This window comes from Humulus lupulus, chromosome 2 (genome assembly GCF_963169125.1).
Source record: "Humulus lupulus chromosome 2, drHumLupu1.1, whole genome shotgun sequence".
Lineage (NCBI taxonomy): Eukaryota > Viridiplantae > Streptophyta > Magnoliopsida > Rosales > Cannabaceae > Humulus > Humulus lupulus.
This window is the reverse complement of record NC_084794.1, coordinates 1,018,018-1,090,106: the sequence shown is the minus strand read 5'-3', so window position 1 is coordinate 1,090,106 and position 72,089 is coordinate 1,018,018.

The following is a 72,089-nucleotide window of genomic DNA, read 5'->3' as shown; positions in this document are numbered from 1 at the left end:
ATTTGGCCTGAAAGGTCAATTTTTTTGTTTGGTTCAATTAGGACCCAAATTCATGGTCTATAATAACTCTATATAATATTATTGAGATGGGAAAAGGTTCAAAAAAATTAGAGCTAGTTAGAGAGAAATATAAGTGAATTACGAAATCGCTTCGGAGCCCTAGGCAACCGCCTAGGAGATTTGGCCTGAAAGGTCAATTTTTTTATTTGGTTGAATTACGACCCCAATTTATAGTCAATAATATCCCTATATAATATTATTGAGATGGGAAGAGGTTCAAAAAAATTAGAGCTTGTTAGAGAGAAATATGAGTGAATTACGAAATCGCTTCGGAGACCTAGGCAGCTGCCTAGGAGATTTGGCCTGAAAGGTCAATTTTTTTGTTTGGTTGAATTAGGACCCCAATTCATGGTCAATAATAGCCCTATATAATATTACTGAGATGGGAAAAGGTTCCGAAAAATTAGAGCTTGTTAGAGAGAAATATGAGGGAATTACGAGATCGCTTCGGAGCAATAGGCAGCTGCCTAGGAGATTTGGCCTGAAAGGTCAATTTTTTTGTTTGGTTGAATTAGGACCCCAATTCATGGTCAATATTAGCCCTATATAATATTATTGAGATGGGAAAAGGTTCAAAAAAATTAGAGCATGTTAGAGAGAAATATGAGTGAATGACGAGATCGCTTCGAAGCCCTAGGCAGCTGCCTAGGAGATTTGGCCTGAAAGGACAATTTTTTTTGTTTGATTGAATTAGGACCCCAATTCATGGTCAATAATAGCCCTATATAATATTATTGAGATGGGAAAAGGTTCAAAAAAATTAGAGCTTGTTAGAGAGAAATATGAGTGCATGACGAGATCGCTTCGAAGCCCTAGGCAGCTGCCTAGGAGATTTGGCCTGAAAGGTCAATTTTTTTGTTTGGATAAATTAGGACCCCAATTCATGGTCAATAATAGCCCTATATAATATTATTGAGATGGGAAAAGGTTCAAAAAAATTAGAGCTTGTTAGAGAGAAATATGAGTGAATTACGAAATCGCTTCGGAGCCCTAGGCAGCTGCCTAGGAGATTTGGCCAGAAAGGTCAATTTTTTTGTTTCGTTGAATTAGGATGCCAATTCATGGTCAATAATAGCCCTATATAATATTATTGAGATGGGAAAAGGATCAAAAAAATTAGAGCTTGTTAGAGAGAAATATGAGTGAATTACGAGATCGCTTCGGAGCCCTAGGCTGCTTCCTAAGAGATTTGGCCTGAAAGGTCAATTTTTTAGTTTGGTTGAATTAGGACCCCAATTCATGGTCAATAATAGCCCTATATAATATTACTGAGATGGGAAAAGATCCAAAAAAATTAGAGCTTGTTAGGTTGAAATATGAGTGAATTACGAAATCGCTTCGGAGCCCTAGGCAGCTGCCTAGGAGATTTGGCCAGAAAGGTCAATTTTTTTGTTTCGTTGAATTAGGATGCCAATTCATGGTCAATAATAGCCCTATATAATATTATTGAGATGGGAAAAGGATCAAAAAAATTAGAGCTTGTTAGAGAGAAATATGAGTGAATTACGAGATCGCTTCGGAGCCCTAGGCTGCTTCCTAAGAGATTTGGCCTGAAAGGTCAATTTTTTAGTTTGGTTGAATTAGGACCCCAATTCATGGTCAATAATAGCCCTATATAATATTATTGAGATGGGAAAAGGTTCAAAAAAATTAGAGCTTGTTAGAGAGAAATATGAGTGCATGACGAGATCGCTTCGAAGCCCTAGGCAGCTGCCTAGGAGATTTGGCCTGAAAGGTCAATTTTTTTGTTTGGATAAATTAGGACCCCAATTCATGGTCAATAATAGCCCTATATAATATTATTGAGATGGGAAAAGGTTCAAAAAAATTAGAGCTAGTTAGAGAGAAATATGAGTGAATTACGAAATCGCTTCGGAGCCCTAGGCAGCTGCCTAGGAGATTTGGCCAGAAAGGTCAATTTTTTTGTTTCGTTGAATTAGGATGCCAATTCATGGTCAATAATAGCCCTATATAATATTATTGAGATGGGAAAAGGTTCAAAAAAATTAGAGCTTGTTAGAGAGAAATATGAGTGCATGACGAGATCGCTTCGAAGCCCTAGGCAGCTGCCTAGGAGATTTGGCCTGAAAGGTCAATTTTTTAGTTTCGTTGAATTAGGACCCCAATTCATAGTCAATAATAGCCCTATATAATATTATTGAGATGGGAAAATGTTCAAAAAAACTAGAGCTTTTAGAGAGAAATATGAGTGAATTACGAGATCGCTTCGAAGCCCTAGGCAGCTGCCTAGGAGATTTGGCCTGAAAGGTCAATTTTTTTGTTTGGTTAAATTAGGACCCCAATTCATGGTCTATAATTGCCCTATATAATATTATTGAGATGGGAAAAGGTTCAAAAAAATTAGAGCTGGTTAGAGAGAAATATGAGTGAATTACGAAATCGCTTCGGACCCCTAGGCAGCAGCCTAGGAGATTTGGCCAGAAAGGTCAATTTTTTTGTTTGGTTGAATTAGGACCCCAATTCATAGTCAATAATAGCCCTATATAATATTATTTAGATGGGAAGAGGTTCAAAAAAATTAGAGCATGTTAGAGAGAAATATGAGTGAATTACGAAATCGCTTCGGAGACCTAGGCAGCTGCCTAGGAGATTTGGCCTGAAAGGTCAATTTTATTGTTTGGTTGAATTAGGACCCAAATTCATGGTCAATAATAGCCCTACATAATATTACTGAGATGGGAAAAGGTTCAGAAAAATTAGAGCTTGTTAGAGAGAAATATGAGTGAATGACGAGATCGCTTCAGAGACCTAGGCCGCTGCCTAGGAGATTTGGCCTGAAAGGTCAATTTTTTTGTTTGGTTGAATTAGGACCCCAATTCATGTACAATAATAGCCCTATTTAATATTACTGAGATGGGAAAAGGTTCAAAAAAATTAGAGCTTGTTAGAGAGAAATATGAGTGAATGACGAGATCGCTTCGGAGCCCTAGGCAGCAGCCTAGGAGATTTGGCCTGAAAAGTCAATTTTTTTGTTTGGTTGAATTAGGAACCCAATTCATAGTCAATAATAGCCCTATATAATATTATTGAGATGGGAAGAGGTTCAAAAAAATTAGAGCTTGTTAGAGAGAAATATGAGTGAATTACGAAATCGCTACGGAGACCTTGGCAGCAGCCTAGGAGATTTGGCCTGAAAGGTCAATTTTTTTGTTTGGTTGAATTAGGACCCCAATTCATGGTCAATAATAGCCCTATATAATATTACTGAGATGGGAAAAGGTTCAGAAAAATTAAAGCTTGTTAGAGAGAAATATGAGTGCATGACGAGATCGCTTCGAAGCCCTAGGCAGCTGCCTAGGAGATTTGGCCTGAAAGGTCAATTTTTTTGATTGGATAAATTAGGACCCCATTTCATGGTCAATAATAGCCCTATATAATATTACTGAGATGGGAAAAGGTTCAAAAATATTAGAGCTTGTTAGAGAGAAATATGAGTGAATTACGAAATCGCTTCGGAGCCCTAGGCAGCAGCCTAGGACATTTGGCCAGAAAGGTCAATTTTTTTGTTTGGTTGAATTAGGACCCCAATTCATGGTCAATAATAGCCCTATATAATATTACTGAGATGGGAAAAGGTTCAGAAAAATTGGAGCCTGTTAGAGAGAAATATGAGTGAATTACGAAATCGCTTCGGAGCCCAAGGCAGCTGCCTAGGAGATTTGGCCTGAAAGGTATATTTTTTTGTTTGGTTGAATTAGGACCCCAATTCAAGGTCAATAATAGCCCTATATAAAATTATTGAGATGGGAAAAGGTTCAAAAAAATTTGAGCTTTTAGAGAGAAATATGAGTGAATTACGAGATCGCTTCGAAGCCCTAGGCAGCTGCCTAGGAGATTTGGCCTGAAAGGTCAATTTTTTTGTTTGGTTAAATTAGGACCCCAATTCATGGTCTATAATAGCCCTATATAATATTATTGAGATGGGAAAAGGTTCAAAAAAATTAGAGCTAGTTAGAGAGAAATATGAGTGAATTACGAAATCGCTACGGAGCCCTAGGCAGCAGCCTAGGAGATTTGGCCTGAAAGGTCAATTTTTTTGTTTGGTTGAATTAGGACCCCAATTCATAGTCAATAATAGACCTATATAATATTATTTTGATGGGAAGAGGTTCAAAAAAATTAGAGCTTGTTAGAGAGAAATATGAGTGAATTACGAAATCACTTCGGAGACCTAGGCAGCTGCCTAGGAGATTTGGCCTGAAAGGTCAATTTTATTGTTTTGTTGAATTAGGACCCAAATTCATGGTCAATAATAGCCCTACATAATATTACTGAGATGGGAAAAGGTTCAGAAAAATTAGAGCTTGTTAGAGAGAAATATGAGTGAATGACGAGATCGCTTCAGAGACCTAGGCCGCTGCCTAGGAGATTTGGCCTGAAAGGTCAATTTTTTTGTTTGGTTGAATTACGACCCCAATTCATGTACAATAATAGCCCTATTTAATATTACTGAGATGGGAAAAGGTTCAAAAAAATTAGAGTTTGTTAGAGAGAAATATGAGTGAATGACGAGATCGCTTCGGAGCCCTAGGCAGCAGCCTAGGAGATTTGGCCTGAAAAGTCAATTTTTTTGTTTGGTTGAATTAGGACCCCAATTCATAGTCAATAATAGCCCTATATAATATTATTGAGATGGGAAGAGGTTCAAAAAAATTAGAGCTTGTTAGAGAGAAATATGAGTAAATTACGAAATCGCTACGGAGACCTTGGCAGCTGCCTAGGAGATTTGGCCTGAAAGGTCAATTTTTTTGTTTGGTTGAATTAGGACCCCAATTCATGGTCAATAATAGCCCTATATAATATTACTGAGATGGGAAAAGGTTCAGATAAATTAAAGCTTGTTAGAGAGAAATATGAGTGCATGACGAGATCGCTTCGAAGCCCTAGGCAGCTGCCTAGGAGATTTGGCCTGAAAGGTCAATTTTTTTGATTGGATAAATTAGGACCCCATTTCATGGTCAATAATAGCCCTATATAATATTACTGAGATGGGAAAAGGTTCAAAAAAATTAGAGCTTGTTAGAGAGAAATATGAGTGAATTACGAAATCGCTTCGGAGCCCTAGGCAGCTGCCTAGGAGATTTGGCCTGAAAGATCAATTTTTTTGTTTGGTTGAATTAGGACCCCAATTCATGGTCAATAATAGCCCTATATAATATTACTGAGACGGGAAAAGGTTCAGAAAAATTAGAGCTTGTTAGAGAGAAATATGAGTGAATTACGAAATCGCTTCGGAGCCCTAGGCTGCTGCCTAGGAGATTTGGCCTGAAAGGTCAATTTTTTTGTTTGGTTGAATTAGGACGCCAATTCATGGTCAATAATAGCCCTATATAAAATTATTGAGATGGGAAAAGGTTCAAAAAAAGTAGAGCTTGTCAAAGAGAAATATCAGTGAATTACGAGATCGCTTCGAAGCCCTAGGCAGCTGCCTAGGAGATTTGGCCTGAAAGGTCAATTTTTTTGTTTGGTGGAATTAGGACCCCAATTCATAGTCAATAATAGCCCTATATAATATTATTGAGATGGGAAAATGTTCAAAAAAATTAGAGCTTGTTAGAGAGAAATATGAGTGAATTACGAGATCGCTTCGGAGCCCTAGGCTGCTTCCTAAGAGATTTGGCCTGAAAGGTCAATTTTTTAGTTTGGTTGAATTAGGACCCCAATTCATGGTAAATAATAGCCCTATATAATATTATTGAGAAGGGAAAAGGTTCAAAAAAATTAGAGCATGTTAGGGAGAAATATGAGTGAATTACGAGATCGCTTCGGAGCCATGCCTAGGAGATTTGGCCTGAAAGGTCAATTTTTTTGTTTGGTTGAATTAGGACCCCAATTCATGGTCAATAATAGCCCTATATAATATTATTGAGATGGGAAAAGGTTCAAAAAAATTAGAGCATGTTAGGGAGAAATATGAGTGAATTACGAGATCGCTCCGGAGCCCTGCCTAGGAGATTTGGCCTGAAAGGTCAATTTTTTTGTTTGGTTGAATTAGGACCCCAATTCATAGTCAATAATAGCCCTATATAATATTTTTGAGATGGGAAAAGGTTCAAAAAAAATTAGAGCTTGTTAGAGGGAAATATGAGTGAATTACGAGATCGCTCCGGAGCCCTAGGCAGCTGCTTAGGAGATTTGGCCTGAAAGGTCAATTTTTTTGTTTGGTTAAAATAGGACGCCAATTCATGGTCAATAATATCCCTATATAATATTATTGAGATGGGAAAAGATTCAAAAAAATTAGAGCTTGTTAGAGAGAAATATGAATGAATTACGAAATCGCTTCGGAGCCCTAGGCAGCTGCCTAGGAGATTTGGCCTGAAAGGTCAATTTTTTTGTTTAGTTTAATTAGGACCCCAATTCATGGTAAATAATAGCCCTATATAATATTATTGTGGTGGGAAAAGGTTCAAAAAAATTAGAGCTTGTTAGAGAGACATATGAGTGAATTACGAGATCGCTTCGGAGCCCTAGGCAGCTGCCTTTGAGATTTGGCCTGAAAGGTCAATTTTTTAGTTTGGTTGAATTAGGGACCCAATTCATGGTCAATAATAGCCCTATATAATATTATTGAGATGGGAAAAGTTTCAAAAAAATTAGATCTTGTTAGAGAGAAATATGAGTGAATTACGAGATCGCTTCGAAGCCCTAGGCAGCTGCCTAGGAGATTTGGCCTGAAAGGTCAAGTTTTTTGTTTGGTGGAATTAGGACCCCAATTCATAGTCAATAATAGCCCTATATAATATTAGTGAGATGGGAAAATGTTCAAAAAAATTAGAGCTAGTTAGAGAGAAATATGAGTGAATTACGAAATCGCTTCGGAGCCCTAAGCAGCTGCCAAGGAGATTTGGCCTGAAAGGTCAATTTTTTTGTTTGGTTGAATTAGGACCCCAATTCATGGTCAATAATAGCCCTATATAATATTACTGAGATGGGAAAAGGTTCAAAAAAATTAGAGCTAGTTAGAGAGAAATATGAGTGAATTACGAAATCGCTTCGGAGCCCTAAGCAGCTGCCAAGGAGATTTGGCCTGAAAGGTCAATTTTTTTGTTTGGTTGAATTAGGACCCCAATTCATGGTCAATAATAGCCCTATATAATATTACTGAGATGGGAAAAGGTTCAAAAAAATTAGAGCTTGTTAGAGAGAAATATGAGTGAATTACGAGATCGCTTCGAAGCCCTAGGCAGCTGCCTAGGAGATTTGGCCTGAAAGGTCAATTTTTTTTGTTTGGTTCAATTAGGACCCAAATTCATGGTCTATAATGGCTCTATATAATATTATTGAGATGGGAAAAGGTTCAAAAAAATTAGAGCTAGTTAGAGAGAAATATGAGTGAATTACGAAATCGCTTCGGAGCCCTAGGCAACCGCCTAGGAGATTTGGCCTGAAAGGTCAATTTTTTTATTTGGTTGAATTACGACCCCAATTTACAGTCAATAATATCCCTATATAATATTATTGAGATGGGAAGAGGTTCAAAAAAATTAGAGCTTGTTAGAGAGAAATATGAGTGAATTACGAAATCGCTTCGGAGACCTAGGCAGCTGCCTAGGAGATTTGGCCTGAAAGGTCAATTTTTTTGTTTGGTTGAATTAGGACCCCAATTCACGGTCAATAATAGCCCTATATAATATTTCTGAGATGGGAAAAGGTTCAGAAAAATTAGAGCTTGTTAGAGAGAAATATGAGGGAATTACGAGATCGCTTCGGAGCAATAGGCAGCTGCCTAGGAGATTTGGCCTGAAAGGTCAATTTTTTTGTTTGGTTGAATTAGGACCCCAATTCATGGTCAATAATAGCCCTTTATAATATTATTGAGATGGGAAAAGGTTCAAAAAAATTAGAGCATGTTAGAGAGAAATATGAGTGAATGACGAGATCGCTTCGAAGCCCTAGGCAGCTGCCACGGAGATTTGGCCTGAAAGGACAATTTTTTTTGTTTGATTGAATTAGGACCCCAATTCATGGTCAATAATAGCCCTATATAATATTATTGAGATGGGAAAAGGTTCAAAAAAATTAGAGCTTGTTAGAGAGAAATATGAGTGCATGACGAGATCGCTGCGAAGCCCTAGGCAGCTGCCTAGGAGATTTGGCCTGAAAGGTCAATTTTTTTGTTTGGATAAATTAGGACCCCAATTCATGGTCAATAATAGCCCTATATAATATTATTGAGATGGGAAAAGGTTCAAAAAAATTAGAGCTTGTTAGAGAGAAATATGAGTGAATTACGAAATCGCTTCGGAGCCCTAGGCAGCTGCCTAGGAGATTTGGCCAGAAAGGTCAATTTTTTTGTTTCGTTGAATTAGGACCCCAATTCATGGTCAATAATAGCCCTATATAATATTACTGAGATGGGAAAAGATCCAAAAAAATTAGAGCTTGTTAGGTTGAAATATGAGTGAATTGCGAGATTGCTTCGGAGACCTAGGGAGCTGCCTAGGAGATTTGGCCTGAAAGGTCAATTTTTTTGTTTGGTTGAATTAGGATGCCAATTCATGGTCAATAATAGCCCTATATAATATTATTGAGATGGGAAAAGGATCAAAAAAATTAGAGCTTGTTAGAGAGAAATATGAGTGAATTACGAGATCGCTTCGGAGCCCTAGGCTGCTTCCTAAGAGATTTGGCCTGAAAGGTCAATTTTTTAGTTTGGTTGAATTAGGACCCCAATTCATAGTCAATAATAGCCCTATATAATATTATTGAGATGGGAAAATGTTCAAAAAAACTAGAGCTTTTAGAGAGAAATATGAGTGAATTACGAGATCGCTTCGAAGCCCTAGGCAGCTGCCTAGGAGATTTGGCCTGAAAGGTCAATTTTTTTGTTTGGTTAAATTAGGACCCCAATTCATGGTCTATAATAGCCCTATATAATATTATTGAGATGGGAAAAGGTTCAAAAAAATTAGAGCTAGTTAGAGAGAAATATGAGTGAATTACGAAATCGCTTCGGACCCCTAGGCAGCAGCCTAGGAGATTTGGCCTGAAAGGTCAATTTTTTTGTTTGGTTGAATTAGGACCCCAATTCATAGTCAATAATAGCCCTATATAATATTATTTAGATGGGAAGAGGTTCAAAAAAATTAGATCTTGTTAGAGAGAAATATGAGTGAATTACGAAATCGCTTCGGAGACCTAGGCAGCTGCCTAGGAGATTTGGCCTGAAAGGTCAATTTTATTGTTTGGTTGAATTAGGACCCCAATTCATGGTCAATAATAGCACTATATTATATTACTGAGATGGGAAAAGGTTCAGAAAAATTAGAGCTTGTTAGAGAGAAATATGGGTGAATGACGAGATCGCTTCAGGGCCCTAGGCCGCTGCCTAGGAGATTTGGCTTGAAAGGTCAATTTTTTTGTTTGGTTGAATTAGGACCCCAATTCATGGTCAATAATAGCCCTATTTATTATTACTGAGATGGGAAAAGGTTCATAAAAATTAGAGCTTGTTAGAGAGAAATATGAGTGAATGACGAGATCGCTTCGGTGCCCTAGGCAGCAGCCTAGGAGATTTGGCCTGAAAGGTCAATTTTTTTGTTTGGTGGAATTAGGACCCCAATTCATAGTCAATAATAGCCCTATATAATATTATTGAGATGGGAAAATGTTCAAAAAAATTAGAGCTAGTTAGAGAGAAATATGAGTGAATTACGAAATCGCTTCGGAGCCCTAGGCAGCAGCCTAGGAGATTTGGCCAGAAAGGTCAATTTTTTTGTTTGGTTGAATTAGGACCCCAATTCATGGTCAATAATAGCCCTATATAATATTACTGAGATGGGAAAAGGTTCAGAAAAATTGGAGCCTGTTAGAGAGAAATATGAGTGAATTACGAAATCGCTTCGGAGCCCAAGGCAGCTGCCTAGGAGATTTGGCCTGAAAGGTATATTTTTTTGTTTGGTTGAATTAGGACCCCAATTCAAGGTCAATAATTGCCCTATATAAAATTATTGAGATGGGAAAAGGTTCAAAAAAATTTGAGCTTTTAGAGAGAAATATGAGTGAATTACGAGATCGCTTCGGAGCCCTAGGCTGCTTCCTAAGAGATTTGGCCTGAAAGGTCAATTTTTTAGTTTGGTTGAATTAGGACCCCAATTCATAGTCAATAATAGCCCTATATAATATTATTGAGATGGGAAAATGTTCAAAAAAACTAGAGCTTTTAGAGAGAAATATGAGTGAATTACGAGATCGCTTCGAAGCCCTAGGCAGCTGCCTAGGAGATTTGGCCTGAAAGGTCAATTTTTTTTGTTTGGTTCAATTAGGACCCAAATTCATGGTCTATAATAGCTCTATATAATATTATTGAGATGGGAAAAGGTTCAAAAAAATTAGAGCTAGTTAGAGAGAAATATGAGTGAATTACGAAATCGCTTCGGAGCCCTAGGCAACCGCCTAGGAGATTTGGCCTGAAAGGTCAATTTTTTTATTTGGTTGAATTACGACCCCAATTTACAGTCAATAATATCCCTATATAATATTATTGAGATGGGAAGAGGTTCAAAAAAATTAGAGCTTGTTAGAGAGAAATATGAGTGAATTACGAGATCGCTTCGGAGCCCTAGGCTGCTTCCTAAGAGATTTGGCCTGAAAGGTCAATTTTTTAGTTTGGTTGAATTAGGACCCCAATTCATAGTCAATAATAGCCCTATATAATATTATTGAGATGGGAAAATGTTCAAAAAAACTAGAGCTTTTAGAGAGAAATATGAGTGAATTACGAGATCGCTTCGAAGCCCTAGGCAGCTGCCTAGGAGATTTGGCCTGAAAGGTCAATTTTTTTGTTTGGTTAAATTAGGACCCCAATTCATGGTCTATAATAGCCCTATATAATATTATTGAGATGGGAAAAGGTTCAAAAAAATTAGAGCTAGTTAGAGAGAAATATGAGTGAATTACGAAATCGCTTCGGACCCCTAGGCAGCAGCCTAGGAGATTTGGCCTGAAAGGTCAATTTTTTTGTTTGGTTGAATTAGGACCCCAATTCATAGTCAATAATAGCCCTATATAATATTATTTAGATGGGAAGAGGTTCAAAAAAATTAGATCTTGTTAGAGAGAAATATGAGTGAATTACGAAATCGCTTCGGAGACCTAGGTAGCTGCCTAGGAGATTTGGCCTGAAAGGTCAATTTTATTGTTTGGTTGAATTAGGACCCCAATTCATGGTCAATAATAGCACTATATAATATTACTGAGATGGGAAAAGGTTCAGAAAAATTAGAGCTTGTTAGAGAGAAATATGAGTGAATGACGAGATCGCTTCAGGGCCCTAGGCCGCTGCCTAGGAGATTTGGCTTGAAAGGTCAATTTTTTTGTTTGGTTGAATTAGGACCCCAATTCATGGTCAATAATAGCCCTATTTATTATTACTGAGATGGGAAAAGGTTCATAAAAATTAGAGCTTGTTAGAGAGAAATATGAGTGAATGACGAGATCGCTTCGGTGCCCTAGGCAGCAGCCTAGGAGATTTGGCCTGAAAGGTCAATTTTTTTGTTTGGTGGAATTAGGACCCCAATTCATAGTCAATAATAGCCCTATATAATATTATTGAGATGGGAAAATGTTCAAAAAAATTAGAGCTAGTTAGAGAGAAATATGAGTGAATTACGAAATCGCTTCGGAGCCCTAGGCAGCAGCCTAGGAGATTTGGCCAGAAAGGTCAATTTTTTTGTTTGGTTGAATTAGGACCCCAATTCATGGTCAATAATAGCCCTATATAATATTACTGAGATGGGAAAAGGTTCAGAAAAATTGGAGCCTGTTAGAGAGAAATATGAGTGAATTACGAAATCGCTTCGGAGCCCAAGGCAGCTGCCTAGGAGATTTGGCCTGAAAGGTATATTTTTTTGTTTGGTTGAATTAGGACCCCAATTCAAGGTCAATAATTGCCCTATATAAAATTATTGAGATGGGAAAAGGTTCAAAAAAATTAGAGCTTTTAGAGAGAAATATGAGTGAATTACGAGATCGCTTCGAAGCCCTAGGCAGCTGCCTAGGAGATTTGGCCTGAAAGGTCAATTTTTTTTGTTTGGTTCAATTAGGACCCAAATTCATGGTCTATAATAGCTCTATATAATATTATTGAGATGGGAAAAGGTTCAAAAAAATTAGAGCTAGTTAGAGAGAAATATGAGTGAATTACGAAATCGCTTCGGAGCCCTAGGCAACCGCTAAGGAGATTTGGCCTGAAAGGTCAATTTTTTTATTTGGTTGAATTACGACCCCAATTTACAGTCAATAATATCCCTATATAATATTATTGAGATGGGAAGAGGTTCAAAAAAATTAGAGCTTGTTAGAGAGAAATATGAGTGAATTACGAGATCGCTTCGGAGCCCTAGGCTGCTTCCTAAGAGATTTGGCCTGAAAGGTCAATTTTTTAGTTTTGTTGAATTAGGACCCCAATTCATAGTCAATAATAGCCCTATATAATATTATTGAGATGGGAAAATGTTCAAAAAAACTAGAGCTTTTAGAGAGAAATATGAGTGAATTACGAGATCGCTTCGAAGCCCTAGGCAGCTGCCTAGGAGATTTGGCCTGAAAGGTCAATTTTTTTGTTTAGTTTAATTAGGACCCCAATTCATGGTAAATAATAGCCCTATATAATATTATTGTGGTGGGAAAAGGTTCAAAAAAATTAGAGCTTGTTAGAGAGACATATGAGTGAATTACGAGATCGCTTCGGAGCCCTAGGCAGCTGCCTTTGAGATTTGGCCTGAAAGGTCAATTTTTTAGTTTGGTTGAATTAGGGACCCAATTCATGGTCAATAATAGCCCTATATAATATTATTGAGATGGGAAAAGTTTCAAAAAAATTAGATCTTGTTAGAGAGAAATATGAGTGAATTACGAGATCGCTTCGAAGCCCTAGGCAGCTGCCTAGGAGATTTGGCCTGAAAGGTCAAGTTTTTTGTTTGGTGGAATTAGGACCCCAATTCATAGTCAATAATAGCCCTATATAATATTAGTGAGATGGGAAAATGTTCAAAAAAATTAGAGCTAGTTAGAGAGAAATATGAGTGAATTACGAAATCGCTTCGGAGCCCTAAGCAGCTGCCAAGGAGATTTGGCCTGAAAGGTCAATTTTTTTGTTTGGTTGAATTAGGACCCCAATTCATGGTCAATAATAGCCCTATATAATATTACTGAGATGGGAAAAGGTTCAAAAAAATTAGAGCTAGTTAGAGAGAAATATGAGTGAATTACGAAATCGCTTCGGAGCCCTAAGCAGCTGCCAAGGAGATTTGGCCTGAAAGGTCAATTTTTTTGTTTGGTTGAATTAGGACCCCAATTCATGGTCAATAATAGCCCTATATAATATTACTGAGATGGGAAAAGGTTCAAAAAAATTAGAGCTTGTTAGAGAGAAATATGAGTGAATTACGAGATCGCTTCGAAGCCCTAGGCAGCTGCCTAGGAGATTTGGCCTGAAAGGTCAATTTTTTTTGTTTGGTTCAATTAGGACCCAAATTCATGGTCTATAATGGCTCTATATAATATTATTGAGATGGGAAAAGGTTCAAAAAAATTAGAGCTAGTTAGAGAGAAATATGAGTGAATTACGAAATCGCTTCGGAGCCCTAGGCAACCGCCTAGGAGATTTGGCCTGAAAGGTCAATTTTTTTATTTGGTTGAATTACGACCCCAATTTACAGTCAATAATATCCCTATATAATATTATTGAGATGGGAAGAGGTTCAAAAAAATTAGAGCTTGTTAGAGAGAAATATGAGTGAATTACGAAATCGCTTCGGAGACCTAGGCAGCTGCCTAGGAGATTTGGCCTGAAAGGTCAATTTTTTTGTTTGGTTGAATTAGGACCCCAATTCACGGTCAATAATAGCCCTATATAATATTTCTGAGATGGGAAAAGGTTCAGAAAAATTAGAGCTTGTTAGAGAGAAATATGAGGGAATTACGAGATCGCTTCGGAGCAATAGGCAGCTGCCTAGGAGATTTGGCCTGAAAGGTCAATTTTTTTGTTTGGTTGAATTAGGACCCCAATTCATGGTCAATAATAGCCCTTTATAATATTATTGAGATGGGAAAAGGTTCAAAAAAATTAGAGCATGTTAGAGAGAAATATGAGTGAATGACGAGATCGCTTCGAAGCCCTAGGCAGCTGCCACGGAGATTTGGCCTGAAAGGACAATTTTTTTTGTTTGATTGAATTAGGACCCCAATTCATGGTCAATAATAGCCCTATATAATATTATTGAGATGGGAAAAGGTTCAAAAAAATTAGAGCTTGTTAGAGAGAAATATGAGTGCATGACGAGATCGCTGCGAAGCCCTAGGCAGCTGCCTAGGAGATTTGGCCTGAAAGGTCAATTTTTTTGTTTGGATAAATTAGGACCCCAATTCATGGTCAATAATAGCCCTATATAATATTATTGAGATGGGAAAAGGTTCAAAAAAATTAGAGCTTGTTAGAGAGAAATATGAGTGAATTACGAAATCGCTTCGGAGCCCTAGGCAGCTGCCTAGGAGATTTGGCCAGAAAGGTCAATTTTTTTGTTTCGTTGAATTAGGACCCCAATTCATGGTCAATAATAGCCCTATATAATATTACTGAGATGGGAAAAGATCCAAAAAAATTAGAGCTTGTTAGGTTGAAATATGAGTGAATTGCGAGATTGCTTCGGAGACCTAGGGAGCTGCCTAGGAGATTTGGCCTGAAAGGTCAATTTTTTTGTTTGGTTGAATTAGGATGCCAATTCATGGTCAATAATAGCCCTATATAATATTATTGAGATGGGAAAAGGATCAAAAAAATTAGAGCTTGTTAGAGAGAAATATGAGTGAATTACGAGATCGCTTCGGAGCCCTAGGCTGCTTCCTAAGAGATTTGGCCTGAAAGGTCAATTTTTTAGTTTGGTTGAATTAGGACCCCAATTCATAGTCAATAATAGCCCTATATAATATTATTGAGATGGGAAAATGTTCAAAAAAACTAGAGCTTTTAGAGAGAAATATGAGTGAATTACGAGATCGCTTCGAAGCCCTAGGCAGCTGCCTAGGAGATTTGGCCTGAAAGGTCAATTTTTTTGTTTGGTTAAATTAGGACCCCAATTCATGGTCTATAATAGCCCTATATAATATTATTGAGATGGGAAAAGGTTCAAAAAAATTAGAGCTAGTTAGAGAGAAATATGAGTGAATTACGAAATCGCTTCGGACCCCTAGGCAGCAGCCTAGGAGATTTGGCCTGAAAGGTCAATTTTTTTGTTTGGTTGAATTAGGACCCCAATTCATAGTCAATAATAGCCCTATATAATATTATTTAGATGGGAAGAGGTTCAAAAAAATTAGATCTTGTTAGAGAGAAATATGAGTGAATTACGAAATCGCTTCGGAGACCTAGGCAGCTGCCTAGGAGATTTGGCCTGAAAGGTCAATTTTATTGTTTGGTTGAATTAGGACCCCAATTCATGGTCAATAATAGCACTATATTATATTACTGAGATGGGAAAAGGTTCAGAAAAATTAGAGCTTGTTAGAGAGAAATATGGGTGAATGACGAGATCGCTTCAGGGCCCTAGGCCGCTGCCTAGGAGATTTGGCTTGAAAGGTCAATTTTTTTGTTTGGTTGAATTAGGACCCCAATTCATGGTCAATAATAGCCCTATTTATTATTACTGAGATGGGAAAAGGTTCATAAAAATTAGAGCTTGTTAGAGAGAAATATGAGTGAATGACGAGATCGCTTCGGTGCCCTAGGCAGCAGCCTAGGAGATTTGGCCTGAAAGGTCAATTTTTTTGTTTGGTGGAATTAGGACCCCAATTCATAGTCAATAATAGCCCTATATAATATTATTGAGATGGGAAAATGTTCAAAAAAATTAGAGCTAGTTAGAGAGAAATATGAGTGAATTACGAAATCGCTTCGGAGCCCTAGGCAGCAGCCTAGGAGATTTGGCCAGAAAGGTCAATTTTTTTGTTTGGTTGAATTAGGACCCCAATTCATGGTCAATAATAGCCCTATATAATATTACTGAGATGGGAAAAGGTTCAGAAAAATTGGAGCCTGTTAGAGAGAAATATGAGTGAATTACGAAATCGCTTCGGAGCCCAAGGCAGCTGCCTAGGAGATTTGGCCTGAAAGGTATATTTTTTTGTTTGGTTGAATTAGGACCCCAATTCAAGGTCAATAATTGCCCTATATAAAATTATTGAGATGGGAAAAGGTTCAAAAAAATTTGAGCTTTTAGAGAGAAATATGAGTGAATTACGAGATCGCTTCGGAGCCCTAGGCTGCTTCCTAAGAGATTTGGCCTGAAAGGTCAATTTTTTAGTTTGGTTGAATTAGGACCCCAATTCATAGTCAATAATAGCCCTATATAATATTATTGAGATGGGAAAATGTTCAAAAAAACTAGAGCTTTTAGAGAGAAATATGAGTGAATTACGAGATCGCTTCGAAGCCCTAGGCAGCTGCCTAGGAGATTTGGCCTGAAAGGTCAATTTTTTTTGTTTGGTTCAATTAGGACCCAAATTCATGGTCTATAATAGCTCTATATAATATTATTGAGATGGGAAAAGGTTCAAAAAAATTAGAGCTAGTTAGAGAGAAATATGAGTGAATTACGAAATCGCTTCGGAGCCCTAGGCAACCGCCTAGGAGATTTGGCCTGAAAGGTCAATTTTTTTATTTGGTTGAATTACGACCCCAATTTACAGTCAATAATATCCCTATATAATATTATTGAGATGGGAAGAGGTTCAAAAAAATTAGAGCTTGTTAGAGAGAAATATGAGTGAATTACGAGATCGCTTCGGAGCCCTAGGCTGCTTCCTAAGAGATTTGGCCTGAAAGGTCAATTTTTTAGTTTGGTTGAATTAGGACCCCAATTCATAGTCAATAATAGCCCTATATAATATTATTGAGATGGGAAAATGTTCAAAAAAACTAGAGCTTTTAGAGAGAAATATGAGTGAATTACGAGATCGCTTCGAAGCCCTAGGCAGCTGCCTAGGAGATTTGGCCTGAAAGGTCAATTTTTTTGTTTGGTTAAATTAGGACCCCAATTCATGGTCTATAATAGCCCTATATAATATTATTGAGATGGGAAAAGGTTCAAAAAAATTAGAGCTAGTTAGAGAGAAATATGAGTGAATTACGAAATCGCTTCGGACCCCTAGGCAGCAGCCTAGGAGATTTGGCCTGAAAGGTCAATTTTTTTGTTTGGTTGAATTAGGACCCCAATTCATAGTCAATAATAGCCCTATATAATATTATTTAGATGGGAAGAGGTTCAAAAAAATTAGATCTTGTTAGAGAGAAATATGAGTGAATTACGAAATCGCTTCGGAGACCTAGGTAGCTGCCTAGGAGATTTGGCCTGAAAGGTCAATTTTATTGTTTGGTTGAATTAGGACCCCAATTCATGGTCAATAATAGCACTATATAATATTACTGAGATGGGAAAAGGTTCAGAAAAATTAGAGCTTGTTAGAGAGAAATATGAGTGAATGACGAGATCGCTTCAGGGCCCTAGGCCGCTGCCTAGGAGATTTGGCTTGAAAGGTCAATTTTTTTGTTTGGTTGAATTAGGACCCCAATTCATGGTCAATAATAGCCCTATTTATTATTACTGAGATGGGAAAAGGTTCATAAAAATTAGAGCTTGTTAGAGAGAAATATGAGTGAATGACGAGATCGCTTCGGTGCCCTAGGCAGCAGCCTAGGAGATTTGGCCTGAAAGGTCAATTTTTTTGTTTGGTGGAATTAGGACCCCAATTCATAGTCAATAATAGCCCTATATAATATTATTGAGATGGGAAAATGTTCAAAAAAATTAGAGCTAGTTAGAGAGAAATATGAGTGAATTACGAAATCGCTTCGGAGCCCTAGGCAGCAGCCTAGGAGATTTGGCCAGAAAGGTCAATTTTTTTGTTTGGTTGAATTAGGACCCCAATTCATGGTCAATAATAGCCCTATATAATATTACTGAGATGGGAAAAGGTTCAGAAAAATTGGAGCCTGTTAGAGAGAAATATGAGTGAATTACGAAATCGCTTCGGAGCCCAAGGCAGCTGCCTAGGAGATTTGGCCTGAAAGGTATATTTTTTTGTTTGGTTGAATTAGGACCCCAATTCAAGGTCAATAATTGCCCTATATAAAATTATTGAGATGGGAAAAGGTTCAAAAAAATTTGAGCTTTTAGAGAGAAATATGAGTGAATTACGAGATCGCTTCGAAGCCCTAGGCAGCTGCCTAGGAGATTTGGCCTGAAAGGTCAATTTTTTTTGTTTGGTTCAATTAGGACCCAAATTCATGGTCTATAATAGCTCTATATAATATTATTGAGATGGGAAAAGGTTCAAAAAAATTAGAGCTAGTTAGAGAGAAATATGAGTGAATTACGAAATCGCTTCGGAGCCCTAGGCAACCGCTAAGGAGATTTGGCCTGAAAGGTCAATTTTTTTATTTGGTTGAATTACGACCCCAATTTACAGTCAATAATATCCCTATATAATATTATTGAGATGGGAAGAGGTTCAAAAAAATTAGAGCTTGTTAGAGAGAAATATGAGTGAATTACGAGATCGCTTCGGAGCCCTAGGCTGCTTCCTAAGAGATTTGGCCTGAAAGGTCAATTTTTTAGTTTTGTTGAATTAGGACCCCAATTCATAGTCAATAATAGCCCTATATAATATTATTGAGATGGGAAAATGTTCAAAAAAACTAGAGCTTTTAGAGAGAAATATGAGTGAATTACGAGATCGCTTCGAAGCCCTAGGCAGCTGCCTAGGAGATTTGGCCTGAAAGGTCAATTTTTTTGTTTGGTTAAATTAGGACCCCAATTCATGGTCTATAATAGCTCTATATAATATTATTGAGATGGGAAAAGGTTCAAAAAAATTATAGCTAGTTAGAGAGAAATATGAGTGAATTACGAAATCGCTTCGGAGCCCTAGGCAACCGCCTAGGAGATTTGGCCTGAAAGGTCAATTTTTTTATTTGGTTGAATTACGACCCCAATTTACAGTCAATAATATCCCTATATAATATTATTGAGATGGGAAGAGGTTCAAAAAAATTAGAGCTTGTTAGAGAGAAATATGAGTGAATTACGAAATCGCTTCGGAGACCTAGGCAGCTGCCTAGGAGATTTGGCCTGAAAGGTCAATTTTTTTGTTTGGTTGAATTAGGACCCCAATTCACGGTCAATAATAGCCCTATATAATATTTCTGAGATGGGAAAAGGTTCAGAAAAATTAGAGCTTGTTAGAGAGAAATATGAGGGAATTACGAGATCGCTTCGGAGCAATAGGCAGCTGCCTAGGAGATTTGGCCTGAAAGGTCAATTTTTTTGTTTGGTTGAATTAGGACCCCAATTCATGGTCAATAATAGCCCTTTATAATATTATTGAGATGGGAAAAGGTTCAAAAAATTTAGAGCATGTTAGAGAGAAATATGAGTGAATGACGAGATCGCTTCGAAGCCCTAGGCAGCTGCCAAGGAGATTTGGCCTGAAAGGACAATTTTTTTGTTTGGTTGAATTAGGACCCCAATTCATGGTCAATAATAGCCCTATATAATATTATTGAGATGGGAAAAGGTTCAAAAAAATTAGAGCTTGTTAGAGAGAAATATGAGTGCATGACGAGATCGCTTCGAAGCCCTAGGCAGCTGCCTAGGAGATTTGGCCTGAAAGGTCAATTTTTTTGTATGTTTGAATTAGGACCCCAATTCATAGTCAATAATAGCCCTATATAATATTATTTAGATGGGAAGAGGTTCAAAAAAATTAGAGCTTGTTATAGAGAAATATGAGTGAATTACGAAATCGCTTCGGAGACCTAGGCAGCTGCCTAGGAGATTTGGCCTGAAAGGTCAATTTTATTGTTTGGTTGAATTAGGACCCAAATTCATTGTCAATAATAGCCATATATAATATTACTGAGATGGGAAAAGGTTCAGAAAAATTAGAGCTTGTTAGAGAGAAATATGAGTGAATGACGAGATCGCTTCAGAGCCCTAGGCCGCTGCCTAGGAGATTTGGCCTGAAAGGTCAATTTTTTTGTTTGGTTGAATTAGGACCCCAATTCATGTACAATAATAGCCCTATTTAATATTACTGAGATGGGAAAAGGATCAAAAAAATTAGAGCTTGTTAGAGAGAAATATGAGTGAATGACGAGATCGCTTCGGAGCCCTAGGCAGCAGCCTAGGAGATTTGGCCTGAAAAGTCAATTTTTTTGTTTGGTTGAATTAGGACCCCAATTCATAGTCAATAATAGCCCTATATAATATTATTGAGATGGGAAGAGGTTCAAAAAAATTAGAGCTTGTTAGAGAGAAATATGAGTGAATTACGAAATCGCTACGGAGACCTAGGCAGCTGCCTAGGAGATTTGGCCTGAAAGGTCAATTTTGTTGTTTGGTTGAATTAGGACCCCAATTCATGGTCAATAATAACCCTATATAATATTACTGAGATGGGAAAAGGTTCAGAAAAATTAGAGCATGTTAGAGAGAAATATGAGTGAATTACGAAATCTCTTCGGAGCCCTAGGCAGCTGCCTAGGAGATTTGGCCTGAATGGTCAATTTTTTTGTTTGGATAAATTAGGACCCCATTTCATGGTCAATAATAGCCCTATATAATATTACTGAGATGGGAAAAGGTTCAAAAAAATTAGAGCTTGTTAGAGAGAAATATGAGTGAATTACGAAATCTCTTCGGAGCCCTAGGCAGCTGCCTAGGAGATTTGGCCTGAAAGATCAATTTTTTTGTTTGGTTGAATTAGGACCCCAATTCATGGTCAATAATAGCCCTATATAATATTACTGAGACGGGAAAAGGTTCAGAAAAATTAGAGCTTGTTAGAGAGAAATATGAGTGAATTACGAAATCGCTTCGGAGCCCTAGGCTGCTGCCTAGGAGATTTGGCCTGAAAGGTCAATTTTTTTGTTTGGTTGAATTAGGACGCCAATTCATGGTCAATAATAGCCCTATATAAAATTATTGAGATGGGAAAAGGTTCAAAAAAAGTAGAGCTTGTCAGAGAGAAATATGAGTGAATGACGAGATCGCTTCGGAGCCCTAGGCAGCAGCCTAGGAGATTTGGCCTGAAAGGTCAATTTTTTTGTTTGGTGGAATTAGGACCCCAATTCATAGTCAATAATAGCCCTATATAATATTATTGAGATGGGAAAATGTTCAAAAAAATTAGAGCTAGTTAGAGAGAAATATGAGTGAATTACGAAATCGTTTCGGAGCCCTAGGCAGCAGCCTAGGAGATTTGGCCAGAAAGGTCAATTTTTTTGTTTGGTTGAATTAGGACCCCAATTCATGGTCAATAATAGCCCTATATAATATTACTGAGATGGGAAAAGGTTCAGAAAAATTGGAGCCTGTTAGAGAGAAATATGAGTGAATTACGAAATCGCTTCGGAGCCCAAGGCAGCTGCCTAGGAGATTTGGCCTGAAAGGTATATTTTTTTGTTTGGTTGAATTAGGACCCCAATTCAAGGTCAATAATTGCCCTATATAAAATTATTGAGATGGGAAAAGGTTCAAAAAAATTTGAGCTTTTAGAGAGAAATATGAGTGAATTACGAGATCGCTTCGAAGCCCTAGGCAGCTGCCTAGGAGATTTGGCCTGAAAGGTCAATTTTTTTTGTTTGGTTCAATTAGGACCCAAATTCATGGTCTATAATAGCTCTATATAATATTATTGAGATGGGAAAAGGTTCAAAAAAATTAGAGCTAGTTAGAGAGAAATATGAGTGAATTACGAAATCGCTTCGGAGACCTAGGCAACCGCCTAGGAGATTTGGCCTGAAAGGTCAATTTTTTTATTTGGTTGAATTACGACCCCAATTTACAGTCAATAATATCCCTATATAATATTATTGAGATGGGAAGAGGTTCAAAAAAATTAGAGCTTGTTAGAGAGAAATATGAGTGAATTACGAGATCGCTTCGGAGCCCTAGGCTGCTTCCTAAGAGATTTGGCCTGAAAGGTCAATTTTTTAGTTTGGTTGAATTAGGACCCCAATTCATAGTCAATAATAGCCCTATATAATATTATTGAGATGGGAAAATGTTCAAAAAAACTAGAGCTTTTAGAGAGAAATATGAGTGAATTACGAGATCGCTTCAAAGCCCTAGGCAGCTGCCTAGGAGATTTGGCCTGAAAGGTCAATTTTTTTGTTTGGTTAAATTAGGACCCCAATTCATGGTCTATAATAGCCCTATATAATATTATTGAGATGGGAAAAGGTTCAAAAAAATTAGAGCTAGTTAGAGAGAAATATGAGTGAATTACGAAATCGCTTCGGACCCCTAGGCAGCAGCCTAGGAGATTTGGCCTGAAAGGTCAATTTTTTTGTTTGGTTGAATTAGGACCCCAATTCATAGTCAATAATAGCCCTATATAATATTATTTAGATGGGAAGAGGTTCAAAAAAATTAGATCTTGTTAGAGAGAAATATGAGTGAATTACGAAATCGCTTCGGAGACCTAGGTAGCTGCCTAGGAGATTTGGCCTGAAAGGTCAATTTTATTGTTTGGTTGAATTAGGACCCCAATTCATGGTCAATAATAGCACTATATAATATTACTGAGATGGGAAAAGGTTCAGAAAAATTAGAGCTTGTTAGAGAGAAATATGAGTGAATGACGAGATCGCTTCAGGGCCCTAGGCCGCTGCCTAGGAGATTTGGCTTGAAAGGTCAATTTTTTTGTTTGGTTGAATTAGGACCCCAATTCATGGTCAATAATAGCCCTATTTATTATTACTGAGATGGGAAAAGGTTCATAAAAATTAGAGCTTGTTAGAGAGAAATATGAGTGAATGACGAGATCGCTTCGGTGCCCTAGGCAGCAGCCTAGGAGATTTGGCCTGAAAGGTCAATTTTTTTGTTTGGTGGAATTAGGACCCCAATTCATAGTCAATAATAGCCCTATATAATATTATTGAGATGGGAAAATGTTCAAAAAAATTAGAGCTAGTTAGAGAGAAATATGAGTGAATTACGAAATCGCTTCGGAGCCCTAGGCAGCAGCCTAGGAGATTTGGCCAGAAAGGTCAATTTTTTTGTTTGGTTGAATTAGGACCCCAATTCATGGTCAATAATAGCCCTATATAATATTACTGAGATGGGAAAAGGTTCAGAAAAATTGGAGCCTGTTAGAGAGAAATATGAGTGAATTACGAAATCGCTTCGGAGCCCAAGGCAGCTGCCTAGGAGATTTGGCCTGAAAGGTATATTTTTTTGTTTGGTTGAATTAGGACCCCAATTCAAGGTCAATAATTGCCCTATATAAAATTATTGAGATGGGAAAAGGTTCAAAAAAATTTGAGCTTTTAGAGAGAAATATGAGTGAATTACGAGATCGCTTCGAAGCCCTAGGCAGCTGCCTAGGAGATTTGGCCTGAAAGGTCAATTTTTTTTGTTTGGTTCAATTAGGACCCAAATTCATGGTCTATAATAGCTCTATATAATATTATTGAGATGGGAAAAGGTTCAAAAAAATTAGAGCTAGTTAGAGAGAAATATGAGTGAATTACGAAATCGCTTCGGAGCCCTAGGCAACCGCCTAGGAGATTTGGCCTGAAAGGTCAATTTTTTTATTTGGTTGAATTACGACCCCAATTTACAGTCAATAATATCCCTATATAATATTATTGAGATGGGAAGAGGTTCAAAAAAATTAGAGCTTGTTAGAGAGAAATATGAGTGAATTACGAGATCGCTTCGGAGCCCTAGGCTGCTTCCTAAGAGATTTGGCCTGAAAGGTCAATTTTTTAGTTTTGTTGAATTAGGACCCCAATTCATAGTCAATAATAGCCCTATATAATATTATTGAGATGGGAAAATGTTCAAAAAAACTAGAGCTTTTAGAGAGAAATATGAGTGAATTACGAGATCGCTTCGAAGCCCTAGGCAGCTGCCTAGGAGATTTGGCCTGAAAGGTCAATTTTTTTGTTTGGTTAAATTAGGACCCCAATTCATGGTCTATAATAGCTCTATATAATATTATTGAGATGGGAAAAGGTTCAAAAAAATTATAGCTAGTTAGAGAGAAATATGAGTGAATTACGAAATCGCTTCGGAGCCCTAGGCAACCGCCTAGGAGATTTGGCCTGAAAGGTCAATTTTTTTATTTGGTTGAATTACGACCCCAATTTACAGTCAATAATATCCCTATATAATATTATTGAGATGGGAAGAGGTTCAAAAAAATTAGAGCTTGTTAGAGAGAAATATGAGTGAATTACGAAATCGCTTCGGAGACCTAGGCAGCTGCCTAGGAGATTTGGCCTGAAAGGTCAATTTTTTTGTTTGGTTGAATTAGGACCCCAATTCACGGTCAATAATAGCCCTATATAATATTTCTGAGATGGGAAAAGGTTCAGAAAAATTAGAGCTTGTTAGAGAGAAATATGAGGGAATTACGAGATCGCTTCGGAGCAATAGGCAGCTGCCTAGGAGATTTGGCCTGAAAGGTCAATTTTTTTGTTTGGTTGAATTAGGACCCCAATTCATGGTCAATAATAGCCCTTTATAATATTATTGAGATGGGAAAAGGTTCAAAAAATTTAGAGCATGTTAGAGAGAAATATGAGTGAATGACGAGATCGCTTCGAAGCCCTAGGCAGCTGCCAAGGAGATTTGGCCTGAAAGGACAATTTTTTTGTTTGGTTGAATTAGGACCCCAATTCATGGTCAATAATAGCCCTATATAATATTATTGAGATGGGAAAAGGTTCAAAAAAATTAGAGCTTGTTAGAGAGAAATATGAGTGCATGACGAGATCGCTTCGAAGCCCTAGGCAGCTGCCTAGGAGATTTGGCCTGAAAGGTCAATTTTTTTGTATGTTTGAATTAGGACCCCAATTCATAGTCAATAATAGCCCTATATAATATTATTTAGATGGGAAGAGGTTCAAAAAAATTAGAGCTTGTTATAGAGAAATATGAGTGAATTACGAAATCGCTTCGGAGACCTAGGCAGCTGCCTAGGAGATTTGGCCTGAAAGGTCAATTTTATTGTTTGGTTGAATTAGGACCCAAATTCATTGTCAATAATAGCCCTATATAATATTACTGAGATGGGAAAAGGTTCAGAAAAATTAGAGCTTGTTAGAGAGAAATATGAGTGAATGACGAGATCGCTTCAGAGCCCTAGGCCGCTGCCTAGGAGATTTGGCCTGAAAGGTCAATTTTTTTGTTTGGTTGAATTAGGACCCCAATTCATGTACAATAATAGCCCTATTTAATATTACTGAGATGGGAAAAGGATCAAAAAAATTAGAGCTTGTTAGAGAGAAATATGAGTGAATGACGAGATCGCTTCGGAGCCCTAGGCAGCAGCCTAGGAGATTTGGCCTGAAAAGTCAATTTTTTTGTTTGGTTGAATTAGGACCCCAATTCATAGTCAATAATAGCCCTATATAATATTATTGAGATGGGAAGAGGTTCAAAAAAATTAGAGCTTGTTAGAGAGAAATATGAGTGAATTACGAAATCGCTACGGAGACCTAGGCAGCTGCCTAGGAGATTTGGCCTGAAAGGTCAATTTTTTTGTTTGGTTGAATTAGGACCCCAATTCATGGTCAATAATAACCCTATATAATATTACTGAGATGGGAAAAGGTTCAGAAAAATTAGAGCTTGTTAGAGAGAAATATGAGTGAATTACGAAATCTCTTCGGAGCCCTAGGCAGCTGCCTAGGAGATTTGGCCTGAATGGTCAATTTTTTTGTTTGGATAAATTAGGACCCCATTTCATGGTCAATAATAGCCCTATATAATATTACTGAGATGGGAAAAGGTTCAAAAAAATTAGAGCTTGTTAGAGAGAAATATGAGTGAATTACGAAATCTCTTCGGAGCCCTAGGCAGCTGCCTAGGAGATTTGGCCTGAAAGATCAATTTTTTTGTTTGGTTGAATTAGGACCCCAATTCATGGTCAATAATAGCCCTATATAATATTACTGAGACGGGAAAAGGTTCAGAAAAATTAGAGCTTGTTAGAGAGAAATATGAGTGAATTACGAAATCGCTTCGGAGCCCTAGGCTGCTGCCTAGGAGATTTGGCCTGAAAGGTCAATTTTTTTGTTTGGTTGAATTAGGACGCCAATTCATGGTCAATAATAGCCCTATATAAAATTATTGAGATGGGAAAAGGTTCAAAAAAAGTAGAGCTTGTCAGAGAGAAATATGAGTGAATGACGAGATCGCTTCGGAGCCCTAGGCAGCAGCCTAGGAGATTTGGCCTGAAAGGTCAATTTTTTTGTTTGGTGGAATTAGGACCCCAATTCATAGTCAATAATAGCCCTATATAATATTATTGAGATGGGAAAATGTTCAAAAAAATTAGAGCTAGTTAGAGAGAAATATGAGTGAATTACGAAATCGTTTCGGAGCCCTAGGCAGCAGCCTAGGAGATTTGGCCAGAAAGGTCAATTTTTTTGTTTGGTTGAATTAGGACCCCAATTCATGGTCAATAATAGCCCTATATAATATTACTGAGATGGGAAAAGGTTCAGAAAAATTGGAGCTTGTTAGAGAGAAATATGAGTGAATTACGAAATCGCTTCGGAGCCCAAGGCAGTTGCGTAGGAGATTTGGCTTGAAAGGTATATTTTTTTGTTTGGTTGAATTAGGACCCCAATTCAAGGTCAATAATAGCCCTGTATAAAATTATTGAGATGGGAAAAGGTTCAAAAAAATTTGAGCTTTTAGAGAGAAATATGAGTGAATTACGAGATCGCTTGGAAGCCCTAGGCAGCTGCCTAGGAGATTTGGCCTGAAAGGTCAATTTTTTTGTTTGGTTAAATTAGGACCCCAATTCATGGTCTATAATAGCCCTATATAATATTATTTAGATGGGAAAAGGTTCAAAAAAATTAGAGCTAGTTAGAGAGAAATATGAGTGAATTACGAAATCGCTTCGGAGCCCTAGGCAGCAACCTAGGAGATTTGGCCTGAAAGGTCAATTTTTTTGTTTGGTTGAATTAGGACCCCAATTCATAGTCAATAATAGCCCTATATAATATTATTTAGATGGGAAGAGGTTCAAAAAAATTAGAGCTTGTTAGAGAGAAATATGAGTGAATTACGAAATCGCTTCGGAGACCTAGGCAGCTGCCTAGGAGATTTGGCCTGAAAGGTCAATTTTATTGTTTGGTTGAATTAGGACCCAAATTCATGGTCAATAATAGCCCTACATAATATTACTGAGATGGGAAAAGGTTCAGAAAAATTAGAGCTTGTTAGAGAGAAATATGAGTGAATGACGAGATCGCTTCAGAGCCCTAGGCCGCTGCCTAGGTGATTTGGCCTGAAAGGTCAATTTTTTTGTTTGGTTTAATTAGGACCCCAATTCATGTACAATAATAGCCCTATTTAATATTACTGAGATGGGAAAAGGTTCAAAAAAATTAGAGCCTGTTAGAGAGAAATATGAGTGAATGACGAGATCGCTTCGGAGCCCTAGGCAGCAGCCTAGGAGATTTGGACTGAAAAGTCAATTTTTTTGTTTGGTTGAATTAGGACCCCAATTCATAGTCAATAATAGCCCTATATAATATTATTGAGATGGGAAGAGGTTCAAAAAAATTAGAGCTTGTTAGAGAGAAATATGAGTGAATTACGAAATCGCTACGGAGACCTAGGCAGCTGCCTAGGAGATTTGGCCTGAAAGGTCAATTTTTTTGTTCGGTTGAATTAGGACCCCAATTCATGGTCAATAATAGCCCTATATAATATTACTGAGATGGGAAAAGGTTCAGAAAAATTAAATCTTGTTAGAGAGAAATATGAGTGCATGACGAGATCGCTTCGAAGCCCTAGGCAGCTGCCTAGGAGATTTGGCCTGAAAGGTCAATTTTTTTGTTTGGATAAATTAGGACCCCATTTCATGGTCAATAATTGCCCTATATAATATTACTGAGATGGGAAAAGGTTCAAAAAAATTAGAGCTTGTTAGAGAGAAATATGAGTGAATTACGAAATCTCTTCGGAGCCCTAGGCAGCTGCCTAGGAGATTTTGCCTGAAAGATCAATTTTTTTGTTTGGTTGAATTAGGACCCCAATTCATGGTCTATAATAGCCCTATATAATATTACTGAGATGGGAAAAGGTTCAGAAAAATTAGAGCTTGTTAGAGAGAAATATGAGTGAATGACAAGATCGCTTCAGAGCCCTAGGCCGCTGCCTAGGAGATTTGGCCTGAAACGTCAATTTTTTTGTTTGGTTGAATTAGGACCCCAATTCATGGTCAATAATAGCCCTATTTAATATTACTGAGATGGGAAAAGGTTCAAAAAAATTAGAGCTTGTTAGAGAGAAATATGAGTGAATGACGAGATCGCTTCGGAGCCCTAGGCAGCAGCCTAGGAGATTTGGCCTGAAAGGTCAATTTTTTTGTTTGGTTGAATTAGGACGCCAATTCATAGTCAATAATAGCCCTATATATTATTATTGAGATGGGAAGAGGTTCAAAAAAATTAGAGCTTGTTAGAGAGAAATATGAGTGAATTACGAAATCGCTACGGAGACCTAGGCAGCTGCCTAGGAGATTTGTCCTGAAAGGTCAATTTTTTTGTTTGGATAAATTAGGACCCCAATTCATGGTCAATAATAGCCCTATATAATATTACTGAGATGGGAAAAGGTTCAAAAAAATTAGAGCTTGTTAGAGAGAAATATGAGTGAATTACGAAATCGCTTCGGAGCCCTAGGCAGTTGCCTAGGAGATTTGGCCTGAAAGGTCAATTTTTTTGTTTGGATAAATTAGGAACCCAATTCATGGTCAATAATAGCCCTATATAATATTACTGAGATGGGAAAAGGTTCAAAAAAATTAGAGCTTGTTAGAGAGAAATATGAGTGAATTACGAAATCGCTTCGGAGCCCTAGGCAGCTGCCTAGGAGATTTGGCCTGAAAGGTATATTTTTTTGTTTGGTTGAATTAGGACCCCAATTCAAGGTCAATAATAGCCCTATATAAAATTACTGAGATGGGAAAAGGTTCAGAAAAATTAGAGCTTGTTAGAGAGAAATATGAGTGATTTACGAAATCGCTTCGGAGCCCTAGGCCGCTGCCTAGGAGATTTGGCCTGAAAGGTCAATTTTTTTGTTTGGTTGAATTAGGACCCCAATTCATAGTCAATAATAGCCCTATATAATATTATTGAGATGGGAAAATGTTCAAAAAAACTAGAGCTAGTTAGAGAGAAATATGAGTGAATGACGAGATCGCTTCGGAGCCCTAGGCAGCAGCCTAGGAGATTTGGCCTGAAAGGTCAATTTTTTTGTTTGGTTGAATTAGGACCCCAATTCATGGTCAATAATAGCCCTATATAATATTACTGAGATGGGAAAAGGTTCAGAAAAATTAAATCTTGTTAGAGAGAAATATGAGTGCATGACGAGATCGCTTCGAAGCCCTAGGCAGCTGCGTAGGAGATTTGGCCTGAAAGGTCAATTTTTTTGTTTGGATAAATTAGGACCCCATTTCATGGTCAATAATTGCCCTATATAATATTACTGAGATGGGAAAAGGTTCAAAAAAATTAGAGCTTGTTAGAGAGAAATATGAGTGAATTACGAAATCTCTTCGGAGCCCTAGGCAGCTGCCTAGGAGATTTTGCCTGAAAGATCAATTTTTTTGTTTGGTTGAATTAGGACCCCAATTCATGGTCTATAATAGCCCTATATAATATTACTGAGATGGGAAAAGGTTCAGAAAAATTAGAGCTTGTTAGAGAGAAATATGAGTGAATGACAAGATCGCTTCAGAGCCCTAGGCCGCTGCCTAGGAGATTTGGCCTGAAACGTCAATTTTTTTGTTTGGTTGAATTAGGACCCCAATTCATGGTCAATAATAGCCCTATTTAATATTACTGAGATGGGAAAAGGTTCAAAAAAATTAGAGCTTGTTAGAGAGAAATATGAGTGAATGACGAGATCGCTTCGGAGCCCTAGGCAGCAGCCTAGGAGATTTGGCCTGAAAGGTCAATTTTTTTGTTTGGTTGAATTAGGACGCCAATTCATAGTCAATAATAGCCCTATATATTATTATTGAGATGGGAAGAGGTTCAAAAAAATTAGAGCTTGTTAGAGAGAAATATGAGTGAATTACGAAATCGCTACGGAGACCTAGGCAGCTGCCTAGGAGATTTGTCCTGAAAGGTCAATTTTTTTGTTTGGATAAATTAGGACCCCAATTCATGGTCAATAATAGCCCTATATAATATTACTGAGATGGGAAAAGGTTCAAAAAAATTAGAGCTTGTTAGAGAGAAATATGAGTGAATTACGAAATCGCTTCGGAGCCCTAGGCAGTTGCCTAGGAGATTTGGCCTGAAAGGTCAATTTTTTTGTTTGGATAAATTAGGAACCCAATTCATGGTCAATAATAGCCCTATATAATATTACTGAGATGGGAAAAGGTTCAAAAAAATTAGAGCTTGTTAGAGAGAAATATGAGTGAATTACGAAATCGCTTCGGAGCCCTAGGCAGCTGCCTAGGAGATTTGGCCTGAAAGGTATATTTTTTTGTTTGGTTGAATTAGGACCCCAATTCAAGGTCAATAATAGCCCTATATAAAATTACTGAGATGGGAAAAGGTTCAGAAAAATTAGAGCTTGTTAGAGAGAAATATGAGTGATTTACGAAATCGCTTCGGAGCCCTAGGCCGCTGCCTAGGAGATTTGGCCTGAAAGGTCAATTTTTTTGTTTGGTTGAATTAGGACCCCAATTCATAGTCAATAATAGCCCTATATAATATTATTGAGATGGGAAAATGTTCAAAAAAACTAGAGCTAGTTAGAGAGAAATATGAGTGAATGACGAGATCGCTTCGGAGCCCTAGGCAGCAGCCTAGGAGATTTGGCCTGAAAGGTCAATTTTTTTGTTTGGTTGAATTAGGACCCCAATTCATGGTCAATAATAGCCCTATATAATATTACTGAGATGGGAAAAGGTTCAGAAAAATTAGAGCTTGTTAGAGAGAAATATGAGTGAATAACGAAATCGCTTCAGAGCCCTAGTCCACTGCCTAGGAGATTTGTCCTGAAAGGTCAATTTTTTTGTTTGGTTGAATTAGGACCCCAATTCATGGTCTATAATAGCCCTATATAATATTACTGAGATGGGAAAAGGTTCAGAAAAATTAGAGCTTGTTAGAGAGAAATATGAGTGAATGACGAGATCGCTTCAGAGCCCAAGGCGCTGCCTAGGAGATTTGGCCAGAAAGGTCCATTTTTTTGTTTGGTTGAATTAGGACCCCAATTCATGGTCAATAATAGCCCTATTTAATATTACTGAGATGGGAAAAGGTTCAAAAAAATTAGAGCTTGTTAAAGAGAAATATGAGTGAATGACGAGATCGCTTCGGAGCCCTAGGCAGCAGCCTAGGAGATTTGGCCTGAAAGGTCAATTTTTTTGTTTGGATAAATTAGGACCCCAATTCATGGTCAGTAATAGCCCTATATAATATTACTGAGATGGGAAAAGGTTCAAAAAAATTAGAGCTTGTTAGAGAGAAATATGAGTGAATTACGAAATCGCTTCGGAGCCCTAGGCAGCTGCCTAGGAGATTTGGCCTGAAAGGTCAATTTTTTTGTTTGGATGAATTAGGAACCCAATTCATGGTCAATAATAGCCCTATATAATATTACTGAGATGGGAAAAGGTTCAAAAATATTAGAGCTTGTTAGAGAGAAATATGAGTGAATTACGAAATCGCTTCGGAGCCCTAGGCAGCGGCCTAGGAGATTTGGCCTGAAAGGTCCATTTTTTTGTTTGGTTGAATTAGGACCCCAATTCATGGTCAATAATAGCCCTATTTAATATTACTGAGATGGGAAAAGGTTCAAAAAAATTAGAGCTTGTTAAAGAGAAATATGAGTGAATGACGAGATCGTTTCGGAGACCTAGGCAGCAGCCTAGGAGATTTGGCCTGAAAGGTCAATTTTTTTGTTTGGTTGAATTAGGACCCCAATTCATAGTCAATAATAGCCCGATATATTATTATTGAGATGGGAAGAGGTTCAAAAAAATTAGAGCTTGTTAGAGAGAAATATGAGTGAATTACGAAATCGCTACGGAGACCTAGGCAGCTGCCTAGGAGATTTGTCCTGAAAGGTCAATTTTTTTGTTTGGATAAATTAGGACCCCAATTCATGGTCAATAATAGCCCTATATAATATTACTGAGATGGGAAAAGGTTCAAAAAAATTAGAGCTTGTTAGAGAGAAATATGAGTGAATTACGAAATCGCTTCGGAGCCCTAGGCAGTTGCCTAGGAGATTTGGCCTGAAAGGTCAATTTTTTTGTTTGGATAAATTAGGAACCCAATTCATGGTCAATAATAGCCCTATATAATATTACTGAGATGGGAAAAGGTTCAAAAAAATTAGAGCTTGTTAGAGAGAAATATGAGTGAATTACGAAATCGCTTCGGAGCCCTAGGCAGCTGCCTAGGAGATTTGGCCTGAAAGGTATATTTTTTTGTTTGGTTGAATTAGGACCCCAATTCAAGGTCAATAATAGCCCTATATAAAATTACTGAGATGGGAAAAGGTTCAGAAAAATTAGAGCTTGTTAGAGAGAAATATGAGTGATTTACGAAATCGCTTCGGAGCCCTAGGCCGCTGCCTAGGAGATTTGGCCTGAAAGGTCAATTTTTTTGTTTGGTTGAATTAGGACCCCAATTCATAGTCAATAATAGCCCTATATAATATTATTGAGATGGGAAAATGTTCAAAAAAACTAGAGCTAGTTAGAGAGAAATATGAGTGAATGACGAGATCGCTTCGGAGCCCTAGGCAGCAGCCTAGGAGATTTGGCCTGAAAGGTCAATTTTTTTGTTTGGTTGAATTAGGACCCCAATTCATGGTCAATAATAGCCCTATATAATATTACTGAGATGGGAAAAGGTTCAGAAAAATTAGAGCTTGTTAGAGAGAAATATGAGTGAATAACGAAATCGCTTCAGAGCCCTAGGCCACTGCCTAGGAGATTTGTCCTGAAAGGTCAATTTTTTTGTTTGGTTGAATTAGGACCCCAATTCATGGTCTATAATAGCCCTATATAATATTACTGAGATGGGAAAAGGTTCAGAAAAATTAGAGCTTGTTAGAGAGAAATATGAGTGAATGACGAGATCGCTTCAGAGCCCAAGGCCCTGCCTAGGAGATTTGGCCAGAAAGGTCCATTTTTTTGTTTGGTTGAATTAGGACCCCAATTCATGGTCAATAATAGCCCTATTTAATATTACTGAGATGGGAAAAGGTTCAAAAAAATTAGAGCTTGTTAAAGAGAAATATGAGTGAATGACGAGATCGCTTCGGAGCCCTAGGCAGCAGCCTAGGAGATTTGGCCTGAAAGGTCAATTTTTTTGTTTGGATAAATTAGGACCCCAATTCATGGTCAATAATAGCCCTATATAATATTACTGAGATGGGAAAAGGTTCAAAAAAATTAGAGCTTGTTAGAGAGAAATATGAGTGAATTACGAAATCGCTTCGGAGCCCTAGGCAGCTGCCTAGGAGATTTGGCCTGAAAGGTCAATTTTTTTGTTTGGATGAATTAGGAACCCAATTCATGGTCAATAATAGCCCTATATAATATTACTGAGATGGGAAAAGGTTCAAAAATATTAGAGCTTGTTAGAGAGAAATATGAGTGAATTACGAAATCGCTTCGGAGCCCTAGGCAGCGGCCTAGGAGATTTGGCCTGAAAGGTCCATTTTTTTGTTTGGTTGAATTAGGACCCCAATTCATGGTCAATAATAGCCCTATATAATATTATTGAGATGGGAAGAGGTTCAAAAAAATTAGAGCTTGTTAGAGAGAAATATGAGTGAATTACGAAATCGCTACGGAGACCTAGGCAGCTGCCTAGGAGATTTGGCCTGAAAGGTCAATTTTTTTGTTCGGTTGAATTAGGACCCCAATTCATGGTCAATAATAGCCCTATATAATATTACTGAGATGGGAAAAGGTTCAGAAAAATTAAATCTTGTTAGAGAGAAATATGAGTGCATGACGAGATCGCTTCGAAGCCCTAGGCAGCTGCCTAGGAGATTTGGCCTGAAAGGTCAATTTTTTTGTTTGGATAAATTAGGACCCCATTTCATGGTCAATAATTGCCCTATATAATATTACTGAGATGGGAAAAGGTTCTAAAAAATTAGAGCTTGTTAGAGAGAAATATGAGTGAATTACGAAATCTCTTCGGAGCCCTAGGCAGCTGCCTAGGAGATTTTGCCTGAAAGATCAATTTTTTTGTTTGGTTGAATTAGGACCCCAATTCATGGTCTATAATAGCCCTATATAATATTACTGAGATGGGAAAAGGTTCAGAAAAATTAGAGCTTGTTAGAGAGAAATATGAGTGAATGACAAGATCGCTTCAGAGCCCTAGGCCGCTGCCTAGGAGATTTGGCCTGAAACGTCAATTTTTTTGTTTGGTTGAATTAGGACCCCAATTCATGGTCAATAATAGCCCTATTTAATATTACTGAGATGGGAAAAGGTTCAAAAAAATTAGAGCTTGTTAGAGAGAAATATGAGTGAATGACGAGATCGCTTCGGAGCCCTAGGCAGCAGCCTAGGAGATTTGGCCTGAAAGGTCAATTTTTTTGTTTGGTTGAATTAGGACCCCAATTCATAGTCAATAATAGCCCTATATATTATTATTGAGATGGGAAGAGGTTCAAAAAAATTAGAGCTTGTTAGAGAGAAATATGAGTGAATTACGAAATCGCTACGGAGACCTAGGCAGCTGCCTAGGAGATTTGTCCTGAAAGGTCAATTTTTTTGTTTGGATAAATTAGGACCCCAATTCATGGTCAATAATAGCCCTATATAATATTACTGAGATGGGAAAAGGTTCAAAAAAATTAGAGCTTGTTAGAGAGAAATATGAGTGAATTACGAAATCGCTTCGGAGCCCTAGGCAGTTGCCTAGGAGATTTGGCCTGAAAGGTCAATTTTTTTGTTTGGATAAATTAGGAACCCAATTCATGGTCAATAATAGCCCTATATAATATTACTGAGATGGGAAAAGGTTCAAAAAAATTAGAGCTTGTTAGAGAGAAATATGAGTGAATTACGAAATCGCTTCGGAGCCCTAGGCAGCTGCCTAGGAGATTTGGCCTAAAAGGTATATTTTTTTGTTTGGTTGAATTAGGACCCCAATTCAAGGTCAATAATAGCCCTATATAAAATTACTGAGATGGGAAAAGGTTCAGAAAAATTAGAGCTTGTTAGAGAGAAATATGAGTGATTTACGAAATCGCTTCGGAGCCCTAGGCCGCTGCCTAGGAGATTTGGCCTGAAAGGTCAATTTTTTTGTTTGGTTGAATTAGGACCCCAATTCATAGTCAATAATAGCCCTATATAATATTATTGAGATGGGAAAATGTTCAAAAAAACTAGAGCTAGTTAGAGAGAAATATGAGTGAATGACGAGATCGCTTCGGAGCCCTAGGCAGCAGCCTAGGAGATTTGGCCTGAAAGGTCAATTTTTTTGTTTGGTTGAATTAGGACCCCAATTCATGGTCAATAATAGCCCTATATAATATTACTGAGATGGGAAAAGGTTCAGAAAAATTAGAGCTTGTTAGAGAGAAATATGAGTGAATAACGAAATCGCTTCAGAGCCCTAGGCCACTGCCTAGGAGATTTGTCCTGAAAGGTCAATTTTTTTGTTTGGTTGAATTAGGACCCCAATTCATGGTCTATAATAGCCCTATATAATATTACTGAGATGGGAAAAGGTTCAGAAAAATTAGAGCTTGTTAGAGAGAAATATGAGTGAATGACGAGATCGCTTCAGAGCCCAAGGCGCTGCCTAGGAGATTTGGCCAGAAAGGTCCATTTTTTTGTTTGGTTGAATTAGGACCCCAATTCATGGTCAATAATAGCCCTATTTAATATTACTGAGATGGGAAAAGGTTCAAAAAAATTAGAGCTTGTTAAAGAGAAATATGAGTGAATGACGAGATCGCTTCGGAGCCCTAGGCAGCAGCCTAGGAGATTTGGCCTGAAAGGTCAATTTTTTTGTTTGGATAAATTAGGACCCCAATTCATGGTCAATAATAGCCCTATATAATATTACTGAGATGGGAAAAGGTTCAAAAAAATTAGAGCTTGTTAGAGAGAAATATGAGTGAATTACGAAATCGCTTCGGAGCCCTAGGCAGCTGCCTAGGAGATTTGGCCTGAAAGGTCAATTTTTTTGTTTGGATGAATTAGGAACCCAATTCATGGTCAATAATAGCCCTATATAATATTACTGAGATGGGAAAAGGTTCAAAAATATTAGAGCTTGTTAGAGAGAAATATGAGTGAATTACGAAATCGCTTCGGAGCCCTAGGCAGCGGCCTAGGAGATTTGGCCTGAAAGGTCCATTTTTTTGTTTGGTTGAATTAGGACCCCAATTCATGGTCAATAATAGCCCTATTTAATATTACTGAGATGGGAAAAGGTTCAAAAAAATTAGAGCTTGTTAAAGAGAAATATGAGTGAATGACGAGATCGTTTCGGAGACCTAGGCAGCAGCCTAGGAGATTTGGCCTGAAAGGTCAATTTTTTTGTTTGGTTGAATTAGGACCCCAATTCATAGTCAATAATAGCCCGATATATTATTATTGAGATGGGAAGAGGTTCAAAAAAATTAGAGCTTGTTAGAGAGAAATATGAGTGAATTACGAAATCGCTACGGAGACCTAGGCAGCTGCCTAGGAGATTTGTCCTGAAAGGTCAATTTTTTTGTTTGGATAAATTAGGACCCCAATTCATGGTCAATAATAGCCCTATATAATATTACTGAGATGGGAAAAGGTTCAAAAAAATTAGAGCTTGTTAGAGAGAAATATGAGTGAATTACGAAATCGCTTCGGAGCCCTAGGCAGTTGCCTAGGAGATTTGGCCTGAAAGGTCAATTTTTTTGTTTGGATAAATTAGGAACCCAATTCATGGTCAATAATAGCCCTATATAATATTACTGAGATGGGAAAAGGTTCAAAAAAATTAGAGCTTGTTAGAGAGAAATATGAGTGAATTACGAAATCGCTTCGGAGCCCTAGGCAGCTGCCTAGGAGATTTGGCCTGAAAGGTATATTTTTTTGTTTGGTTGAATTAGGACCCCAATTCAAGGTCAATAATAGCCCTATATAAAATTACTGAGATGGGAAAAGGTACAGAAAAATTAGAGCTTGTTAGAGAGAAATATGAGTGAATGACGAGATCGCTTCAGAGCCCAAGGCGCTGCCTAGGAGATTTGGCCAGAAAGGTCCATTTTTTTGTTTGGTTGAATTAGGACCCCAATTCATGGTCAATAATAGCCCTATTTAATATTACTGAGATGGGAAAAGGTTCAAAAAAATTAGAGCTTGTTAAAGAGAAATATGAGTGAATGACGAGATCGCTTCGGAGCCCTAGGCAGCAGCCTAGGAGATTTGGCCTGAAAGGTCAATTTTTTTGTTTGGATAAATTAGGACCCCAATTCATGGTCAATAATAGCCCTATATAATATTACTGAGATGGGAAAAGGTTCAAAAAAATTAGAGCTTGTTAGAGAGAAATATGAGTGAATTACGAAATCGCTTCGGAGCCCTAGGCAGCTGCCTAGGAGATTTGGCCTGAAAGGTCAATTTTTTTGTTTGGATGAATTAGGAACCCAATTCATGGTCAATAATAGCCCTATATAATATTACTGAGATGGGAAAAGGTTCAAAAATATTAGAGCTTGTTAGAGAGAAATATGAGTGAATTACGAAATCGCTTCGGAGCCCTAGGCAGCGGCCTAGGAGATTTGGCCTGAAAGGTCCATTTTTTTGTTTGGTTGAATTAGGACCCCAATTCATGGTCAATAATAGCCCTATTTAATATTACTGAGATGGGAAAAGGTTCAAAAAAATTAGAGCTTGTTAAAGAGAAATATGAGTGAATGACGAGATCGTTTCGGAGACCTAGGCAGCAGCCTAGGAGATTTGGCCTGAAAGGTCAATTTTTTTGTTTGGTTGAATTAGGACCCCAATACATAGTCAATAATAGCCCGATATATTATTATTGAGATGGGAAGAGGTTCAAAAAAATTAGAGCTTGTTAGAGAGAAATATGAGTGAATTACGAAATCGCTACGGAGACCTAGGCAGCTGCCTAGGAGATTTGTCCTGAAAGGTCAATTTTTTTGTTTGGATAAATTAGGACCCCAATTCATGGTCAATAATAGCCCTATATAATATTACTGAGATGGGAAAAGGTTCAAAAAAATTAGAGCTTGTTAGAGAGAAATATGAGTGAATTACGAAATCGCTTCGGAGCCCTAGGCAGTTGCCTAGGAGATTTGGCCTGAAAGGTCAATTTTTTTGTTTGGATAAATTAGGAACCCAATTCATGGTCAATAATAGCCCTATATAATATTACTGAGATGGGAAAAGGTTCAAAAAAATTAGAGCTTGTTAGAGAGAAATATGAGTGAATTACGAAATCGCTTCGGAGCCCTAGGCAGCTGCCTAGGAGATTTGGCCTGAAAGGTATATTTTTTTGTTTGGTTGAATTAGGACCCCAATTCAAGGTCAATAATAGCCCTATATAAAATTACTGAGATGGGAAAAGGTACAGAAAAATTAGAGCTTGTTAGAGAGAAATATGAGTGATTTACGAAATCGCTTCGGAGCCCTAGGCCGCTGCCTAGGAGATTTGGCCTGAAAGGTCAATTTTTTTGTTTGGTTGAATTAGGACCCCAATTCATAGTCAATAATAGCCCTATATAATATTATTGAGATGGGAAAATGTTCAAAAAAACTAGAGCTAGTTAGAGAGAAATATGAGTGAATGACGAGATCGCTTCGGAGCCCTAGGCAGCAGCCTAGGAGATTTGGCCTGAAAGGTCAATTTTTTTGTTTGGTTGAATTAGGACCCCAATTCATGGTCAATAATAGCCCTATATAATATTACTGAGATGGGAAAAGGTTCAGAAAAATTAGAGCTTGTTAGAGAGAAATATGAGTGAATAACGAAATCGCTTCAGAGCCCTAGGCCACTGCCTAGGAGATTTGTCCTGAAAGGTCAATTTTTTTGTTTGGTTGAATTAGGACCCCAATTCATGGTCTATAATAGCCCTATATAATATTACTGAGATGGGAAAAGGTTCAGAAAAATTAGAGCTTGTTAGAGAGAAATATGAGTGAATGACGAGATCGCTTCAGAGCCCAAGGCGCTGCCTAGGAGATTTGGCCAGAAAGGTCCATTTTTTTGTTTGGTTGAATTAGGACCCCAATTCATGGTCAATAATAGCCCTATTTAATATTACTGAGATGGGAAAAGGTTCAAAAAAATTAGAGCTTGTTAAAGAGAAATATGAGTGAATGACGAGATCGCTTCGGAGCCCTAGGCAGCAGCCTAGGAGATTTGGCCTGAAAGGTCAATTTTTTTGTTTGGATAAATTAGGACCCCAATTCATGGTCAATAATAGCCCTATATAATATTACTGAGATGGGAAAAGGTTCAAAAAAATTAGAGCTTGTTAGAGAGAAATATGAGTGAATTACGAAATCGCTTCGGAGCCCTAGGCAGCTGCCTAGGAGATTTGGCCTGAAAGGTCAATTTTTTTGTTTGGATGAATTAGGAACCCAATTCATGGTCAATAATAGCCCTATATAATATTACTGAGATGGGAAAAGGTTCAAAAATATTAGAGCTTGTTAGAGAGAAATATGAGTGAATTACGAAATCGCTTCGGAGCCCTAGGCAGCGGCCTAGGAGATTTGGCCTGAAAGGTCCATTTTTTTGTTTGGTTGAATTAGGACCCCAATTCATGGTCAATAATAGCCCTATTTAATATTACTGAGATGGGAAAAGGTTCAAAAAAATTAGAGCTTGTTAAAGAGAAATATGAGTGAATGACGAGATCGTTTCGGAGACCTAGGCAGCAGCCTAGGAGATTTGGCCTGAAAGGTCAATTTTTTTGTTTGGTTGAATTAGGACCCCAATTCATAGTCAATAATAGCCCGATATATTATTATTGAGATGGGAAGAGGTTCAAAAAAATTAGAGCTTGTTAGAGAGAAATATGAGTGAATTACGAAATCGCTACGGAGACCTAGGCAGCTGCCTAGGAGATTTGGCCTGAAAGGTCAATTTTTTTGTTTGGATAAATTAGGACCCCAATTCATGGTCAATAATAGCCCTATATAATATTACTGAGATGGGAAAAGGTTCAAAAAAAATAGAGCTTGTTAGAGAGAAATATGAGTGAATTACGAAATCGCTTCGGAGCCCTAGGCAGCTGCCTAGGAGATTTGGCCTGAAAGGTCAATTTTTTTGTTTGGATAAATTAGGAACCCAATTCATGGTCAATAATAGCCCTATATAATATTACTGAGATGGGAAAAGGTTCGAAAATATTAGAGCTTGTTAGAGAGAAATATGAGTGAATTACGAAATCGCTTCGGAGCCCTAGGCAGCGGCCTAGGAGATTTGGCCTGAAAGGTCCATTTTTTTGTTTGGTTGAATTAGGACCCCAATTCATGGTCAATAATAGCCCTATTTAATATTACTGAGATGGGAAAAGGTTCAAAAAAATTAGAGCTTGTTAAAGAGAAATATGAGTGAATGACGAGATCGCTTCGGAGACCTAGGCAGCAGCCTAGGAGATTTGGCCTGAAAGATCAATTTTTTTGTTTGGTTGAATTAGGACCCCAATTCATGGTCAATAATAGCCCTATATAATATTACTGAGACGGGAAAAGGTTCAGAAAAATTAGAGCTTGTTAGAGAGAAATATGAGTGAATTACGAAATCGCTTCGGAGCCCTAGGCTGCTGCCTAGGAGATTTGGCCTGAAAGGTCAATTTTTGTGTTTGGTTGAATTAGGACGCCAATTCATGGTCAATAATAGCCCTATAAAAAATTATTGAGATGGGAAAATGTTCAAAAAAATTAGAGCTAGTTAGAGAGAAATATGAGTGAATTACGAAATCGTTTCGGAGCCCTAGGCAGCAGCCTAGGAGATTTGGCCAGAAAGGTCAATTTTTTTGTTTGGTTGAATTAGGACCCCAATTCATGGTCAATAATAGCCCTATATAATATTACTGAGATGGGAAAAGGTTCAGAAAAATTGGAGCTTGTTAGAGAGAAATATGAGTGAATTACGAAATCGCTTCGGAGCCCAAGGCAGTTGCGTAGGAGATTTGGCCTGAAAGGTATATTTTTTTGTTTGGTTGAATTAGGACCCCAATTCAAGGTCAATAATAGCCCTATATAAAATTATTGAGATGGGAAAAGGTTCAAAAAAATTTGAGCTTTTAGAGAGAAATATGAGTGAATTACGAGATCGCTTGGAAGCCCTAGGCAGCTGCCTAGGAGATTTGGCCTGAAAGGTCAATTTTTTTGTTTGGTTAAATTAGGACCCCAATTCATGGTCTATAATAGCCCTATATAATATTATTGAGATGGGAAAAGGTTAAAAAAAATTAGAGCTAGTTAGAGAGAAATATGAGTGAATTACGAAATCGCTTCGGAGCCCTAGGCAGCAACCTAGGAGATTTGGCCTGAAAGGTCAATTTTTTTGTTTGGTTGAATTAGGACCCCAATTCATAGTCAATAATAGCCCTATATAATATTATTTAGATGGGAAGAGGTTCAAAAAAATTAGAGCTTGTTAGAGAGAAATATGAGTGAATTACGAAATCGCTTCGGAGACCTAGGCAGCTGCCTAGGAGATTTGGCCTGAAAGGTCAATTTTATTGTTTGGTTGAATTAGGACCCAAATTCATGGTCAATAATAGCCCTACATAATATTACTGAGATGGGAAAAGGTTCAGAAAAATTGGAGCTTGTTAGAGAGAAATATGAGTGAATTACGAAATCGCTTCGGAGCCCAAGGCAGTTGCGTAGGAGATTTGGCCTGAAAGGTATATTTTTTTGTTTGGTTGAATTAGGACCCCAATTCAAGGTCAATAATAGCCCTATATAAAATTATTGAGATGGGAAAAGGTTCAAAAAAATTTGAGCTTTTAGAGAGAAATATGAGTGAATTACGAGATCGCTTGGAAGCCCTAGGCAGCTGCCTAGGAGATTTGGCCTGAAAGGTCAATTTTTTTGTTTGGTTAAATTAGGACCCCAATTCATGGTCTATAATAGCCCTATATAATATTATTGAGATGGGAAAAGGTTCAAAAAAATTAGAGCTAGTTAGAGAGAAATATGAGTGAATTACGAAATCGCTTCGGAGCCCTAGGCAGCAACCTAGGAGATTTGGCCTGAAAGGGCAATTTTTTTGTTTGGTTGAATTAGGACCCCAATTCATAGTCAATAATAGCCCTATATAATATTATTTAGATGGGAAGAGGTTCAAAAAAATTAGAGCTTGTTAGAGAGAAATATGAGTGAATTACGAAATCGCTTCGGAGACCTAGGCAGCTGCCTAGGAGATTTGGCCTGAAAGGTCAATTTTATTGTTTGGTTGAATTAGGACCCAAATTCATGGTCAATAATAGCCCTACATAATATTACTGAGATGGGAAAAGGTTCAGAAAAATTAGAGCTTGTTAGAGAGAAATATGAGTGAATGACGAGATCGCTTCAGAGCCCTAGGCCGCTGCCTAGGTGATTTGGCCTGAAAGGTCAATTTTTTTGTTTGGTTTAATTAGGACCCCAATTCATGTACAATAATAGCCCTATTTAATATTACTGAGATGGGAAAAGGTTCAAAAAAATTAGAGCCTGTTAGAGAGAAATATGAGTGAATGACGAGATCGCTTCGGAGCCCTAGGCAGCAGCCTAGGAGATTTGGACTGAAAAGTCAATTTTTTTGTTTGGTTGAATTAGGACCCCAATTCATAGTCAATAATAGCCCTATATAATATTATTGAGATGGGAAGAGGTTCAAAAAAATTAGAGCTTGTTAGAGAGAAATATGAGTGAATTACGAAATCGCTACGGAGACCTAGGCAGCTGCCTAGGAGATTTGGCCTGAAAGGTCAATTTTTTTGTTCGGTTGAATTAGGACCCCAATTCATGGTCAATAATAGCCCTATATAATATTACTGAGATGGGAAAAGGTTCAGAAAAATTAAATCTTGTTAGAGAGAAATATGAGTGCATGACGAGATCGCTTCGAAGCCCTAGGCAGCTGCCTAGGAGATTTGGCCTGAAAGGTCAATTTTTTTGTTTGGATAAATTAGGACCCCATTTCATGGTCAATAATTGCCCTATATAATATTACTGAGATGGGAAAAGGTTCAAAAAAATTAGAGCTTGTTAGAGAGAAATATGAGTGAATTACGAAATCTCTTCAGAGCCCTAGGCAGCTACCTAGGAGATTTTGCCTGAAAGATCAATTTTTTTGTTTGGTTGAATTAGGACCCCAATTCATGGTCTATAATAGCCCTATATAATATTACTGAGATGGGAAAAGGTTCAGAAAAATTAGAGCTTGTTAGAGAGAAATATGAGTGAATGACAAGATCGCTTCAGAGCCCTAGGCCGCTGCCTAGGAGATTTGGCCTGAAACGTCAATTTTTTTGTTTGGTTGAATTAGGACCCCAATTCATGGTCAATAATAGCCCTATTTAATATTACTGAGATGGGAAAAGGTTCAAAAAAATTAGAGCTTGTTAGAGAGAAATATGAGTGAATGACGAGATCGCTTCGGAGCCCTAGGCAGCAGCCTAGGAGATTTGGCCTGAAAGGTCAATTTTTTTGTTTGGTTGAATTAGGACCCCAATTCATAGTCAATAATAGCCCTATATATTATTATTGAGATGGGAAGAGGTTCAAAAAAATTAGAGCTTGTTAGAGAGAAATATGAGTGAATTACGAAATCGCTACGGAGACCTAGGCAGCTGCCTAGGAGATTTGTCCTGAAAGGTCAATTTTTTTGTTTGGATAAATTAGGACCCCAATTCATGGTCAATAATAGCCCTATATAATATTACTGAGATGGGAAAAGGTTCAAAAAAATTAGAGCTTGTTAGAGAGAAATATGAGTGAATTACGAAATCGCTTCGGAGCCCTAGGCAGTTGCCTAGGAGATTTGGCCTGAAAGGTCAATTTTTTTGTTTGGATAAATTAGGAACCCAATTCATGGTCAATAATAGCCCTATATAATATTACTGAGATGGGAAAAGGTTCAAAAAAATTAGAGCTTGTTAGAGAGAAATATGAGTGAATTACGAAATCGCTTCGGAGCCCTAGGCAGCTGCCTAGGAGATTTGGCCTGAAAGGTATATTTTTTTGTTTGGTTGAATTAGGACCCCAATTCAAGGTCAATAATAGCCCTATATAAAATTACTGAGATGGGAAAAGGTTCAGAAAAATTAGAGCTTGTTAGAGAGAAATATGAGTGATTTACGAAATCGCTTCGGAGCCCTAGGCCGCTGCCTAGGAGATTTGGCCTGAAAGGTCAATTTTTTTGTTTGGTTGAATTAGGACCCCAATTCATAGTCAATAATAGCCCTATATAATATTATTGAGATGGGAAAATGTTCAAAAAAACTAGAGCTAGTTAGAGAGAAATATGAGTGAATGACGAGATCGCTTCGGAGCCCTAGGCAGCAGCCTAGGAGATTTGGCCTGAAAGGTCAATTTTTTTGTTTGGTTGAATTAGGACCCCAATTCATGGTCAATAATAGCCCTATATAATATTACTGAGATGGGAAAAGGTTCAGAAAAATTAGAGCTTGTTAGAGAGAAATATGAGTGAATAACGAAATCGCTTCAGAGCCCTAGGCCACTGCCTAGGAGATTTGTCCTGAAAGGTCAATTTTTTTGTTTGGTTGAATTAGGACCCCAATTCATGGTCTATAATAGCCCTATATAATATTACTGAGATGGGAAAAGGTTCAGAAAAATTAGAGCTTGTTAGAGAGAAATATGAGTGAATGACGAGATCGCTTCAGAGCCCTAGGCCGCTGCCTAGGAGATTTGGCCTGAAAGGTCCATTTTTTTGTTTGGTTGAATTAGGACCCCAATTCATGGTCAATAATAGCCCTATTTAATATTACTGAGATGGGAAAAGGTTCAAAAAAATTAGAGCTTGTTAAAGAGAAATATGAGTGAATGACGAGATCGCTTCGGAGCCCTAGGCAGCAGCCTAGGAGATTTGGCCTGAAAGGTCAATTTTTTTGTTTGGATAAATTAGGACCCCAATTCATGGTCAATAATAGCCCTATATAATATTACTGAGATGGGAAAAGGTTCAAAAAAATTAGAGCTTGTTAGAGAGAAATATGAGTGAATTACGAAATCGCTTCGGAGCCCTAGGCAGCTGCCTAGGAGATTTGGCCTGAAAGGTCAATTTTTTTGTTTGGATAAATTAGGAACCCAATTCATGGTCAATAATAGCCCTATATAATATTACTGAGATGGGAAAAGGTTCAAAAATATTAGAGCTTGTTAGAGAGAAATATGAGTGAATTACGAAATCGCTTCGGAGCCCTAGGCAGCGGCCTAGGAGATTTGGCCTGAAAGGTCCATTTTTTTGTTTGGTTGAATTAGGACCCCAATTCATGGTCAATAATAGCCCTATTTAATATTACTGAGATGGGAAAAGGTTCAAAAAAATTAGAGCTTGTTAAAGAGAAATATGAGTGAAAGACGAGATCGCTTCGGAGACCTAGGCAGCAGCCTAGGAGATTTGGCCTGAAAGGTCAATTTTTTTGTTTGGTTGAATTAGGACCCCAATTCATAGTCAATAATAGCCCGATATATTATTATTGAGATGGGAAGAGGTTCAAAAAAATTAGAGCTTGTTAGAGAGAAATATGAGTGAATTACGAAATCGCTACGGAGACCTAGGCAGCTGCCTAGGAGATTTGGCCTGAAAGGTCAATATTTTTGTTTGGATAAATTAGGACCCCAATTCATGGTCAATAATAGCCCTATATAATATTACTGAGATGGGAAAAGGTTCAAAAAAATTAGAGCTTGTTAGAGAGAAATATGAGTGAATTACGAAATCGCTTCGGAGCCCTAGGCAGCTGCCTAGGAGATTTGGCCTGAAAGGTCAATTTTTTTGTTTGGATAAATTAGGAACCCAATTCATGGTCAATAATAGCCCTATATAATATTACTGAGATGGGAAAAGGTTCGAAAATATTAGAGCTTGTTAGAGAGAAATATGAGTGAATTACGAAATCGCTTCGGAGCCCTAGGCAGCTGCCTAGGTGATTTGGCCTGAAAGATCAATTTTTTTGTTTGGTTGAATTAGGACCCCAATTCATGGTCAATAATAGCCCTATATAATATTACTGAGATGGGAAAAGGTTCAGAAAAATTAGAGCTTGTTAGAGAGAAATATGAGTGAATGACGAGATCGCTTCGGAGCCCTAGGCAGCTGCCTAGGAGATTTGGCCTGAAAGGTCAATTTTTTTGTTTGGATAAATTAGGAACCCAATTCATGGTCAATAATAGCCCTATATAATATTACTGAGATGGGAAAAGGTTCAAAAATATTAGAGCTTGTTAGAGACAAATATGAGTGAATTACGAAATCGCTTCGGAGCCCTAGGCAGCGGCCTAGGAGATTTGGCCTGAAAGGTCCATTTTTTTGTTTGGTTGAATTAGGACCCCAATTCATGGTCAATAATAGCCCTATTTAATATTACTGAGATGGGAAAAGGTTCAAAAAAATTAGAGCTTGTTAAAGAGAAATATGAGTGAATGACGAGATCGCTTCGGAGACCTAGGCAGCAGCCTAGGAGATTTGGCCTGAAAGGTCAATTTTTTTGTTTGGTTGAATTAGGACCCCAATTCATAGTAAATAATAGCCCTATATATTATTATTGAGATGGGAAGAGGTTCAAAAAAATTAGAGCTTGTTAGAGAGAAATATGAGTGAATTACGAAATCGCTACGGAGACCTAGGCAGCTGCCTAGGAGATTTGGCCTGAAAGGTCAATTTTTTTGTTTGGTTGAATTAGGACCCCAATTCATGGTCAATAATAGCCCTATATAATATTACTGAGATGGGAAAAGGTTCAGAAAAATTAGAGCTTGTTAGAGAGAAATATGAGTGAATAACGAAATCGCTTCAGAGCCCTAGGCCACTGCCTAGGAGATTTGTCCTGAAAGGTCAATTTTTTTGTTTGGTTGAATTAGGACCCCAATTCATGGTCTATAATAGCCCTATATAATATTACTGAGATGGGAAAAGGTTCAGAAAAATTAGAGCTTGTTAGAGAGAAATATGAGTGAATGACGAGATCGCTTCAGAGCCCTAGGCCGCTGCCTAGGAGATTTGGCCTGAAAGGTCCATTTTTTTGTTTGGTTGAATTAGGACCCCAATTCATGGTCAATAATAGCCCTATTTAATATTACTGAGATGGGAAAAGGTTCAAAAAAATTAGAGCTTGTTAAAGAGAAATATGAGTGAATGACGAGATCGCTTCGGAGCCCTAGGCAGCAGCCTAGGAGATTTGGCCTGAAAGGTCAATTTTTTTGTTTGGTTGAATTAGGACCCCAATTCATGGTCAATAATAGCCCTATATAATATTACTGAGATGGGAAAAGGTTCAGAAAAATTAGAGCTTGTTAGAGAGAAATATGAGTGAATAACGAAATCGCTTCAGAGCCCTAGGCCACTGCCTAGGAGATTTGTCCTGAAAGGTCAATTTTTTTGTTTGGTTGAATTAGGACCCCAATTCATGGTCTATAATAGCCCTATATAATATTACTGAGATGGGAAAAGGTTCAGAAAAATTAGAGCTTGTTAGAGAGAAATATGAGTGAATGACGAGATCGCTTCAGAGCCCTAGGCCGCTGCCTAGGAGATTTGGCCTGAAAGGTCCATTTTTTTGTTTGGTTGAATTAGGACCCCAATTCATGGTCAATAATAGCCCTATTTAATATTACTGAGATGGGAAAAGGTTCAAAAAAATTAGAGCTTGTTAAAGAGAAATATGAGTGAATGACGAGATCGCTTCGGAGCCCTAGGCAGCAGCCTAGGAGATTTGGCCTGAAAGGTCAATTTTTTTGTTTGGATAAATTAGGACCCCAATTCATGGTCAATAATAGCCCTATATAATATTACTGAGATGGGAAAAGGTTCAAAAAAATTAGAGCTTGTTAGAGAGAAATATGAGTGAATTACGAAATCGCTTCGGAGCCCTAGGCAGCTGCCTAGGAGATTTGGCCTGAAAGGTCAATTTTTTTGTTTGGATAAATTAGGAACCCAATTCATGGTCAATAATAGCCCTATATAATATTACTGAGATGGGAAAAGGTTCAAAAATATTAGAGCTTGTTAGAGAGAAATATGAGTGAATTACGAAATCGCTTCGGAGCCCTAGGCAGCGGCCTAGGAGATTTGGCCTGAAAGGTCCATTTTTTTGTTTGGTTGAATTAGGACCCCAATTCATGGTCAATAATAGCCCTATTTAATATTACTGAGATGGGAAAAGGTTCAAAAAAATTAGAGCTTGTTAAAGAGAAATATGAGTGAATGACGAGATCGCTTCGGAGACCTAGGCAGCAGCCTAGGAGATTTGGCCTGAAAGGTCAATTTTTTTGTTTGGTTGAATTAGGACCCCAATTCATAGTCAATAATAGCCCGATATATTATTATTGAGATGGGAAGAGGTTCAAAAAAATTAGAGCTTGTTAGAGAGAAATATGAGTGAATTACGAAATCGCTACGGAGACCTAGGCAGCTGCCTAGGAGATTTGGCCTGAAAGGTCAATTTTTTTGTTTGGATAAATTAGGACCCCAATTCATGGTCAATAATAGCCCTATATAATATTACTGAGATGGGAAAAGGTTCAAAAAAATTAGAGCTTGTTAGAGAGAAATATGAGTGAATTACGAAATCGCTTCGGAGCCCTAGGCAGCTGCCTAGGAGATTTGGCCTGAAAGGTCAATTTTTTTGTTTGGATAAATTAGGAACCCAATTCATGGTCAATAATAGCCCTATATAATATTACTGAGATGGGAAAAGGTTCGAAAATATTAGAGCTTGTTAGAGAGAAATATGAGTGAATTACGAAATCGCTTCGGAGCCCTAGGCAGCTGCCTAGGTGATTTGGCCTGAAAGATCAATTTTTTTGTTTGGTTGAATTAGGACCCCAATTCATGGTCAATAATAGCCCTATATAATATTACTGAGATGGGAAAAGGTTCAGAAAAATTAGAGCTTGTTAGAGAGAAATATGAGTGAATGACGAGATCGCTTCGGAGCCCTAGGCAGCTGCCTAGGAGATTTGGCCTGAAAGGTCAATTTTTTTGTTTGGATAAATTAGGAACCCAATTCATGGTCAATAATAGCCCTATATAATATTACTGAGATGGGAAAAGGTTCAAAAATATTAGAGCTTGTTAGAGAGACATATGAGTGAATTACGAAATCGCTTCGGAGCCCAAGGCAGCGGCCTAGGAGATTTGGCCTGAAAGGTCCATTTTTTTGTTTGGTTGAATTAGGACCCCAATTCATGGTCAATAATAGCCCTATTTAATATTACTGAGATGGGAAAAGGTTCAAAAAAATTAGAGCTTGTTAAAGAGAAATATGAGTGAATGACGAGATCGCTTCGGAGACCTAGGCAGCAGCCTAGGAGATTTGGCCTGAAAGGTCAATTTTTTTGTTTGGTTGAATTAGGACCCCAATTCATAGTCAATAATAGCCCTATATATTATTATTGAGATGGGAAGAGGTTCAAAAAAATTAGAGCTTGTTAGAGAGAAATATGAGTGAATTACGAAATCGCTACGGAGACCTAGGCAGCTGCCTAGGAGATTTGCCCTGAAAGGTCAATTTTTTTGTTTGGATAAATTAGGACCCCAATTCATGGTCAATAATAGCTCTATATAATATTACTGAGATGGGAAAAGGTTCAAAAAAATTAGAGATTGTTAGAGAGAAATATGAGTGAATTACGAAATCGCTTCGGAGCCCTAGGCAGCTGCCTAGGAGATTTGGCCTGAAAGGTCAATTTTTTTGTTTGGATAAATTAGGAACCCAATTCATGGTCAATAATAGCCCTATATAATATTACTGAGATGGGAAAAGGTTCGAAAATATTAGAGCTTGTTAGAGAGAAATATGAGTGAATTATGAAATCGCTTCGGAGCCCTAGGCAGCTGCCTAGGTGATTTGGCCTGAAAGATCAATTTTTTTGTTTGGTTGAATTAGGACCCCAATTCATGGTCAATAATAGCCCTATATAATATTACTGAGATGGGAAAAGGTTCAGAAAAATTAGAGCTTGTTAGAGAGAAATATGAGTGAATGACGAGATCGCTTCGGAGCCCTAGGCAGCTGCCTAGGAGATTTGGCCAGAAAGGTCAATTTTTTTGTTTGGTTGAATTAGGACTCCAATTCATGGTCAATAATAACCCTATATAATATTATTGAGACGGGAAAAGGTTCAAAAGAATTAGAGCTTGTTAGAGAGAAATATGAGTGAATTACGAGATCGCTTCGGAGCCCTAGGCAGCTGCCTAGGAGATTTGGCCTGAAAGGTCAATTTTATTGTTTGGTGGAATTAGGACCCCAATTCATAGTCAATAATAGCCCTATATAATATTATTGAGATGGGAAAATGTTCAAAAAAATTAGAGCTAGTTAGAGAGAAATATGAGTGAATTACGAAATCGCTTCGGAGCCCTAGGCAGCTGCCTAGAAGATTTGGCCTGAAAGGTCAATTTTTTTGTTTGGTTGAATTAAGACCCCAATTCATGGTCAACAATAGCCCTATATAATATTACTGAGATGGGAAAAGGTTCAAAAAAATTAGAGCTTGTTAGAGAGAAATATGAGTGAATGACGAGATCGCTTCGGAGTCCTAGGCAGCTGCCTAGGAGATTTGGCCAGAAAGGTCAATTTTTTTGTTTGGTAGAATTAGGACGCCAATTCATGGTCAATAATAGCCCTATATAATATTACTGAGATGGGAAAAGGTTCAGAAAAATTAGAGCTTGTTAGAGAGAAATATGAGTGAATGACGAGATCGCTTCGGAGCCCTAGGCAGCTGCCTAGGAGATTTGGCCAGAAAGGTCAATTTTTTTGTTTGGTTGAATTAGTACTCCAATTCATGGTCAATAATAGCCCTATATAATATTATTGAGACGGGAAAAGGTTCAAAAGAATTAGAGCTTGTTAGAGAGAAATATGAGTGAATTACGAGATCGCTTCGGAGCCCTAGGCAGCTGCCTAGGAGATTTGGCCTGAAAGGTCAATTTTATTGTTTGGTGGAATTAGGACCCCAATTCATAGTCAATAATAGCCCTATATAATATTATTGAGATGGGAAAATGTTCAAAAAAATTAGAGCTAGTTAGAGAGAAATATGAGTGAATTACGAAATCGCTTCGGAGCCCTAGGCAGCTGCCTAGGAGATTTGGCCTGAAAGGTCAATTTTTTTGTTTGGTTGAATTAAGACCCCAATTCATGGTCAACAATAGCCCTATATAATATTACTGAGATGGGAAAAGGTTCAAAAAAATTAGAGCTTGTTAGAGAGAAATATGAGTGAATGACGAGATCGCTTCGGAGTCCTAGGCAGCTGCCTAGGAGATTTGGCCAGAAAGGTCAATTTTTTTGTTTGGTAGAATAAGGACGCCAATTCATGGTCAATAATAGCCCTATATAATATTATTGAGACGGGAAAAGGTTCAAAAAAATTAGAGCTTGTTACAGAGAAATATGAGTGAATTACGAGATCGCTTCGGAGCCCTAGGCAGCTGCCTAGGAGATTTGGCCTGAAAGGTCAATTTTATTGTTTGGTGGAATTAGGACCCCAATTCATAGTCAATAATAGCCCTATATAATATTATTGAGATGGGAAAATGTTCAAAAAAATTAGAGCTAGTTAGAGAGAAATATGAGTGAATTACGAAATCTCTTCGGAGCCCTAGGCTGCTGCCTAGGAGATTTGGCCTGAAAGGTCAATTTTTTTGTTTGGTTGAATTAGGACGCCAATTCATGGTCAATAATAGCCCTATATAATATTACTGAGATGGGAAAAGGCTCAGAAAAATTAGAGCTTGTTAGAGAGAAATATGAGGGAATAACGAAATCGCTTAAGAGCCCTAGGCCACTGCCTAGGAGATTTGGCCTGAAAGGTCAATTTTTTTGTTTGGTTGAATTAGGACCCCAATTCATGGTCAATAATAGCCCTATATAATATTACTGAGATGGGAAAAGGTTCAGAAAAATTAGAGCTTGTTAGAGAGAAATATGAGTGAATGACGAGATCGCTTCAGAGCCCTAGGCCGTTGCCTAGGAGATTTGGTCTGAAAGGTCCATTTTTTTGTTTGGTTGAATTAGGACCCCAATTCATGGTCAATAATAGCCCTATTTAATATTACTGAGATGGGAAAAGGTTCAAAAAAATTAGAGCTTGTTAAAGAGAAATATGAGTGAATGACGAGATCGCTTCGGAGCCCTAGGCAGCAGCCTAGGAGATTTGGCCTGAAAGGTCAATTTTTTGGTTTGGTTGAATTAGGACCCCAATTCATAGTCAATAATAGCCCTATATATTATTATTGAGATGGGAAGAGGTTCAAAAAAATTAGAGCTTGTTAGAGAGAAATATGAGTGAATTACGAAATCGCTACGGAGACCTAGGCAGCTTCCTAGGAGATTTGGCCTGAAAGGTCAATTTTTTTGTTTGGATAAATTAGGACCCCAATTCATGGTCAATAATAGCCCTATATAATATTACTGAGATGGGAAAAGGTTCAAAAAAATTAGAGCTTGTTAGAGAGAAATATGAGTGAATTACGAAATCGCTTCGGAGCCCTAGGCAGCTGCCTAGGAGATTTGGCCTGAAAGGTCAATTTTTTTGTTTGGATAAATTAGGAACCCAATTCATGGTCAATAATAGCCCTATATAATATTACTGAGATGGGAAAAGGTTCAAAAAAATTAGAGCTTGTTAGAGAGAAATATGAGTGAATTACGAAATCGCTTCGGAGCCCTAGGCAGCTGCCTAGGAGATTTGGCCTGAAAGATCAATTTTTTTGTTTGGTTGAATTAGGACCCCAATTCATGGTCAATAATAGCCCTATATAATATTACTGAGATGGGAAAAGGTTCAGAAAAATTAGAGCTTGTTAGAGAGAAATATGAGTGAATGACGAGATCGCTTCGGAGCCCTAGGCAGCTGCCTAGGAGATTTGGCCAGAAAGGTCAATTTTTTTGTTTGGTTGAATTACGACTCCAATTCATGGTCAATAATAGCCCTATATAATATTATTGAGACGGGAAAAGGTTCAAAAGAATTAGAGCTTGTTAGAGAGAAATATGAGTGAATTACGAGATCGCTTCGGAGCCCTATGCAGCTGCCTAGGAGATTTGGCCAGAAAGGTCAATTTTATTGTTTGGTGGAATTAGGACCCCAATTCATAGTCAATAATAGACCTATATAATATTATTGAGATGGGAAAATGTTCAAAAAAATTAGAGCTAGTTAGAGAGAAATATGAGTGAATTACGAAATCTCTTCGGAGCCCTAGGCTGCTGCCTAGGAGATTTGGCCTGAAAGGTCAATTTTTTTGTTTGGTTGAATTAGGACGCCAATTCATGGTCAATAATAGCCCTATATAATATTACTGAGATGGGAAAAGGTTCAGAAAAATTAGAGCTTGTTAGAGAGAAATATGAGTGAATAACGAGATCGCTTCGGAGCCCTAAGCCGCTGCCTAGGAGATTTGGCCAGAAAGTCAATTTTTTTGTTTGGTTGAATTAGGACGCCAATTCATGGTCAATAATAGCCCTATATAATATTATTGAGATGGGAAAAGGTTCAGAAAAATTAGAGCTTGTTAGAGAGAAATATGAGTGAATGACGAGATCGCTTCAGAGCCCTAGGCCGCTGCCTAGGAGATTTCGCCTGAAAGGTCAATTTTTTTGTTTGGTTGAATTAGGACCCCAATTCATGGTCAATAATAGCCCTATTTAATATTACTGAGATGGGAAAAGGTTCAAAAAAATTAGAGCTTGTTAGAGAGAAATATGAGTGAATGACGAGATCGCTTCGGAGCCCTAGGCAGCTGCCTAGGAGATTTGGCCAGAAAGGTCAATTTTTTTGTTTGGTTGAATTAGGACGCCAATTCATGGTCAATAATAGCCCTATATAATATTATTGAGACGGGAAAAGGTTCAAAAATATTAGACCTTGTTAGAGAGAAATATGAGTGAATTACGAGATCGCTTCGGAGCCCTAGGCAGCTGCCTAGGAGATTTGGCCTGAAAGGTCAATTTTATTGTTTGGTGGAATTAGGACCCCAATTCATAGTCAATAATAGCCCTATATAATATTATTGAGATGGGAAAATGTTCAAAAAAATTAGAGCTAGTTAGAGAGAAATATGAGTGAATTACGAAATCTCTTCGGAGCCCTAGGCAGCTGCCTATTAGATTTGGCCTGAAAGGTCAATTTTTTTGTTTGGTTGAATTAGGACCCCAATTCATGGTCAATAATAGCCCTATATAATATTACTGAGATGGGAAAAGGTTCAAAAAAATTAGAGCTTGTTAGAGAGAAATATGAGTGAATGACGAGATCGCTTCGGAGTCCTAGGCAGCTGCCTAGGAGATTTGGCCAGAAAGGTCAATTTTTTTTGTTTGGTTGAATTAGGACGCCAATTCATGGTCAATAATAGCCCTATATAATATTATTGAGACGGGAAAAGGTTCAAAAAAATTAGAGCTTGTTAGAGAGAAATATGAGTGAATTACGAGATCGCTTCGGAGCCCTAGGCAGCTGCCTAGGAGATTTGGCCTAAATGGTCAATTTTATTGTTTGGTGGAATTAGTACCCCAATTCATAGTCAATAATAGCCCTATATAATATTATTGAGATGGGAAAATGTTCAAAAAAATTAGAGCTAGTTAGAGAGAAATATGAGTGAATTACGAAATCTCTTCGGAGCCCTAGGCAGCTGCCTAGGAGATTTGGCCTGAAAGGTCAATTTTTTTGTTTGGTTGAATTAGGACCCCAATTCATGGTCAATAATAGCCCTATATAGTATTACTGAGATGGGAAAAGGTTCAGAAAAATTAGAGCTTGTTAGAGAGAAATATGAGTGAATAACGAAATCGCTTAAGAGCCCTAGGCCACTGCCTAGGAGATTTGGCCTGAAAGGTCAATTTTTTTGTTTGGTTGAATTAGGACCCCAATTCATGGTCCATAATAGCCCTATATAATATTACTGAGATGGGAAAAGGTTCAGAAAAATTAGAGCTTGTTAGAGAGAAATATGAGTGAATGACGAGATCGCTTCAGAGCCCTAGGCCGTTGCCTAGGAGATTTGGCCTGAAAGGTCCATTTTTCTGTTTGGTTGAATTAGGACCCCAATTCATGGTCAATAATAGCCCTATTTAATATTACTGAGATGGGAAAAGGTTCAAAAAAATTAGAGCTTGTTAAAGAGAAATATGAGTGAATGACGAGATCGCTTCGGAGCCCTAGGCAGCAGCCTAGGAGATTTGGCCAGAAAGGTCAATTTTTTTTTTTGGTTGAATTAGGACGCCAATTCATGGTCAATAATAGCCCTATATAATATTATTGAGACGGGAAAAGGTTCAAAAATATTAGACCTTGTTAGAGAGAAATATGAGTGAATTACGAGATCGCTTCGGAGCCCTAGGCAGCTGCCTAGGAGATTTGGCCTGAAAGGTCAATTTTATTGTTTGGTGGAATTAGGACCCCAATTCATAGTCAATAATAGACCTATATAATATTATTGAGATGGGAAAATGTTCAAAAAAATTAGAGCTAGTTAGAGAGAAATATGAGTGAATTACGAAATCTCTTCGGAGCCCTAGGCTGCTGCCTAGGAGATTTGGCCTGAAAGGTCAATTTTTTTGTTTGGTTGAATTAGGACGCCAATTCATGGTCAATAATAGCCCTATATAATATTACTGAGATGGGAAAAGGTTCAGAAAAATTAGAGCTTGTTAGAGAAAAATATGAGTGAATAACGAGATCGCTTCGGAGCCCTAAGCCGCTGCCTAGGAGATTTGGCCAGAAAGTCAATTTTTTTGTTTGGTTGAATTAGGACGCCAATTCATGGTCAATAATAGCCCTATATAATATTATTGAGATGGGAAAAGGTTCAGAAAAATTAGAGCTTGTTAGAGAGAAATATGAGTGAATGACGAGATCGCTTCAGAGCCCTAGGCCGCTGCCTAGGAGATTTCGCCTGAAAGGTCAATTTTTTTGTTTGGTTGAATTAGGACCCCAATTCATGGTCAATAATAGCCCTATTTAATATTACTGAGATGGGAAAAGGTTCAAAAAAATTAGAGCTTGTTAGAGAGAAATATGAGTGAATGACGAGATCGCTTCGGAGCCCTAGGCAGCTGCCTAGGAGATTTGGCCAGAAAGGTCAATTTTTTTGTTTGGTTGAATTAGGACGCCAATTCATGGTCAATAATTGCCCTATATAATATTATTGAGATGGGAAAAGGTTCAAAAATATTAGACCTTGTTAGAGAGAAATATGAGTGAATTACGAGATCGCTTCGGAGCCCTAGGCAGCTGCCTAGGAGATTTGGCCTGAAAGGTCAATTTTATTGTTTGGTGGAATTAGGACCCCAATTCATAGTCAATAATAGCCCTATATAATATTATTGAGATGGGAAAATGTTCAAAAAAATTAGAGCTAGTTAGAGAGAAATATGAGTGAATTACGAAATCTCTTCGGAGCCCTAGGCAGCTGCCTATTAGATTTGGCCTGAAAGGTCAATTTTTTTGTTTGGTTGAATTAGGACCCCAATTCATGGTCAATAATAGCCCTATATAATATTACTGAGATGGGAAAAGGTTCAAAAAAATTAGAGCTTGTTAGAGAGAAATATGAGTGAATGACGAGATCGCTTCGGAGTCCTAGGCTGCTGCCTAGGAGATTTGGCCAGAAAGGTCAATTTTTTTTGTTTGGTTGAATTAGGACGCCAATTCATGGTCAATAATAGCCCTATATAATATTATTGAGACGGGAAAAGGTTCAAAAAAATTAGAGCTTGTTAGAGAGAAATATGAGTGAATTACGAGATCGCTTCGGAGCCCTAGGCAGCTGCCTAGGAGATTTGGCCTAAATGGTCAATTTTATTGTTTGGTGGAATTAGTACCCCAATTCATAGTCAATAATAGCCCTATATAATATTATTGAGATGGGAAAATGTTCAAAAAAATTAGAGCTAGTTAGAGAGAAATATGAGTGAATTACGAAATCTCTTCGGAGCCCTAGGCAGCTGCCTAGGAGATTTGGCCTGAAAGGTCAATTTTTTTGTTTGGTTGAATTAGGACCCCAATTCATGGTCAATAATAGCCCTATATAGTATTACTGAGATGGGAAAAGGTTCAGAAAAATTAGAGCTTGTTAGAGAGAAATATGAGTGAATAACGAAATCGCTTAAGAGCCCTAGGCCACTGCCTAGGAGATTTGGCCTGAAAGGTCAATTTTTTTGTTTGGTTGAATTAGGACCCCAATTCATGGTCCATAATAGCCCTATATAATATTACTGAGATGGGAAAAGGTTCAGAAAAATTAGAGCTTGTTAGAGAGAAATATGAGTGAATGACGAGATCGCTTCAGAGCCCTAGGCCGTTGCCTAGGAGATTTGGCCTGAAAGGTCCATTTTTCTGTTTGGTTGAATTAGGACCCCAATTCATGGTCAATAATAGCCCTATTTAATATTACTGAGATGGGAAAAGGTTCAAAAAAATTAGAGCTTGTTAAAGAGAAATATGAGTGAATGACGAGATCGCTTCGGAGCCCTAGGCAGCAGCCTAGGAGATTTGGCCAGAAAGGTCAATTTTTTTTTTGGTTGAATTAGGACGCCAATTCATGGTCAATAATAGCCCTATATAATATTATTGAGACGGGAAAAGGTTCAAAAATATTAGACCTTGTTAGAGAGAAATATGAGTGAATTACGAGATCGCTTCGGAGCCCTAGGCAGCTGCCTAGGAGATTTGGCCTGAAAGGTCAATTTTATTGTTTGGTGGAATTAGGACCCCAATTCATAGTCAATAATAGACCTATATAATATTATTGAGATGGGAAAATGTTCAAAAAAATTAGAGCTAGTTAGAGAGAAATATGAGTGAATTACGAAATCTCTTCGGAGCCCTAGGCTGCTGCCTAGGAGATTTGGCCTGAAAGGTCAATTTTTTTGTTTGGTTGAATTAGGACGCCAATTCATGGTCAATAATAGCCCTATATAATATTACTGAGATGGGAAAAGGTTCAGAAAAATTAGAGCTTGTTAGAGAGAAATATGAGTGAATAACGAGATCGCTTCGGAGCCCTAAGCCGCTGCCTAGGAGATTTGGCCAGAAAGTCAATTTTTTTGTTTGGTTGAATTAGGACGCCAATTCATGGTCAATAATAGCCCTATATAATATTATTGAGATGGGAAAAGGTTCAGAAAAATTAGAGCTTGTTAGAGAGAAATATGAGTGAATGACGAGATCGCTTCAGAGCCCTAGGCCGCTGCCTAGGAGATTTCGCCTGAAAGGTCAATTTTTTTGTTTGGTTGAATTAGGACCCCAATTCATGGTCAATAATAGCCCTATTTAATATTACTGAGATGGGAAAAGGTTCAAAAAAATTAGAGCTTGTTAGAGAGAAATATGAGTGAATGACGAGATCGCTTCGGAGCCCTAGGCAGCTGCCTAGGAGATTTGGCCAGAAAGGTCAATTTTTTTGTTTGGTTGAATTAGGACGCCAATTCATGGTCAATAATTGCCCTATATAATATTATTGAGATGGGAAAAGGTTCAAAAATATTAGACCTTGTTAGAGAGAAATATGAGTGAATTACGAGATCGCTTCGGAGCCCTAGGCAGCTGCCTAGGAGATTTGGCCTGAAAGGTCAATTTTATTGTTTGGTGGAATTAGGACCCCAATTCATAGTCAATAATAGCCCTATATAATATTATTGAGATGGGAAAATGTTCAAAAAAATTAGAGCTAGTTAGAGAGAAATATGAGTGAATTACGAAATCTCTTCGGAGCCTTAGGCAGCTGCCTATTAGATTTGGCCTGAAAGGTCAATTTTTTTGTTTGGTTGAATTAGGACCCCAATTCATGGTCAATAATAGCCCTATATAATATTACTGAGATGGGAAAAGGTTCAAAAAAATTAGAGCTTGTTAGAGAGAAATATGAGTGAATGACGAGATCGCTTCGGAGTCCTAGGCTGCTGCCTAGGAGATTTGGCCAGAAAGGTCAATTTTTTTTGTTTGGTTGAATTAGGACGCCAATTCATGGTCAATAATAGCCCTATATAATATTATTGAGACGGGAAAAGGTTCAAAAAAATTAGAGCTTGTTAGAGAGAAATATGAGTGAATTACGAGATCGCTTCGGAGTCCTAGGCAGCTGCCTAGGAGATTTGGCCAGAAAGGTCAATTTTTTTTGTTTGGTTGAATTAGGACGCCAATTCATGGTCAATAATAGCCCTATATAATATTATTGAGACGGGAAAAGGTTCAAAAAAATTAGAGCTTGTTAGAGAGAAATATGAGTGAATTACGAGATCGCTTCGGAGCCCTAGGCAGCTGCCTAGGAGATTTGGCCTGAATGGTCAATTTTATTGTTTGGTGGAATTAGGACCCCAATTCATAGTCAATAATAGCCCTATATAATATTATTGAGATGGGAAAATGTTCAAAAAAATTAGAGCTAGTTAGAGAGAAATATGAGTGAATTACGAAATCTCTTCGGAGCCCTAAGCAGCTGCCTAGGAGATTTGGCCTGAAAGGTCAATTTTTTTGTTTGGTTGAATTAGGACCCCAATTCATGGTCAATAATAGCCCTATATAATATTACTGAGATGGGAAAAGGTTCAGAAAAATTAGAGCTTGTTAGAGAGAAATATGAGTGAATAACGAAATCGCTTAAGAGCCCTAGGCCACTGCCTAGGAGATTTGGCCTGAAAGGTCAATTTTTTTGTTTGGTTGAATTAGGACCCCAATTCATGGTCAATAATAGCCCTATATAATATTACTGAGATGGGAAAAGGTTCAGAAAAATTAGAGCTTGTTAGAGAGAAATATGAGTGAATGACGAGATCGCTTCAGAGCCCTAGGCCGTTGCCTAGGAGATTTGGCCTGAAAGGTCCATTTTTCTGTTTGGTTGAATTAGGACCCCAATTCATGGTCAATAATAGCCCTATTTAATATTACTGAGATGGGAAAAGGTTCAAAAAAATTAGAGCTTGTTAAAGAGAAATATGAGTGAATGACGAGATCGCTTCGGAGCCCTAGGCAGCAGCCTAGGAGATTTGGCCTGAAAGGTCAATTTTTTGGTTTGGTTGAATTAGGACCCCAATTCATAGTCAATAATAGCCCTATATATTATTATTGAGATGGGAAGAGGTTCAAAAAAATTAGAGCTTGTTAGAGAGAAATATGAGTGAATTACGAAATCGCTACGGAGACCTAGGCAGCTGCCTAGGAGATTTGGCCTGAAAGGTCAATTTTTTTGTTTGGATAAATTAGGACCCCAATTCATGGTCAATAATAGCCCTATATAATATTACTGAGATGGGAAAAGGTTCAAAAAAATTAGAGCTTGTTAGAGAGAAATATGAGTGAATTACGAAATCGCTTCGGAGCCCTAGGCAGCTGCCTAAGAGATTTGGCCTGAAAGGTCAATTTTTTTGTTTTGATAAATTAGGAACCCAATTCATGGTCAATAATAGCCCTATATAATATTACTGAGATGGGAAAAGGTTCAAAAATATTAGAGCTTGTTAGAGAGAAATATGAGTGAATTACGAAATCGCTTCGGAGCCCTAGGCAGCTGCCTAGGAGATTTGGCCTGAAAGATCAATTTTTTTGTTTGGTTGAATTAGGACCCCAATTCATGGTCAATAATAGCCCTATATAATATTACTGAGATGGGAAAAGGTTCAGAAAAATTAGAGCTTGTTAGAGAGAAATATGAGTGAATGACGAGATCGCTTCGGAGCCCTAGGCAGCTGCCTAGGAGATTTGGCCAGAAAGGTCAATTTTTTTGTTTGGTTGAATTACGACTCCAATTCATGGTCAATAATAGCCCTATATAATATTATTGAGACGGGAAAAGGTTCAAAAGAATTAGAGCTTGTTAGAGAGAAATATGAGTGAATTACGAGATCGCTTCGGAGCCCTATGCAGCTGCCTAGGAGATTTGGCCTGAAAGGTCAATTTTATTGTTTGGTGGAATTAGGACCCCAATTCATAGTCAATAATAGACCTATATAATATTATTGAGATGGGAAAATGTTCAAAAAAATTAGAGCTAGTTAGAGAGAAATATGAGTGAATTACGAAATCTCTTCGGAGCCCTAGGCTGCTGCCTAGGAGATTTGGCCTGAAAGGTCAATTTTTTTGTTTGGTTGAATTAGGACGCCAATTCATGGTCAATAATAGCCCTATATAATATTACTGAGATGGGAAAAGGTTCAGAAAAATTAGAGCTTGTTAGAGAAAAATATGAGTGAATAACGAGATCGCTTCGGAGCCCTAAGCCGCTGCCTAGGAGATTTGGCCAGAAAGTCAATTTTTTTGTTTGGTTGAATTAGGAACCCAATTCATGGTCAATAATAGCCCTATATAATATTACTGAGATGGGAAAAGGTTCAAAAATATTAGAGCTTGTTAGAGAGAAATATGAGTGAATTACGAAATCGCTTCGGAGCCCTAGGCAGCTGCCTAGGAGATTTGGCCTGAAAGATCAATTTTTTTGTTTGGTTGAATTAGGACCCCAATTCATGGTCAATAATAGCCCTATATAATATTACTGAGATGGGAAAAGGTTCAGAAAAATTAGAGCTTGTTAGAGAGAAATATGAGTGAATGACGAGATCGCTTCGGAGCCCTAGGCAGCTGCCTAGGAGATTTGGCCAGAAAGGTCAATTTTTTTGTTTGGTTGAATTACGACTCCAATTCATGGTCAATAATAGCCCTATATAATATTATTGAGACGGGAAAAGGTTCAAAAGAATTAGAGCTTGTTAGAGAGAAATATGAGTGAATTACGAGATCGCTTCGGAGCCCTATGCAGCTGCCTAGGAGATTTGGCCTGAAAGGTCAATTTTATTGTTTGGTGGAATTAGGACCCCAATTCATGGTCAATAATAGCCCTATATAATATTACTGAGATGGGAAAAGGTTCAAAAAAATTAGAGCTTGTTAGAGAGAAATATGAGTGAATTACGAAATCGCTTCGGAGCCCTAGGCAGCTGCCTAGGAGATTTGGCCTGAAAGGTCAATTTTTTTGTTTGGATAAATTAGGAACCCAATTCATGGTCAATAATAGCCCTATATAATATTACTGAGATGGGAAAAGGTTCAAAAATATTAGAGCTTGTTAGAGAGAAATATGAGTGAATTACGAAATCGCTTCGGAGCCCTAGGCAGCTGCCTAGGAGATTTGGCCTGAAAGATCAATTTTTTTGTTTGGTTGAATTAGGACCCCAATTCATGGTCAATAATAGCCCTTTAAAATATTACTGAGATGGGAAAAGGTTCAGAAAAATTAGAGCTTGTTAGAGAGAAATATGAGTGAATGACGAGATCGCTTCGGAGCCCTAGGCAGCTGCCTAGGAGATTTGGCCAGAAAGGTCAATTTTTTTGTTTGGTTGAATTAGGACGCCAATTCATGGTCAACAATAGCCCTATATAATATTATTGAGACGGGAAAAGGTTCAAAAAAATTAGAGCTTGTTAGAGAGAAATATTAGTGAATTACGAGATCGCTTCGGAGCCCTAGGCAGCTGCCTAGGAGATTTGGCCTGAAAGGTCAATTTTTTTTGTTTGGTTGAATTAGGACGCCAATTCATGGTCAACAATAGCCCTATATAATATTATTGAGACGGGAAAAGGTTCAAAAAAATTAGAGCTAGTTAGAGAGAAATATGAGTGAATTACGAAATCTCTTCGGAGCCCTAGGCAGCTGCCTAGGAGATTTGGCCTGAAAGGTCAATTTTTTTGTTTGGTTGAATTAGGACCCCAATTCATGGTCAATAATAGCCCTATATAATATTACTGAGATGGGAAAAGGTTCAGAAAAATTAGAGCTTGTTAGAGAGAAATATGAGTGAATAACGAAATCGCTTAAGAGCCCTAGGCCACTGCCTAGGAGATTTGGCCTGAAAGGTCAATTTTTTTGTTTGGTTGAATTAGGACCCCAATTCATGGTCAATAATAGCCCTATATAATATTACTGAGATGGGAAAAGGTTCAGAAAAATTAGAGCTTGTTAGAGAGAAATATGAGTGAATGACGAGATCGCTTCAGAGCCCTAGGCCGTTGCCTAGGAGATTTGGCCTGAAAGGTCCATTTTTCTGTTTGGTTGAATTAGGACCCCAATTCATGGTCAATAATAGCCCTATTTAATATTACTGAGATGGGAAAAGGTTCAAAAAAATTAGAGCTTGTTAAAGAGAAATATGAGTGAATGACGAGATCGCTTCGGAGCCCTAGGCAGCAGCCTAGGAGATTTGGCCTGAAAGGTCAATTTTTTGGTTTGGTTGAATTAGGACCCCAATTCATAGTCAATAATAGCCCTATATATTATTATTGAGATGGGAAGAGGTTCAAAAAAATTAGAGCTTGTTAGAGAGAAATATGAGTGAATTACGAAATCGCTACGGAGACCTAGGCAGCTGCCTAGGAGATTTGGCCTGAAAGGTCAATTTTTTTGTTTGGATAAATTAGGACCCCAATTCATGGTCAATAATAGCCCTATATAATATTACTGAGATGGGAAAAGGTTCAAAAAAATTAGAGCTTGTTAGAGAGAAATATGAGTGAATTACGAAATCGCTTCGGAGCCCTAGGCAGCTGCCTAAGAGATTTGGCCTGAAAGGTCAATTTTTTTGTTTGGATAAATTAGGAACCCAATTCATGGTCAATAATAGCCCTATATAATATTACTGAGATGGGAAAAGGTTCAAAAATATTAGAGCTTGTTAGAGAGAAATATGAGTGAATTACGAAATCGCTTCGGAGCCCTAGGCAGCTGCCTAGGAGATTTGGCCTGAAAGATCAATTTTTTTGTTTGGTTGAATTAGGACCCCAATTCATGGTCAATAATAGCCCTATATAATATTACTGAGATGGGAAAAGGTTCAGAAAAATTAGAGCTTGTTAGAGAGAAATATGAGTGAATGACGAGATCGCTTCGGAGCCCTAGGCAGCTGCCTAGGAGATTTGGCCAGAAAGGTCAATTTTTTTGTTTGGTTGAATTACGACTCCAATTCATGGTCAATAATAGCCCTATATAATATTATTGAGACGGGAAAAGGTTCAAAAGAATTAGAGCTTGTTAGAGAGAAATATGAGTGAATTACGAGATCGCTTCGGAGCCCTATGCAGCTGCCTAGGAGATTTGGCCTGAAAGGTCAATTTTATTGTTTGGTGGAATTAGGACCCCAATTCATAGTCAATAATAGACCTATATAATATTATTGAGATGGGAAAATGTTCAAAAAAATTAGAGCTAGTTAGAGAGAAATATGAGTGAATTACGAAATCTCTTCGGAGCCCTAGGCTGCTGCCTAGGAGATTTGGCCTGAAAGGTCAATTTTTTTGTTTGGTTGAATTAGGACGCCAATTCATGGTCAATAATAGCCCTATATAATATTACTGAGATGGGAAAAGGTTCAGAAAAATTAGAGCTTGTTAGAGAAAAATATGAGTGAATAACGAGATCGCTTCGGAGCCCTAAGCCGCTGCCTAGGAGATTTGGCCAGAAAGTCAATTTTTTTGTTTGGTTGAATTAGGACGCCAATTCATGGTCAACAATAGCCCTATATAATATTATTGAGATGGGAAAAGGTTCAGAAAAATTAGAGCTTGTTAGAGAGAAATATGAGTGAATGACGAGATCGCTTCAGAGCCCTAGGCCGCTGCCTAGGAGATTTCGCCTGAAAGGTCAATTTTTTTGTTTGGTTGAATTAGGACCCCAATTCATGGTCAATAATAGCCCTATTTAATATTACTGAGATGGGAAAAGGTTCAGAAAAATTAGAGCTTGTTAGAGAGAAATATGAGTGAATGACGAGATCGCTTCAGAGCCCTAGGCCGTTGCCTAGGAGATTTGGCCTGAAAGGTCCATTTTTCTGTTTGGTTGAATTAGGACCCCAATTCATGGTCAATAATAGCCCTATTTAATATTACTGAGATGGGAAAAGGTTCAAAAAAATTAGAGCTTGTTAAAGAGAAATATGAGTGAATGACGAGATCGCTTCGGAGCCCTAGGCAGCAGCCTAGGAGATTTGGCCTGAAAGGTCAATTTTTTGGTTTGGTTTAATTAGGACCCCAATTCATAGTCAATAATAGCCCTATATATTATTATTGAGATGGGAAGAGGTTCAAAAAAATTAGAGCTTGTTAGAGAGAAATATGAGTGAATTACGAAATCGCTACGGAGCCCTAGGCAGCTGCATAGGAGATTTGGCCTGAAAGATCAATTTTTTTGTTTGGTTGAATTAGGACCCCAATTCATGGTCAATAATAGCCCTATATAATATTACTGAGATGGGAAAAGGTTCAGAAAAATTAGAGCTTGTTAGAGAGAAATATGAGTGAATGACGAGATCGCTTCGGAGCCCTAGGCAGCTGCCTAGGAGATTTGGCCAGAAAGGTCAATTTTTTTTGTTTGGTTGAATTAGGACGCCAATTCATGGTCAATAATAGCCCTATATAATATTATTGAGACGGGAAAAGGTTCAAAAAAATTAGAGCTTGTTAGAGAGAAATATGAGTGAATTACGAGATCGCTTCGGAGCCCTAGGCAGCTGCCTAGGAGATTTGGCCAGAAAGGTCAATTTTTTTGTTTGGTTGAATTAGGACCCCAATTCATGGTCAATAATAGCCCTATAAAATATTACTGAGATGGGAAAAGGTTCAGAAAAATTAGAGCTTGTTAGAGAGAAATATGAGTGAATGACGAGATCGCTTCGGAGCCCTAGGCAGCTGCCTAGGAGATTTGGCCAGAAAGGTCAATTTTTATGTTTGGTTGAATTACGACTCCAATTCATGGTCAATAATAGCCCTATATAATATTATTGAGACGGGAAAAGGTTCAAAAGAATTAGAGCTTGTTAGAGAGAAATATGAGTGAATTACGAGATCGCTTCGGAGCCCTATGCAGCTGCCTAGGAGATTTGGCCTGAAAGGTCAATTTTATTGTTTGGTGGAATTAGGACCCCAATTCATAGTCAATAATAGACCTATATAATATTATTGAGATGGGAAAATGTTCAAAAAAATTAGAGCTAGTTAGAGAGAAATATGAGTGAATTACGAAATCTCTTCGGAGCCCTAGGCTGCTGCCTAGGAGATTTGGCCTGAAAGGTCAATTTTTTTGTTTGGTTGAATTAGGACGCCAATTCATGGTCAATAATAGCCCTATATAATATTACTGAGATGGGAAAAGGTTCAGAAAAATTAGAGCTTGTTAGAGAAAAATATGAGTGAATAACGAGATCGCTTCGGAGCCCTAAGCCGCTGCCTAGGAGATTTGGCCAGAAAGTCAATTTTTTTGTTTGGTTGAATTAGGACGCCAATTCATGGTCAACAATAGCCCTATATAATATTATTGAGATGGGAAAAGGTTCAGAAAAATTAGAGCTTGTTAGAGAGAAATATGAGTGAATGACGAGATCGCTTCAGAGCCCTAGGCCGCTGCCTAGGAGATTTCGCCTGAAAGGTCAATTTTTTTGTTTGGTTGAATTAGGACCCCAATTCATGGTCAATAATAGCCCTATTTAATATTACTGAGATGGGAAAAGGTTCAAAAAAATTAGAGCTTGTTAGAGAGAAATATGAGTGAATGACGAGATCGCTTCGGAGCCCTAGGCAGCTGCCTAGGAGATTTGGCCAGAAAGGTCAATTTTTTTGTTTGGTTGAATTAGGACGCCAATTCATGGTCAATAATAGCCCTATATAATATTATTGAGACGGGAAAAGGTTCAAAAATATTAGACCTTGTTAGAGAGAAATATGAGTGAATGACGAGATCGCTTCGGAGTCCTAGGCAGCTGCCTAGGAGATTTGGCCAGAAAGGTCAATTTTTTTTGTTTGGTTGAATTAGGACGCCAATTCATGGTCAATAATAGCCCTATATAATATTATTGAGACGGGAAAAGGTTCAAAAAAATTAGAGCTTGTTAGAGAGAAATATGAGTGAATTACGAGATCGCTTCGGAGTCCTAGGCAGCTGCCTAGGAGATTTGGCCAGAAAGGTCAATTTTTTTTGTTTGGTTGAATTAGGACGCCAATTCATGGTCAATAATAGCCCTATATAATATTACTGAGATGGGAAAAGGTTCAAAAAAATTAGAGCTTGTTAGAGAGAAATATGAGTGAATGACGAGATCGCTTCGGAGCCCTAGGCAGCTGCCTAGGAGATTTGGCCAGAAAGGTCAATTTTTTTTGTTTGGTTGAATTAGGACGCCAATTCATGGTCAATAATAGCCCTATATAATATTATTGAGACGGGAAAAGGTTCAAAAAAATTAGAGCTTGTTAGAGAGAAATATGAGTGAATTACGAGATCGCTTCGGAGCCCTAGGCAGCTGCCTAGGAGATTTGGCCTGAAAGGTCAATTTTATTGTTTGGTGGAATTAGGACCCCAATTCATAGTCAATAATAGCCCTATATAATATTATTGAGATGGGAAAATGTTCAAAAAAATTAGAGCTAGTTAGAGAGAAATATGAGTGAATTACGAAATCTCTTCGGAGCCCTAGGCAGCTGCCTATTAGATTTGGCCAGAAAGGTCAATTTTTTTTGTTTGGTTGAATTACGACTCCAATTCATGGTCAATAATAGCCCTATATAATATTATTGAGACGGGAAAAGGTTCAAAAGAATTAGAGCTTGTTAGAGACAAATATGAGTGAATTACGAGATCGCTTCGGAGCCCTATGCAGCTGCCTAGGAGATTTGGCCTGAAAGGTCAATTTTATTGTTTGGTGGAATTAGGACCCCAATTCATAGTCAATAATAGACCTATATAATATTATTGAGATGGGAAAATGTTCAAAAAAATTAGAGCTAGTTAGAGAGAAATATAAGTGAATTACGAAATCTCTTCGGAGCCCTAGGCTGCTGCCTAGGAGATTTGGCCTGAAAGGTCAATTTTTTTGTTTGGTTGAATTAGGACGCCAATTCATGGTCAATAATAGCCCTATATAATATTACTGAGATGGGAAAAGGTTCAGAAAAATTAGAGCTTGTTAGAGAAAAATATGAGTGAATAACGAGATCGCTTCGGAGCCCTAAGCCGCTGCCTAGGAGATTTGGCCAGAAAGTCAATTTTTTTGTTTGGTTGAATTAGGACGCTAATTCATGGTCAACAATAGCCCTATATAATATTATTGAGATGGGAAAAGGTTCAGAAAAATTAGAGCTTGTTAGAGAGAAATATGAGTGAATGACGAGATCGCTTCAGAGCCCTAGGCCGCTGCCTAGGAGATTTCGCCTGAAAGGTCAATTTTTTTGTTTGGTTGAATTAGGACCCCAATTCATGGTCAATAATAGCCCTATTTAATATTACTGAGATGGGAAAAGGTTCAAAAAAATTAGAGCTTGTTAGAGAGAAATATGAGTGAATGACGAGATCGCTTCGGAGCCCTAGGCAGCTGCCTAGGAGATTTGGCCAGAAAGGTCAATTTTTTTGTTTGGTTGAATTAGGACGCCAATTCATGGTCAATAATAGCCCTATATAATATTATTGAGACGGGAAAAGGTTCAAAAATATTAGACCTTGTTAGAGAGAAATATGAGTGAATTACGAGATCGCTTCGGAGCCCTAGGAAGCTGCCTAGGAGATTTGGCCTGAAAGGTCAATTTTATTGTTTGGTGGAATTAGGACCCCAATTCATAGTCAATAATAGCCCTATATAATATTTTTGAGATGGGAAAATGTTCAAAAAAATTAGAGCTAGTTAGAGAGAAATATGAGTGAATTACGAAATCTCTTCGGAGCCCTAGGCAGCTGCCTATTAGATTTGGCCTGAAAGGTCAATTTTTTTGTTTGGTTGAATTAGGACCCCAATTCATGGTCAATAATAGCCCTATATAATATTACTGAGATGGGAAAAGGTTCAAAAAAATTAGAGCTTGTTAGAGAGAAATATGAGTGAATGACGAGATCGCTTCGGAGTCCTAGGCAGCTGCCTAGGAGATTTGGCCAGAAAGGCCAATTTTTTTTGTTTGGTTGAATTAGGACGCCAATTCATGGTCAATAATAGCCCTATATAATATTATTGAGACGGGAAAAGGTTCAAAAAAATTAGAGCTTGTTAGAGAGAAATATGAGTGAATTACGAGATCGCTTCGGAGCCCTAAGCAGCTGCCTAGGAGATTTGGCCTGAAAGGTCAATTTTATTGTTTGGTGGAATTAGGACCCCAATTCATAGTCAATAATAGCCCTATATAATATTATTGAGATGGGAAAATGTTCAAAAAAATTAGAGCTAGTTAGAGAGAAATATGAGTGAATTACGAAATCTCTTCGGAGCCCTAGGCAGCTGCCTATTAGATTTGGCCTGAAAGGTCAATTTTTTTGTTTGGTTGAATTAGGACCCCAATTCATGGTCAATAATAGCCCTATATATTATTACTGAGATGGGAAAAGGTTCAAAAAAATTAGAGCTTGTTAGAGAGAAATATGAGTGAATGACGAGATCGCTTCGGAATCCTAGGCAGCTGCCTAGGAGATTTGGCCAGAAAGGTCAATTTTTTTGTTTGGTTGAATTAGGACGCCAATTCATGGTCAATAATAGCCCTATATAATATTATTGAGACGGGAAAAGGTTCAAAAAAATTAGAGCTTGTTAGAGAGAAATATGAGTGAATTACGAGATCGCTTCGGAGCCCTAGGCAGCTGCCTAGGAGATTTGGCCTGAAAGGTCAATTTTATTGTTTGGTGGAATTAGGACCCCAATTCATAGTCAATAATAGCCCTATATAATATTATTGAGATGGGAAAATGTTCAAAAAAATTAGAGCTAGTTAGAGAGAAATATGAGTGAATTACGAAATCTCTTCGGAGCCCTAGGCAGCTGCCTAGGAGATTTGGCCTGAAAGGTCAATTTTTTTGCTTGGATAAATTAGGAACCCAATTCATGGTCAATAATAGCCCTATATAATATTACTGAGATGGGAAAAGGTTCAAAAATATTAGAGCTTGTTAGAGAGAAATATGAGTGAATTACGAAATCGCTTCGGAGCCCTAGGCAGCTGCCTAGGAGATTTGGCCTGAAAGATCCATTTTTTTGTTTGGTTGAATTAGGACCCCAATTCATGGTCAATAATAGCCCTATTTAATATTACTGAGATGGGAAAAGGTTCAAAAAAATTAGAGCTTGTTAAAGAGAAATATGAGTGAATGACGAGATCGCTTCGGAGCCCTAGGCAGCAGCCTAGGAGATTTGGCCTGAAAGGTCAATTTTTTTGTTTGGTTGAATTAGGACCCCAATTCATAGTCAATAATAGCCCTATATATTATTATTGAGATGGGAAGAGGTTCAAAAAAATTAGAGCTTGTTAGAGAGAAATATGAGTGAATTACGAAATCGCTACGGAGACCTAGGCAGCTGCCTAGGAGATTTGGCCTGAAAGGTCAATTTTTTTGTTTGGATAAATTAGGACCCCAATTCATGGTCAATAATAGCCCTATATAATATTACTGAGATGGGAAAAGGTTCAAAAAAATTAGAGCTTGTTAGAGAGAAATATGAGTGAATTACGAAATCGCTTCGGAGCCCTAGGCAGCTGCCTAGGAGATTTGGCCTGAAAGGTCAATTTTTTTGTTTGGATAAATTAGGAACCCAATTCATGGTCAATAATAGCCCTATATAATATTACTGAGATGGGAAAAGGTTCAAAAATATTAGAGCTTGTTAGAGAGAAATATGAGTGAATTACGAAATCGCTTCGGAGCCCTAGGCAGCTGCCTAGGAGATTTGGCCTGAAAGATCAATTTTTTTGTTTGGTTGAATTAGGACCCCAATTCATGGTCAATAATAGCCCTATATATTATTACTGAGATGGGAAAAGGTTCAAAAAAATTAGAGCTTGTTAGAGAGAAATATGAGTGAATGACGAGATCGCTTCGGAATCCTAGGCAGCTGCCTAGGAGATTTGGCCAGAAAGGTCAATTTTTTTGTTTGGTTTAATTAGGACGCAAATTCATGGTCAATAATAGCCCTATATAATATTATTGAGACGGGAAAAGGTTCAAAAAAATTAGAGCTTGTTAGAGAGAAATATGAGTGAATTACGAGATCGCTTCGGAGCCCTAGGCAGCTGCCTAGGAGATTTGGCCTGAAAGGTCAATTTTATTGTTTGGTGGAATTAGGACCCCAATTCATAGTCAATAATAGCCCTATATAATATTATTGAGATGGGAAAATGTTCAAAAAAATTAGAGCTAGTTAGAGAGAAATATGAGTGAATTACGAAATCTCTTCGGAGCCCTAGGCCGCTGCCTATTAGATTTGGCCTGAAAGGTCAATTTTTTTGTTTGGTTGAATTAGGACCCCAATTCATGGTCAATAATAGCCCTATATATTATTACTGAGATGGGAAAAGGTTCAAAAAAATTAGAGCTTGTTAGAGAGAAATATGAGTGAATGACGAGATCGCTTCGGAATCCTAGGCAGCTGCCTAGGAGATTTGGCCAGAAAGGTAAATTTTTTTGTTTGGTTGAATTAGGACGCCAATTCATGGACAATAATAGCCCTATATAATATTATTGAGACGGGAAAAGGTTCAAAAAAATTAGAGCTTGTTAGAGAGAAATATGAGTGAATTACGAGATCGCTTCGGAGCCCTAGGCAGCTGCCTAGGAGATTTGGCCTGAAAGGTCAATTTTATTGTTTGGTGGAATTAGGACCCCAATTCATAGTCAATAATAGCCCTATATAATATTATTGAGATGGGAAAATGTTCAAAAAAATTAGAGCTAGTTAGAGAGAAATATGAGTGAATTACGAAATCTCTTCGGAGCCCTAGGCAGCTGCCTAGGAGATTTGGCCTGAAAGGTCAATTTTTTT